The 55272-nt window shown below is 47.4% G+C and overlaps 1 protein-coding gene and 1 long non-coding RNA gene across 2 annotated transcripts; one reads left to right on the top strand and one right to left on the bottom strand.

The window, feature by feature from the left end:
• Positions 1 to 4137: 4137 nt before the first annotated feature.
• On the top strand, positions 4138 to 23615 carry LOC118087995 (radial spoke head protein 3 homolog B-like). The gene is made up of 9 exons (XM_035121138.2): positions 4138 to 4321; positions 5904 to 5991; positions 8620 to 8761; positions 11669 to 11814; positions 12326 to 12529; positions 13861 to 14023; positions 14729 to 14815; positions 15790 to 16182; positions 21155 to 23615. Exons 1-8 carry the CDS (start codon positions 4191 to 4193, stop codon positions 16164 to 16166), a joined length of 1338 nt encoding a protein of 445 aa, XP_034977029.1. The 5' UTR covers positions 4138 to 4190; the 3' UTR covers positions 16167 to 16182; positions 21155 to 23615.
• LOC118087996 (uncharacterized) lies at positions 11737 to 31502 on the bottom strand. The gene is made up of 3 exons (XR_009557713.1): positions 31058 to 31502; positions 23830 to 23928; positions 11737 to 11801 (listed from the first exon to the last, which is right to left on the bottom strand). It is a non-coding gene; the product is annotated as an uncharacterized LOC118087996 (long non-coding RNA).
• Positions 31503 to 55272: the final 23770 nt, after the last annotated feature.

Below are 55272 nucleotides of genomic sequence, written 5' to 3'. Positions count from 1 at the left end.
CCCTTCTCCTAGTGCCCTCCATCTTTCCCAACAGGAAAGGGTCTTTTCCAGGGAGTCTTCTCTTCTCATGAGGTGGCCAAAGTATTGGAGGCTCAGCTTCACGATCTGTCCTTCCAGTGAGCACTCGGGGCTGATTTCCTTCAGAATGGAGAGGTTTGATCTTCTTTGATCTTCAAGAGTCTCCTCCAGCACCATAATTCAAAAGCATCCATTCTTCGGCGATCAGCCTTCTTTATGGTCCAGCTCTCACTTCCATACATCACTACTGGGAAAACCATAGCTTTAACTATACGGACCTTTGTCGGCAAGGTGATGTCTCTGCTTTTTAAGATGCTGTCTAGGTTTGTCATTGCTTTTCTCCCAAGAAGCAGGCGTCTTTTAATTTTGTGACTGCTGTCACCATCTGCAGTGGTCAAGGAGCCCAAGAAAGTAAAATCTCTCACTGCCTCCACTTCACTGCCTCTCACCTTATCCCATAAGAACCTGAATTTGGAATTCCCCCCCCCCCCCCGAGGTAATGGATGGGACTTTAGATGTAGGAAGGCAGCAAAGGAAAGCACTTCTTGAGGAATTCCACCACAAGATCTGGTGATGGCCACAGGTTGTTTTTATAAAAAAAAAAACCTTTATTCTTACAATATTTATATATACCGCTGGATTGCAGAAGAACATCAAAGTACTTGGCAAAAAGAAAAAAGTTGAAGCAATGAAATGATCATTTTTTAAAAAAATCTAAAATCTGCAGAAAGTTGAAACTGCAGTAAAATAGACTGAAGCAAATCAAGCCTGCAAGATTTCTAAACAGGTACGGAAAGGAATAGAGTGAAGTAACCCAACTGGAATCAATAGGCAGGGAGTTCCAAAGTTTCAGCTAAACAACTGAGGGCCTACAAGATGCAGAAGGGACATTAGGTTGTACTTGGGAAAGTGTCAATTCCACCGATCGAAGTGGTCAAGCGGGCACATGTGGGGCAGGGCAATCTTGTAGAATTATAGAACAGTAGAGTTGGAAGGGAACACCAAGATTCATCTAGTCCAACCCCCTGCAACGCAGGAATCTCAGCAGAAGCATCCACGACAGAGGGCCACCCAACCTCTGCTTAAAAACCTCCAAGGAAGGAGAGCCCACCACCTCCCGAGGGAGACCGTTCCACTGTCAAACAGCTCTTACTGTCAGTAAGTTCTTCCTGATGTTGAGTCGGAATCTTCTTTCTTGTTACTGGAAACTGTTGGTTTGAGTCGAACTCTCCAGAGCAGGAGATATCATAGATAAACTGATCCCAAATCAGGGCCATCTTTACCCCGGGGTGCAAGGGGTGCGGAGCACCTGGGTGCTGGTTTCTGGGGGGCGCCTGCCACCCACCGCTGAAGCCGCCTAAGCTCTTAACTATCTATCTGTTATGAAATAATAATTTTGATCAAGCCAGAAAAACAAAATACATATATACCTAGGTAACAGTCATACCTCTTGTTATGAATTCCACCTCAACATTAGGAAGAACTTCCTGACAGTAAGAGCTGTTCGGCAGTGGAATTTGCTACCAAGGAGTGGGGTGGAGTCTCCTTCTTTGGAGGCCCTTAAGCAGAGGCTTGACAGGCATATGTCAAGAATGCTTTGATGGTGTTTCCTGCTTGGCAGGGGGTTGGACTGGATGGCCCTTGTGGTCTCTTTCAACTCTATGATTATATGAATGCTGCTGGTTGTGTACGACACAGGATACGTACGTGCCGAACCCGGAAGCACCGGAATGGGCTGGCGTGATGAATGACATAATGCACAGAAGGCGCTTCATGTTGCGTTCCAGAGCCCCATATGCAACATGAGGTACCACTGTATCACTGAAATATATACCTACTATTTTCACTAAAGGACTTTTGACTTTGTGCGCTCATTTACCAAAGTAAATGGCGCTTGCCATTCACAACGGCAGTGTTTGTCAGACTCAATAAGTATAGGTGTATTGTAAATAAATGAGCAAATAAAAAAGTTTGTTTCTTTTTCCTCCCTTCTTTCGTAAACAAGAGATAAGGCGTAAGCATGGTGTCTGACATAAGCATAATAAAAGTTACCGGTAATTTGGGGACTAAACAAAAAAGGGGGGGGCACTGGGCGGATCTTTGCTAAAGACAGCTCAGTCCCAAGTTGTCAAGGACTTCATATACTGATATCTTGAACTCGGCCCAGTAAAAACACATGTTAATGGATGACAAGCGCAGGTTTTTTTTTTTTTTAAAAAAGCAGATTTCCCAGCAACACAAATTTCTTGTCAGGCACACAACACTATATCAATCTATCAATTTATCAATCTATGGATCTATACCCAGCATCAGTGGTGATTTCTCCATCAGCACCAGTATTTTTTATTTACATAAACTTAACATGAGTCAACAGTGTGATGCAGCAGCAAAAAAGGCTAATGCTATTCTAGGCTGCATCAACAGAAGTCTAGTGTCCAGATCAAGGGAAGTCATGGTCCCACACTGTTCTGCCTTGGTCAGGCAACACCTGGAGTCCTGTGTCCAGTTCTGGGAACTACAATTTAAGAAGGATGTTGACCAACTGGAAGGTGTGCAGAGGAGGGCAGCCCAGATGATCAAGGGTCTGGAAACCAAAACTGATGAGGAATGGTTGAAGGAGCTGGGTATGTTTAGCCTGGAAAAGAGGAGACCGAGAGGAGATACAAGAGCCATCTTCAAATATCTCAAGGGCTGCCACATGGAAAAGGGAACAAGCTTGTTTTTTTCCTGCTCTGGAAGGCAGGACTCGAACACATGGCTTCAAGTTGCAAGAAAGAAGATTCTGACTAAACATCAAGAAGTAGTTTCTGACGGCAAGAGCTGTTCGACAGTTGAACAGACTCCCTCGGAAAGTGGTGGACTCTCCTTCCTTGGAGGTTTTAAAGCAGAGATTCGATAGCCATCTGGTACTTTAGTTGAGATTCCTGCATGGCAGGAGGTTGGACTAGATGACCCTTGGGGGTACCTTCCAACTGTCCAGTTCTATGATCCCTAGTGAGAAATGACTAAACTTGTTACTTTTGATCATTTCCTGAGTCCTGTGTCAGTGTAGAACCCCGTTCTTTTTACAGGAAGCTAATGAATTAAGAGCCGTTTTAATAGGTTTAGGGGAGAAGCGTTAAACACCAGTCATAATATGGAACGTAATAAAAGAAGCGGAAATGTAATCACAGGTGCCGAAAAACAAAAGCTTAGAAGATAATGTTGTTTTCCAGATATAAATGGGAATATTTTCCATCAAACTATTTTCGTCACACATTACAGTGGTACCTCGGTTTAGGACGACAATTCGTTCCGGGGAGCTGGTCGCTCCCCGAGTTCGCCGCTCGCTGAAGACATGCCTCTGCACATGCGTGAAGCGCTGATAGAGCGCTTCTGCGCATCCGTGTACACGGAACCCAGATGTAAATACTTCCGGGTCCGCGGCGGTCGCTCTCCGAGTTTGTTGTAAACGGAGGCGGTCGCAAACCGAGGTTCCACTGTATTAAATTCGTATCTGTATAGCTGTGGCATATGAAGGAAAAAAGAGTGAACGAATAGCTATTCCAATGAAAGGCATAATCTTTATAGATTTTTTTATAAAATCTCAAAGGTCAGAGGTTCTTTTAAATTCTGTTGGAAGCTGCCCAGAGTGGCTGGGGCAACCCAGTCAAACGGGCGGGGTACGGATAATAATAATAGTAATTATCATTATTTATTAAATTTACACACTGCCCTCCACCCAACAAACACAGGGCAGTCTGCAGCATAAAAACCACAAACATGTGTTGTACCCTATTAAGAAACAACAACAAAAGTAACAGAAACACCCCAGAAAATGCAAGCACCTCCATTCTGTTGCCGTCGCCAGTTGGTGTGTAGACAATGCGCCGACAGCCTGTCTCCAACTGTGGCCGTTTAGTTGCCCATTTGTCTTCCTTTGAGCCCCATAGCCCCAGATCCTCTCGTTCCCCCCACCCCTCCCCTTTCGTGAACTCCAAGCTCCTTGATGTTATGTTCCCTTGGAGGGATGCCAGAGGAGGCGGCTCCCGGCTGGGTCAGGTGGCAGCGATCAGTTTACCTTGGCGACGGTTGCCAGGGAACGGAGTCCGTGTCGCCTGGCGACGGTTGCCAAGGAGCTGCTGCTCCCAGCCCAGGCCTCTTGGAGCCAGAGGCTTCTGCGAGGAGCCAGCATGGCCTCCACATCGGTGATCCTCACCCGGGAAGGCACGGCGGGACCCTCTGCCACCTATTCGTATTGCAACCGTCCCAGGGCGTTGCCGGGCAGGCAGAAGTACCGCTCCTCCATCGATGCCAACGAGACGTGAGTACCTTTAGGCTCCCAGGCTGGACCGGGAAGGAAGGGCCCGACCCGAAAGAGTCAAACCGACATTTGTGATAGACGACTGCAGTGCGCTCCCTGTGGGGCATCCCTCGGCCCAGAAGCTGTGGCTGGGGCACAATGCCAGCGCACAATGCTCAGGTGTCTGCCAAATTCAAGGCGCGCCTGTTAGCATTTAAAGCCTTTAACAACCTGGGACCGGCTTACCTACGAGATCACCAGGCGGAAGGCCTTCTCAGTGGTGGCGCCCGCCCTGTGGAACGCCCTCCCATCAGATGTCAAGGAAATAAACAACTACATGACTTTTAAAAGATACCTGAAGGTAGTCCAGTTTAGGGAAGCTGTTAATGTTTGATGTTTTATCATGTTTTTAATATTCTGTTGGGAGCCGCCCAGAGTGGCTGGGGAAACCCAGTCAGATGGGCGGAGTATAAATAAAAAATTACTATTATTATTATTATTGCACATGAACTGAAGAATAGCCAGAGGAAGTAAACAACACAGACACATGTTTGCACGAGGCTGGTGTAGCACCACTGCTTATGTAAATACTTCAGACAACCCAAACACTCCCAGTATATGGGTTTGTTACATTTTTGCTTTTTGTCGGTTTTAAATGCTGCACCTCCACTTTTGTTAGAAAATGGAAGTGTTTTTGTTTGTTTCTGATGCTTTTCAGTTTGGATTTGTCTTGATACAGTATTGTAATGTTGTTGTTTTTCTCTCTCTCTGGATAATTTTTATATACAGTATGCTGTGAAATTTAAGAAAGCGCTGGAAAGAAAGAGATGCAAAAAACAAGCTTGCTGCTGTTGTTATTTTGGTTGTTGTTTTTAAATGTGTACGGCTGCCCTGTTGGTTTGCAAAGGAATCATAGAATGGTAGAGTTGAAAGGGGACCCCCAAAGGTCCTCTAGTCCAACCCCCTGCAATGCAGGGATCTCAGCTAAAGTATCCACGGCAGATGGCCAGCCAGCCTCAGCTTAAAAGCAGAGTGTTTTTAAAAATTAAAAAATTAAAACTGCTACTCCTTCTACAAAATAATTAGAAATCCAATGTGTGATTCTTATCTTCTTGCAGTGTTAGAACCAAACAATTCCCAGTTCATTTTAAAACCACACAAAAAGAGTAATAAGAACGTTCTCTGTGTTAGCTCTTGAACGTTGCCTTTCCCATTTTCACTGGGAGTGGGGTACAAAAGCACATTTCATGTCATTTTTAGCTCACATTTTTAAAGAACACATTTGTTTCAGTAAAGATATATCATGGCACCTCTATTATTATTATTATTATTATTATTATTATTATTATTATTATTATTATTATTGCTATAAAAAGGCCCGGAACTCTGTAAGAATGTTTTATCACAAAATCCCACTGGGCACAAATGCTTCTGACAGGCTTGTAAACTTGCAAATTAAGGAGAGCTTATTTATTCGCACATATCTCTGGCGGCCTGCAGATTTAGCAGCAGAAATGGGGACAGTGACACCCTGTTCACTTACACTTTGTTGCTAATTTATGCTGATTTTGAATCCTGTCCCTCTTCATGTTCTCTCTTTCAGAGAAGAGGAGGCCTATCACTATGCCAACCTCATGTACGAGAGGCGAGTTGTTCGGGGCAATACCTATGCTCTTCACATCCTACCATGGGTGAGTTTTCCTTCTCCTGTAACCTTTGACATATCTATTTATCTACATCTATTTCAATTGCACGTTCCAGGAACAATGTGTAATTAACCAGTGGAACTAGCTGCAACAAGATGCAGGGCTTGGGCATGAACTTTGTCGAGGAGGAGAGGTCTAGTGGTGGATATTGCTGTCGCCTTCAGACTCCGCTTGCAGTTCGAATCCCCACGACGGGGTGAGCTCCCGTTGCTCTGTCCCAGCTCCTGCTAACCTAGCAGTTCGAAAGCACGCCAGTGCAAGTAGATAAATAGGTACCGCTGCGGCAGGAAGGTAAACGGCGTTTCCGTGAACTCTGGTTTCCGTCATGGTTTTCCATTGCACCAGAAGCGGTTTACAGTGGAACCTCGGTTTATGATCACCTCGGTTTACGAATTTTCAGTTTACAAACGCCGCGGATCCATCTGGAACAGATTAATCCACTTTCCATTACTTTCAATGGGAAAGTTCGCTTCAGTTTATGAACGCTTCAGTTTATGAACAGACTTCCGGAACCAATTGTGTTCATAAACCGAGGTACCACTGTAGTCTTGCTGGCCACATGACCCGGCAAGCTGTCTGTGGACAAATGCCGGCTTCCTCGACCTGAAAGCGAGATGAGCGTTGCAACCCCAGAGTCACCTTTGACTGGACTTAACCATCCAGGGTCCTTTACCTTTTTACCTTGAGGTCTGGAAGGGTACTTCTTATGTAAGGTTAGCTCTATCAGTGGCTATTAACCACAAAATCTCAATGGGCTCCGCTGGGCGTGTTGAATTTTTCAGCTTTCAATTCCCCAAAACCAAGGGAGCTAAAAAGTTATCGCATGACTTGGGAATTCGAAATATGTTTTGGTTAAATGAATATGTTTGTCTTTTGCTTGGTAAGTGAAATGTGTGTAAAATTGCATAGAAATGATTGAAAATGATTGCCAGGTACTTGCAGTTATATGTTGTTGTTGTCATTATATCTATGTATCTACACAGCGGCGTCTCTAGCCTTCTGGCTGCCCAGGGCAGTCTCACTCGCATCGGGCCTTAAGTCATACCTGCCAAGTTGCTGTCAGAGAAATAAGGGACCGGGCCGGAAATAGCAGACCGGAAGTAGCGCTGCTGCCATTTTGGAACTGGGCGGAGCATGCTCAGAAGTGACTTTTGATGTTGCTTTGCCCAGTTACAAAATGGCCGCCGTGCCAGAAGTCGCACTGCAGCCATTTTGGAACTGGGCAAAGCAGCATCAAAAGTCGCTTCTGAGCATGCTCCGCCCAGTTCCAAAATGGCCGCCGCGCCAGAATAAACTGGGGAAAAACAAAAAAATCCGTTTTTTTCAGCTAGGAACAGCTGGAAAAACGGGGATTTCCCGGGGAAAACGGGACACTTGGCAGCTATGGCTTAAGTTCTTGATGGTGGCGGCCGCATCGCGCCCTGTCCAGCCTGCTGCCCTCTGCCCAGCCTGCCGCTGCCTGCCGCCCGGGGTGGCACGCCCCCACCGCCCCCATCTTAATACGCCACTGTATCTACATCTCTTTCAATCACACAGTTTATATCTAATTTAACTGCACAATTTTTTTTAAAAAAACTTAAGAACTCCATATTCCAGGCAAAAGGAACAATGTATAATTAACCAGTGGAACTAGCTGCTACAAGATGCAGGGCTGGGCATGAGTTTCTGGGCCCAATTCAAAGTGCTGGTTTTGACCTATAAAGCCTCGAATGGCTCAGGACTCCAATACCGAGGAGCTTTTTTTCAGCCGGAACTCACCAAAACTCAGTTCCGGCACCTCTCAGGTGGACAAGGAAAGCGTTTGTGGTGAGTTCTGGCACCTCCTTTTCTAGAAAAATAGCACTGGCAGTACCTCAAGGACAGCCTCTCTCCATATGAACTGACCTGGACACTGACATCACCTTCTGAGGCCTTTCTCCGTGTGTCTCCTCCGCCAGAGGTCTGAGGGTGGCAATCGGAGAACGGGGCCTTTTCTGCAGTGGCTCCCCATTTGTGGAATGCTCTCCTCAGGGAGGTTTGCCTGGGGCCTTCATTATACAGTGGACCCTCTAGCTACGTACCACTCTGGATATGTAGCTTTCGGGTTATGAACGCGGCAAACCTGGAAGTTTATACCTCCAGGTTTTGCTGCGTGTGTGTGCGCAGAAGCGCTCTGTGTGCTGTGTGCATGCACAGAAGCGCTCAATTGCGCTGCACACGTGCGCAGAAGCAGCGCCTCTGCCTACGGACTTTTTGGGTTGCGGATGGACCCCCGGAATGAATTTACAGTCATTCGTATCCGGAGGGTCCACTGTACACCTTTAGGCACCAGGCAAAAATGTTCCTTTTGCTGATGGGCATCCAATGCCCTTTTAAAAGAAGCGTTGGGCATGCCTGTCTCTCTTTTCTCTCTCTAGCTCTTTCTCTCTTTTAATTCCACATCCGATGCCCTTTTAAATGTGTTGCGGGGAAAATTATTGAGTTGTTCCTGTTTTTGTTTCCATGATGCATTTCATGATTTCGTGTTGTCAACCGCCCCGAGTAGCTGTGCGTTATAGGGCAGTTTGCAAATCTAATAAATAAGATTAAGGGCACTGCATGAACTGCTTTCTCTCTGTCCGTCCCCTCCGCCAGAGCAGCGAACCCGATCCTCTGGAGCTTCAAAGGCAGCGGGAAGCCCAAAGGAAAGCATTGGCCAGGAGGAGAGCTAGGGATCAGCTTCGGACGAGAACACCAGAGCCTTTAGAAGGCAGGAGGCATGTCGACGTTCAGACAGGTAATGCGCCAGGTGGAGAGGGAGGGGAATGGGGGGGGGTATGCTGGTTTCGGTTTCTCATTTCCCAACCTTAAATTCTTCTTTTTAAAAAAAATCTTTTAAAAATTGTTTTACACTACATACAGTGGTAACTTGGTTTGCAACCGTTTTGGATTACAACCACGTCAAACCTGGAAGTGTGTGTCCCTTTTTATTGGATTACAATCCATTTCTTTTTAGATTACAACCCCCCCCCTTTTTTTTGGAGGCCCCATAGGCGAAAGCGCACCTTGGGTTACAACCTGTTTTGGTTTGCAACCGGACCTCCAGAACGGATTATGGTTGTAAACGAAAGTACCACTGTATTTAAATTCAAACGCTAAACATAATCATTAACATTTAGGATTCCATGCATCCCTGGGCTTTCCTCCGCCCTACCATGGTTTCCATTTTCGACCTTTTTCAACTGCATCATATATTTTCTCTATTTTTTCTTTAAACAATCCACTTTTATCTTCGTTTATAGTACATTACTAGCGTTACTCAAATCCTGCCAAAGTTTTTAGTTGTTCCCTTAAATACGTTATAAGTTTTCCCCATTCCTTCTTAAAATTATTCTCTCCCTGGTTTCTGATTTCCCCGGTCATTTTCGCCATTTCGCCGTAGTCCACCATCCGCATCAGCCATTCGTCTCTGGTCGGGACTTTATCTTCTTTCCATCTATGGGCCAGTAGTACCCACGCTGCTCTCATCGCCTACGTGTCAATTCTACTCCTTTGGTATCTCTGCACCTAAAATTCCTAGTAAAAATGCAAATGGGGGGGGGGGGCTTGCTCACCTGGCTGGTAGGTAGAAACACAGAAAGGCAGTGTGTTTCAGAGTTTGGAAGTCAGAGCCAGGATCGATTTCTGCTGGAATCTTAAGACTGTGACGATGGGAGAAGCAACACCTTTTGGTGTGTTCATGCTGTGAATCCCTCTGGCTTTGGGTTCTTGGATAGATAGATCGATAGATAGATAGACTCGTAGAATTGTAGACTTGGAAGGTGCCCCCAAGCGGTCATTCTAGCCCAACCTCCTGCAATACATGCGGTTCCCCATCCAATTTGAAACCAGACCAGACCCTGCTTAGCTCTGCAAATGCGGTAGCAATTTTACTGCTGCACTGCTAGGAGACATTGTACTAATGAAACCAAATAGCCTAAATACAAGACAGTCTCTGCAGCCCCTCATTCCAAGAAAGCTGGGACCCATGGGCATATCCAGGATCAAAGTTAGGGGGGGGGCACACCAGCCACACCCCCAGCCACACCCCCAGCCACCCGATTGGCTAGCTGGCAATGACGTGGCCAGGATCCCCCCAGGAGGCATGGTCAACATCCACGCCCCCCAGAGGAAAGGGGGCCGTTTGTAAGACAGCACACGGAGCCACCCACACTTGCACTCCTGCCTCGCCCGCTCCTTTAATGGAAGCGGTGACTAAAATGAGGCAGCAGCAGCGAAGCTGCTTCTGTTGAAGGAAACCTGGACCTAGACCTGGGCTAACTTCAGCCCACACTCTTTCAAGTCACAGCGAGCACAGCACAGAAAGTGCTGCCCCGCAATGCTCCATGGCACTTCATTTGCATGTGTTGCAGGCTGAGGCGGAGCACAGCAGGCAGCGTCCCTGCCTGTCCTCTCCAGCTGCCCTGCTTCTAGGGGGGCAGCTGCCCCCCTTGCCCCATGCTGGGTACGCCCATGCTGGGACCCCAGGAATCTCGCCCTGCTCGGAGACTGGGGTGGTGTGCAACCATATCTTTAGGCTCAGAGGTCATGAAACACAAGCTGCAAGAGTGGGAGAGCCGGCGGCAGTGTGGTGTAGTAGTCAGAGGGTCAGACAAGGACCTGGGAGACCAGGAATCCTCTTCCTATGGAGGTTTATCTTCACCCTAGAGCAGTGCTTGCAATGAGATCATCCGATTTGAAGTAAAGCACGCAAAAATTAGTTTAAAGATATCTGAAAGTAGTTCCCAGAATTGCCAAGTGGACTGAGGATGAATTAAAGTCACCTGAGAGTAGGACTTCGAACATTTTTTTTGCCCATCTCCTAGTTCATCGTCTTAAACATCTTTTTAAAAATGTATACTTTTCAGATATATACATTTCACTTATTTTACAATCATTTTGACTTTTCAAAACTTGACTTCCTTCCCCCCTCTTTCTGCGGTTCTTTAAATTTATTTCTGAAATCTTCTGCATATCCAAAATAACTTAACTTACTCATTTATTTTTATCTTCTTTAAAAATGTTCTCTTATGTAACTGCAGGTTATTACAATAATCCTGCCAGTGTTTTTATCTGTTTACAACAGATCCGTAAATATTCAAGAAACCATTTCCATTCTTTTATTTAAAAAGTTTGTTATCTTGATTTCTTATCCTTCCAGCGAGTTTCGCCATTTCTGCATATTCCGTCAGTTTTTGTATCTGTTCTTCTTTTGCTGAAACTTCTGCTTCTTTCCATTTTGGGGGAAGGAACATTCTTGCCGCTGTAGTCGCATACATAAATAAGTTTCTATACAATTTAGGTGGTTCTTAAACGTCTTTTTTGATACACCAGACTCCTCGAGCTTCTAAGGACCGCGATCGCTTGGGGGAAATAAATTAAACTGTGTTTCAGTATTTCCTTAGCCTTCTTAATTTAATTTATGCTTCGGCACAGAGGCTTGCGAGATTCCAAATGGGGAATGGCCAGGGATCATTTGAACTGGGGACTGAACGGGAACTGAGCTGAACGGGAAGTGGAATTAGTTCCCCTTTGGAGATGTTGAACAAAAAGCAGTTCCTTTTTCAGAACGAGCTCGAGAGTCCCATTTCCAGCCCGGTTGTCTTCCGTGCAACGGGGTTGGGGGAGCTGCCCCTATATAAGAGCACCCCAAATGCCGTTTCAGAACTGTACCTGGAAGAGCTTGCCGATCGTATCATCGAAGTGGACATGGAATGCCAAACAGACGCCTTTCTGGACAGGCCGGCAACGCCTCTGTTCATCCCCGCGAAGACCGGCAGAGATGTGGCCACCCAGATCTGGGAAGGAGATGTATGTTAGAACCATAGAACCGTAGAGTCGGCAGGGACCCCCAGCGGTCACTTAGTCCAACCCCCTCCTAGGCAAGCCTGGCAAGAGAGTTTCAGGCTGCCAGAACTCTGGTCCAGGCGGGACTTTAGACAGAAGCACTTTCCTCTGCCGTGCCAAATTTCCTGGGGGGGTTGGATCCATACTGTGTCCAATGTCGCGTCCAATGCTGCTAGGGAGGCGGGTGGCGCTGTGGTCTAAACCACTGAGCCTCTTGGGCTTGCCAATCAGAAGGTTGGCAGTTCGAATCCCCGCGACGGGGTGAGCTCCCGTTGCTCGGTCCCAGCTCCTGCCAACCTAGCAGTTCGAAAGCACGTCAAAGTTCAAGTAGACCAATAGGTACTGCTGCGGTGTGAAGTTTATCCTCGATGTGCAAATTTACACTTTAAAGAAAATCATATCTCAAGACATTCCCTTATGCAAAATGTCAGCCCACCTCTGATTTCTCCTCTTTGTTTCTCCCCCACCCCACCAGCTTTTCGATTTTGATATTGAAGTGAGGCCAATGCTGGAGGTGTTGGTCGGCAAGACCATCGAGCAAGCGTTGCTGGAAGTCATGGAGGAAGAGGAACTCGCCGACCTGCGAGCGCATCAGTACGCATACCATGAGCTGCGCTGTGCGGAACTCGCTGAGGTCCAGCGTCTTGAAGAGCAAGAGCGGCGGCACAGAGAGGAAAAGGTACAGAGACCGACGCTGCTAACTGGGTGGGGAGGGGAAAGAAGCAGTGGTTTTCAACCCGTTTGCTGTGGCACCCTGGGGTACCTTGAATGATGGTCAGGGGTGCCGAGGCAACACTGGCCTCTGCCCCTCTTCCCTTCCCTCCCTCCTCTGATGCCCTCTGGCGTCTCTGCCTCCCAAAGGCTTGCATGGCTGTTTGTTGCAACAACCCTGTGTTGGGCGGCTTCCAACAAAATATTAAAACACAGAAAACTTCCCTGTTCCCTTTAGATAGGTCTAACCAGAAGCTCAGAAAGTCTGGGTATCTTTTTTTAAGTACTTTAACTTCTGTGTGTTTTAAAGTAGGGGTGTCTGTGATTCCCCCCCCCCCTTGATTTTACCGTGTTATCTTTTGCAAGCCACTTTGAGGTTATAGATTTGAAGGAACGAGATAAACAAGTGCTTAGAAAGTGGAGGAAATTTTTAACGCCCGGTTGCGAGTTTTTCTTGATTTTATCCCCTTTTTTTGTAAACTTGCTTTGAAGTTATATTTTGTTTTATGAAATCTTTTACGAAATTAATAAGCAAATTGACAGAGCAGGCTGGGAAGCGGGAAGGCTGTGTCAATGTGCTGCAATGGCTGCCGGAGGACCCCTTTCTTCTTCTTTGGCAATCCCTTGCAGCCGAGTAAGATTGTCTTCCATGAACAGTTTTAAAAGTGAGTCCGTAAGTGACTGTGGAGGCCAATTCTGGATCCACACGTCCCTCCACAGTGGGGACGTTGGTTTCCAGGTGGGAGTTGATCACGGTGTGAATTTGCCAAGCGTGCCTTCCTCTTAGCACGTTTCTCCCTTGCGTCCTGAGTTTGAGCGTTTTCAAAATCCCATGACACCTATGGTAAAGGCTGCTCTCCAATGGGAGCGCTCGCAGGCCAGTGTTTCCCAGTTGCCCATGTTCATACTACAGTGGTGCCTTGGACGTCGAATGGAATCCATTCCGGAAGTCCATTCGACTTCCAAAATGTTTGGAAACCGAGGCGTGGCTTCCGATGGGCTGCAGGAAGCTCCTGCAGCCGATCGGAAGCTGTGGAAGCCGTGCCAGACGTTCGGGTTCCAAAGAATGTTTGCAAACCGGAACACTCACTTCCAGGAGCCAAAACGTTCAACTCACTAGGCGTTTGGGATCCAAGGCACGACTGTATGTACATTTTTTTTTAGATTTGCCTTGAGAGAGTCTTTAAACTTCTTTTGTTGACCACCAGCTACTGGATCCGATTCAAAGTCTGCTGAAATGGCTTGGGAAATATTAAAAAAAAAAAAACCCCACACTGGTTGTTTTCCTCTCTCTGGCAGGAGCGTCGTAAAAAGCAGCAGCTGGAATTCCTTCAGAGGGAGAAAGAAACCTCGGAGAAGATCGCGGCTCGGGCGTTTGCTCAACGCTACCTGTCGGACCTCATTCCTTCCGTCTTCGGCAGCCTCCGGGACAGTGGATATTTCTATGACCCAGTGGAGAGAGGTGTGTGGCTTGCTGTGTGTTGGGGTGGGGTGGGGTGGGGCCCCATCCTGCTTTCAGGCTCCCCAGAAAAGGCACCTGTCTTGCCAAATGCAAGGCGGTTCTTTTAAATGAGATTCAGAGGCAATACAAACGCAAGTGAGTGAGAAGATTTTATTCTAAACAGCAAGCAATATAAACATTAGCAGCTAGACTGGGGACTGGGAGCGGCCGCTGAGACCACATAACACCAGTCTTGAAAGACCTACATTGGCTCCCAGGACGTTTCCGGGCACAATTCAAAGTGTTGGTGCTGTTCTTTCAAGCCCTAAACGGCCTTGGCCCAGTAGATCTGAAGGAGCGTCTCCACCCCCATCATCCAGCCCGGACACTGAGGTCCAGCTCCAAGGGCCTTCTGGCGGTTCCCTGCCTGTGAGAAGCAAAGTTACCGGGAACCGGGCAAAGGGCCTTCTCGAGTGGTGGCACCCGCCCTGTGGAACTCCCTCCCACCAGATATGTCAAGGAAATTAACATCTACCTGACTTTTAGAAGACACCTGAAGGCAGCCCTGTTGAGGGAAGTTCTCTCACCATTGTCGCATCACAGAGTGGGTGAGCTCTTTCTGCTTCCAGGCTCAGCTGCTCCACCAAACAACAACCTGCCTATGTGCAAAGTCCCAGTATTTCGCCATGGGTAATAATTTTTAAAACCTCTCCTTGTGTTTCACAGACATCGAGACAGGCTTCTTCCCGGGGATGCTGTCAGAGGTAGAAGAGATAATGGAAAACCGGGTTCTGGGCAGAACAATAGCTGACAGTAAGTTAAATTATCTGGGGAGTGTGGGGGGGGGGTTTCATGTGCAAGTAAGATTTGATGACTGTTGTTTTCTTACAAAATGCCAATGCAAAATTATATATTTTTCTAAATAAAAGCAAAGCTCCTTGGTTCATTCTCTGGCAACTGCAGCCTTGAGAGCCACCGCCAGAAGGCAGCTCCCACACTTGCAAGTTGCGGGGTCCCTCGCAAATTATCTCCTAATACGTTTCTTTTTCTTTTTACCAACCAACCATTTTAAATGAACCCATTTTATTACACAAAACGTACAGTATTCATTTCGATCTGTTGTTGCGGGGCTCTTAAAAGGTGTAGCGTCCTTAGGCCAGTGTTTACGCTGCCCGTTTGGTTAATCAGGCTGTGATTGCTGATCTGCGCCAGATTCCCGCACCGAAATCAACTACCATAACTGACTTTGGCCTATTAATTCCTGAGCGTTTAGGAGGGTATTTTGTTGTTGTTGTTGTTTAATTGTTGAGTCGTGTCCGACTCTTCGTGACCCCATGGACCATAGCACGCCAGGCACTCCTGTCTTCCACTGCCTCCCGCAGTTTGGTCAAACTCATGTTGTTAGCTTTGAGAACACTGTCCAACCATCTCGTCCTCTGTTGTCCCCTTCTCCTAGTGCCCTCAATCTTTCCCAACATCAGGGTCTTTTCCAGGGAGTCTTCTCTTCTCATGAGCTGGCCAAAGTATTGGAGCCTCAGCTTCAGGATCTGTCCTTCCAGTGAGCACTCGGGGCCGATTTCCTTCAGAATGGATAGGTTTGATCTTCTTGCAGTCCATGGGACTCTCAAGAGTCTCCTCCAGCACCACAATTCAAAAGCATCCATTCTTTGGCAATCAGCCTTCTTTATGGTCCAGCTCTCACTTCCATACATCACGACTGGGAAAACCATAGCTTTAACCATAAGGACCCATTTACAATTTCTAACGCGACACAACTTTCCTTGCAGACTTAATCCGAGACACGGTGGAAATGAGGCTAGACTGTTACGAGAAAAAAGTGTTGCCGGTACGGCCAGAGGTTGTCTTACCTCCCGCCCCAGAATATGTGATGATTCCTTCCAAGGAATTATTGTTCGGCTCGACCCCGGTTCCACAGGAAGTCATGGAACAGCTGGAAGCCCTTGGCCAACTGGAACCCTTGGATCAGCTAGATGTTTCCAGCCAATTGGAAGCCTTGGAAAAGCTGGAAGCTCCTGACCAACCCGAAGCCTCGGAACAGCCACCAATTTCTGACCAGCCGGAAGTCCCAGCCCCAGATCAGCCAGAATCCGCTCCAGATCAGGAAAAAACAGCAGAGGAGCCGGAATCCAAGGAGCCACAGTGATGACTAAATGAATCAGGTAGGGCATGTGTGAATTAGGTCTTCAGTCCTCAAAAGTATTATTATTATTATTATTATTATTATTATTATTATTATTATTATTATTATTATACCCCGCCTTTCCCCAGACTGAATTTCAAGGCAGTTTGCAGATATTATTCCTGCAAAAGCTGAGTGTCACCCCCGCTCGCTGCAAAAGTGGGGGATTATAGAGGGTCCCCAGAAAATTCACGGAGGCAGCAATGTTTCCAAATCCCAGTTGCAGGAAACCACAGGAGGGGAGAGTCGCTCTTACGCTCAGATCCTGCTCGCTGGTTCCCACAGGCATCTGGTCAGCCGATGTGAGAAGAGGATGCTGGATTAGATGAGGCCATTAGCCCTGATCCAGCAATACCCTTTCCAGAGCCGTCTTTCTCATAGGGTTTAGTGGCGCGTCGCACTAGGGCGCCAGCCTCTCAGGGGTGCCCCAGCGAGTGGGGGAGCCGTGCCGGCACCTCCCCTTTCCCTGCATGCCCGCCAGCTGCGCCCCACCAACCATAAGGCTGGCGGGCATGCAGCTTCCCTCCCAAGACTCTGCAGGGATTGCTCTCCTCCCGAGGATGCTTGGGAGGGCCGCAACTTCACTCCCAAGCCTCGGCGGGGATCGCTCTCTCGCAGCGGCATGGGGAGAGTTGCAACTCCCCCTGGCTGGCTGGCTGGCTGGCTGGCAGTGCGCAGCTATGGCCACTGCAACACTATCCGTGGTAATTTGGGGGCGCTGGGCGGATATTTGCACCTCGGAGCCGCATCTGCTAAAGACGGCCCTGACCCCCTTTTTTTACGTTTTTAGGTTTGCCTCTTCCCTGCCAACCACTTTTCCTTTTGTAAGACTGCCTCCATAAAAACCACTTGGGGAGTCTTTTTTCTTTTTGCTGACGGGCAGAGTGAAATAATAATAATAATTCAAATAAAATAAAATAGAATGTGGTTCAAGGGATACCATTATTGTTAGCAGGGGGGGAACCCCCCCTCTCTCTGCTGATACTGTGTTTCTCTGAAAATACGCCATACCCTGAAAATAAGCCATAGTGATAGGCAGTTTAACCTTGTAGGTTAAACTGTACCATACTTAATAATACGGTAATAAAAAAAGACATCCCCTGAAAATAGGCCACCGTGTTTTCTTTTTGTTTTTTGAGGAAAAATAAATATAAGACGGTGTCTTATTTTTGGAGAAACACTGTATATTTATTAATAAAAAAATTCTTCAGTAGCACCTTAAAGACCAACTAAGTTTTTATTTTGGTATGAGCTTTCGTGTGCATGCACACTTCTTCAGATACACTGGAACAGAATTTTTATTTATTGTCAGGGCCGGATTTAGGTTTGATGAGGCCCTAAGCTACTAAAGGTAATAGGGCCCTTTATATGTCCAGCTGTCCTTTGTCCTTTGTCAACAAATTGTCTCTGTTTTTTGTGTTGAATATATGCTACAGTGGTGTCTCGCTAGACGAATTTAATTCGTTCCACAGGTCTTTTCTTATAACGAAAAATTCGTCTAGCGAATCCCATAGGAATGCATTAATTGAATTTCAATGCATTCCTATGGGAAACCGCGATTTGCTAGACGAATTTTTCGTGAAACGGATTCGTCTAGCGAGGCAACCTCCGCTTGAAAAATCCTTTCGTTAAGCGGAAATTTCATTAAGCAGGGCATTCGTTAAGCGAGGCACCACTGTATATGGGAATTTATGGACCTAATAGACTAGCAGGTGGGGCCCATGACTTACATCCTAGGAGGCTACACGACACAAAACACTGTTGCTGTGTGTAGGTTTTATTGTATTTGTGTTTTTTATCTTATATTTTGGAAATGTACATCCAGGTATTTTCCCCTTTAAAATTTTGGGGGGCCTCCAAAAGAGTGGGGCCCTAAGCTACAGCTTGTTTAGCTTATACGTAAATCCGGCATTGTTTATTGTGCATTCTCCCCGCAAGATGGTAGCATTGCCACAGGGATGTTAACGAAACAAAAAGCATCCCCTCCTGTCTTGCCTGTGGGCAGAGATGTGAAGTGAGTTGCAGTGATTTCAATTCTGCCCCCTCTGGAATTGGTTTCATTATAGACCATGGGTAGGCAAACTAAGGCCAGGGGGCCAGATCCGGCCCAGTTGCTTCTAAATCTGGCCCGCGGACAGTCCAGGAATCAGCGTGTTTTTACATGAGTAGAATGTGTCCATTTATTTAAAATGCATCTCTGGGTTATTTGTGGGGCCTGCCTGGTGTTTTTACATGAGTAGAATGTGTGCTTTTATTTAAAATGCATCTCTGGGTTATTTGTGGGGCATGGGAATTCGTTCATTCCCCCCCCCCAAAAAAAATAGTCCGACCCCCCACAAGGTCTGAGGGATGGTGAACCGGCCAACGGCTGAAAAAGGTTGCTGAGCCCTGGTTTCGACACAGCATCCTGGCTTAGTAGAGGAGCCAGGAACTCACTGGCAGCAACTGTGAGGTGGGTTTTGTTAGCAGGCACCCCCAAACTTCGGCCCTCCAGATGTTTTGGACTACAATTCCCATCTTCCCCGACCATTGGTCCTGTTAGCTAGGGATCATGGGAGTTGTAGGCCAAAACATCTGGATGGGGATGCCTGTTTTATTAGGTACTTCTGGGACAACTCCTACGTGCCTTTGGTTCCCCCCCCCCGAAAATATTTGAGGGGTCCACTCCCCCCAAAATTAATAGGTACTGCCATTCAGTTGGTGTGTTTGTGTGTGTGTCACATCTTATGATAGATTATCCAGGGTGGGGCCTGCCTGCCCCCCCCATATTTAATTCAAGTTGGCACGCCGGATTAGGTATGTGAGTGAATACAGTATATATATATATATACAGTATATATACAGTATGTGTATATATACAGTATGTGTATATATATGTATATGTATATGTATATATATATATGTATATATATGTGTGTATATATATATATGTGTGTGTGTGTGTGTATATATATATATATATATATATATATATATATATATATATATATATATAGGGGGCTTATAGAGAAAAATGCAAAACATAATATCTCCCCCCCCCTTTAAAAACCAAATCAGGACTTTTGTCTAGATACAATAAAAACACAAAAGGGGGCGGGGAGGCCAGGCAAATTTCAGTGGGGAGAGCATTCCAGCATGCCACCCTCCGGACCTCTCAAGAAGGGGACACACAAGGGGGGGGGCCCTCAGAAGATGATCTCGGGGTCCGGGTAGGTTCATATGGAAAGAGGCGATCCTTGAGGTATTGCGGTCCTGAGCCATTTAAGGCTTTATAGGTCAGAACCAGCACTTTGAATTGGCCCCAGAAATTAATTGGTAGCCAGTGCAGTCGGACCGGGATCGGTGTAATATGCTCAAACCGTCTTGCCACCCAGTGAGCAACCTGGCTGCTGAATTCTGCACCAGCTGAAGTTTCCGAACCATCTTCAGAGGCAGCCCTGCGTATAACACATTGCAGTAATCTAAAGTCAAAACAAAATAAAAATTCCTTCCAGTAGCACCTTAGAGACCAACTAAGTTTGTCATAGGTATGAGCTTCCGTGTGCATGCACACTTCTTCAGATACACTGAAACAGAAGTCAGAGGGTAGGGAAGGGTATTACTCAGAAGGGTGGTGGGAATGGGTGACTGGCTGATAGGAGTGGTAAACCTGTTGATGACTGTTAACAACTGCAATTGGTCTTGCAGGAAAAAGCAAGGGCTGAGGTCCTAAGGAAAGTTTGATCATGTATAATGAGATAAGAATCCAGTGTCCTTATTCAGACCAGGTCTCTCCGTGGTTTTAAGCTTGGTAATGAGTTGCAATTCAGCAACTTCTCTTTCCAGTCTGTTTCTGAAATTAAAACCATGGAGAGACCTGGTCTGAATAAGGACACTGGATTCTTATCTCATTATACATGATAAAGCTATTTTTAGCAATCTCTCCCCTTGCTTTTTGCTATAAGACCAATTGCAGTCGTTAACAGTCGTCCGCAGGTTTACCCCACCTATCAGCCAATCACCCATTTCCACCACCCTTCTGAGTAATACCCCCTCCCTACCCTCTCACTATATATAAGGGTCTGGTGACTTCTGTTTCAGTGTATCCGAAGAAGTGTGCATGCACACGAAAGCTCATACCTATGACAAACTTTGTTGGTCTCTAAGGTGCTACTGGGAAGATTTTTTTATTTTGTTTTGACTGTGTCAGACCATCACGGCTACCTACCTATAACTAGTAATCTAGAGTATAGGTCTCAGGTTTAGGGGTAGCTATGCATTTCAACTGTGCCTTGGACATATTGTGTGGATGTCACCCAACACCAGCCTGAACCACCGTGGATTTATTGTTCGGGTTTTGCTAAATTAGTAGCGTGAGAAACCATCAGATTGCTTCTTCACACAATCAACTCTAGGACAAGCAATTAACACTGGGCAGAAAGCCAAGGTCTACTTCTGCCTTAGCAACTGCGCTCTCATTGGTTGATATCAGCACTGAGACCTGTTATCAGAGAAAGGTAGCACAGTACGTGGTGTGGTGAGTGTGGTCAGTGTAGGAGGAGAGGTGCTGTATCAGTTGAGAGAGAGACAGAGAGGAAAGGATTTATTTTACTTTGTTTTTGAGTTCTAAAGCTGTACATAGAAACTCTGGATTTTCTTTTATTTTAATAAATCCTGTATATAGTTTTACTCTGCGTCCAGGCGTCTAGTCATTTAAGTTACCGCCAGAAGCTTCCGGAAAAACCTGCGCAAACTCTGCTGTGTTCAGGCTGAAGTTACACCTGACACTTAAAAACACTAAGATTTATCAATTATTATTCTCCTTCTTCCATGACCCTCTGCCATCTTGCCCCTATTTTCTTGCTCCCAATAAAGGTCTTCATCTTAGGCTGGAGTGCTGCTTTCGCTTTACTTCAAGTGACAGAACTCGTGCCTGCTGTAAGAATTACAATTTTTTGCCGTTCTCTTTCCAGGGATCCCTTGCCTAGAGGAGGTCGCACCAACGCATTTGTGCCAGCCGACAAAATGCTGAATTTAATTGGTCCTGGTGCAAGCAATAAATAGAAAGCTGCGGTTTTTCAAAAATACGTGCGAGGTCTATGCTCTTATTAGCCCCCCCCCCCCAAACTCGGCACTAAGAAACATCCCACTAGTTTTCAACGAATTCCTCTTCTTTTTAAATTTGTGCATGTTTCCATTAATTGTTCGCAAGTTAAATGTCCCTAAATAAATCCCAGACGGCATCTGGTAGAAGTTTGTTGTTATTTAAGTTCTGTTGAAGTCAGCTAAACTTGTTGAGTGGGTTCGATTTCAATGGGACTAGAAGTGGTGACAAAGTTCTGCCAGATCTGTGTGTTGACGTTTAGAAAGTTTTTTAGCAATCTTTGCATTGTTTAACCATAGTTATTTGCATTATAACCATAGTATCTGTGTTATTTGACCATAAAATGTGCTTTGTTATTTTCTGGAGAATGTTTGTGTGTATGTGCATGCATATATATACATATATATCATGCATATATATACATATATATTTAGAAAGCTTAGGATAATTTCATTTTTACCTAGTTGCCTTATAAGTCTGATTTATTCATGACTTCAGCAAAAAGGAGGTTTTTCTTTTAATGTTATTTTCCTAGTACAAAAGAAATCATCGTGGAGATAAATAGATTGGTTGTTGTTGTTGTTGTTGTTGTTCTTGTTGTTGTCCCCCCCCCTAATCTCCCACCTCTGAACCTGTTCAATTATTTCGTTTCAAATGTTTCTCTTCGGAAAGCACTGTTTGTGTTTTATCCCATAAAGCATTGCCGTTCAGTCGTATTCTTAAATAACTTTAATGCCTTTCCATGTTTGTGTTTTACCTATGATTGTATCTATCATTTTTAGATTAATTTGGTTTTTATGCAATGGTATTATATGTAGGATTTTTTTGGGGTGTGTGTGAATTGACCAAGAGCTCATCCAGACCTGTACTTGTGCCGTGTCTAGAAAGCCCAGTTTTCTGCTTGTCCCACCTGCCCTGCATCAATAAATCAGAGCAAACATCAGCCCAACCCTACCCAAGTGATGTGTGCTCTGATTCAGCAGTAAAGTTTGGGTTTCCCCGGGGGAAAGTGTCAAATATCAAATGTGGATGAGCCCAAAGACAGCAAAATCTCCCATCCTTTAATTTTTCTTCTCCTCGTACAAAACGAATCATTGAAGAGGCAGAGAATGGCTGATATTTGCGTCCCCTTCCTCCGTTCTAAGGATGCCCACCGCTTGTCTCCAGCAGAGCTCTACTCAGAACGAACCTGCCGAAATGAAACGGATCCGACCCATTTTATTTCGCCGGGGGGGGGGGGTTGACTCTGAATATGACCACTGCTGGATACAACCCCGTGCATTTAGTTGGAAAAAAAATTCTGCTCCCTTTTAACGCGATTTCTTAGGAGACATCCTGTTTAAGAAATGGGGGCATTTATCCTTTCTCCTCCTCCCTGTCTATCCCCCACCCCCCAATTTAGCACTGCCCTTTGGAGCACCAATAAATATGGGGATGGGGGTGGAAAACAGGCTTGTGCGATTGCAGCTCTGAGCTCCCCGTATAACCTACATATGGCGGCTCCTAAATGGCAGGGCATCAGATGCAATGCTAAAAGTCGCCGACAGCTGCTACCGCCTCCTCTAAGGGAAGGATGCCCATAGCCAGTGGGCTCTGGCAGGTGGTGTGGGACTCTTCTTTCCCCTAACCCCCCTCCCTGCCCCTTTGCCGCTCTCACCTCTCCTTCCTCTTTCTGGGGTACAAAGGGTCCAGCGGTCAAGGTTTCTTGGTTTACCAGTTGCTGTGACCCAAACTCCCTCTTCAAGGGAGAGGCAGTGGCAACGGAACAGGGATCTATCCGGACCCATCAACCCTGTCCCAAACGCTTGCCATACTTTTAAATAACAGAGAAAGCTCTCTGGTGTCACGAAGTTCGATGCGACGAATGTTTAACGGTCTGCTTATTGTTGAGGCGGGCGATCTGGCTGTTCAGAAAAAGCACACAGATGTCTCCGGTCTATGCTCAGACTGCATGCTTTTCCAAAGCAAGGAAGGAGACGCAATCTCGCCTCCTCTCTGAGTGGCTGGATTTCCAAAGGCAGGGAGCTGTTTTCTCTTCCCTTACACCAGGCCTCGGGAACCTGTGGCCCTCCGGGGAGAGGCTGCGGGACTCCAATTCCCATCAGCCCCAGCCAACGTGGCCCATTGAGAATGTAATCCAGAGATATCTGTTGGGCCACAGATTCCCTGCGCACGACTATTATTGTGAGCTTTTTCCAAACGCATAGATCAGCTCTGGAAACGTACGCAATGTCAAATCTGTTTTCCTCTTACCTGCTGCACCCCACCCCACCCCACCCCCAAAAAAGCATTTTGTGTGAACTGAAAATAAAGAGGATACCACAAAGTGATTCCGTTGTCAAGTACTTCTTCGCAGCCCGCTGGGAAGTATTGTAGGGGGGCGGGGGAAACTGGGCTTGGTTTTTACAGCCCAATGGATTCAGGGTCTCCTAAGTCTGTTATCCGTCAGAGGAAAATGATGGGAAGCAAGAATCAGCAGAAGAAAAACAAGAAAGATATTATTATTTTTCTGTTGCAACAGAGTCCTCTCCCCCCTGTACGTACGTCTTTTGGTTCCACGCTCTTCTTCCCGCTTGGCTGAAATCCTGGGACGTTCCGGAATGGAATCAGAAGTTGGGATGGCTTCTGCAATTCTGGGATGTCCTGGTGAAAACAAGACAGTTGGAGCTTCCGTCAACATGGTCCCTGCAGGCGTAGCTCAGTTAAACCAGGCTGTAGCCAACAGAGCAGTCTGCTCTGTGGCACTGTGGTCTAAACCCCTGAGCCTCTTGGGCTTGCCGATCAGAAGGTTGGCGGTTCGAATCCCCCCAACGGAATGAGCTCTCACTGCTCTGTCCCAGCTCCTGCCAACCTCGCAGTTTGAAAGCACACCAGTGCAAGTAGATAAATAGGTACCGCTGCGGCGGGAAGGTAAACGGCGTTTCCATGCACTCTGGCTTCCGTCACGGTGTCCCGTTGCGCCAGAAGCGGTTCAGTCCTGCGGCCACATGACCCAGAAAGCTGTCTGTGGACAAACGCCAGCTCCCTCAGCCTGAAAAGCGAGATGAGCGCCACAACCCCATAGTTGCCTTTGATTGGACTTAACTGTCCAGGGGTCCTTTACCTTCTTTACCTTAGAGCAAGGGGGAACAGGCAGGATTGATCATTAAGAGAGCATCTGCTATTGCACTCAGGCGTTTCAAGGGTCAGCTCCCTGGCATCTACTGCCAGGGCTGGAGGTGCCCCCTTGCCTGAAACCCAGGAGAGACGCTGCCAGTCAGTACCGGCAGTACCAAGCTAAAGAGACCAAGGGCAGCTTCCTATTGCCAGTTGCTGACAACTGCTGGAGGCGAGAGGGCTGCATTGCAGGGGGTTGGAGTGACTTGGAATCCCTTCCAATCCTACAATTTCTATGATTCAAGTCCACTCAAGGTGGGGCCTCATCAAGGGAAATGCAAATGGGGAAGGAGAGGCGAGGAGCTGTGGGCATTTTCACACCACTCTTCAAAGCCAACTTGGACTTTCCGTGGTTGCTTTTGAGTACTGTGGTACCTTGGTTCTCAAACTTAATCCATTCCGGAAATCCGTTCCAAAACCGAGGCGCGCTTTCCCATAGAAAGTCATGCAAAACGGATTAATCCATGCCGGCTGTAAGGGGGAGAAAGTACAGAGAACCTCCCCCTTGCATCAGAAGTAGCTCCTCCCCAAGCAGTGATGGAAGCGAGGGCTCTGAGGAGGCCAGTCAGGAAGTGGAGAGAGAGAGAGCCAGGGCTCCAGCAGCATGGGAGAGCCCCGGCTACACAGGATGGAGGAAAGCGAGGGAGAGAATGGGGAAAAGGAAAGCATGGACCATAGACCCTTTCCTCAGGTTCCGGAATTACGCAGGAGAAAGAAAGGGAGGAGATTCACTGTCCCGAGACTGCTATGTTGGAGAAGATCGCGTGGGGGGCGGGGAGTGCCGGATTCTGCATTGGAATGAGCAGACATGTTTTACACACCTGTCTCACTGTAAATAGACTGCACTAATAAAAACTTTTTAAAGACAAGCATGCGGAGCGTCGTTACTCTAGAGTAGTCGCAAGAACCTCTGACACCGGCCTTTAAAAACAACCCCTAAAACAGCAATTTAACATGAGTTTTACTATCTAATGAGACCATTGATCCATAAAATGAAAGCAACAATCAATGTACCGTGCTATCAAATAAATAAGACAGTATTGTAGATGATAAAAATTAAAATTAATTTTTTTTCCTTACCTGCACTGATGCTAGTCATTCTTTGGATGGGGGGCTTTTATCCATTTCCGCAGTCACACAATCAGTCAGTAGCAGAACTGTGTTCCACACAGTCACAAAAACAAATGGACCGAAAAATCCTCAAAAACCCAAACGCAAAATAAATAGCAAAAACCAAAGCGCCAAACTTAATCCATTCCGGAAGTCTGTTTGACTTCTGAAATGTTCGAAAACCAAGCCGCAGCTTCTGATTGGTGCAGGCGCCCCGGAAACAATAGCCGACAGCTGCATCGGATGTTCAGCTACCGAAAAACATTTGAAAACTGGAACACTCGCTTCTGGGTTTTCGGCGTTTGAGAACCAAGGTACCACTATAGAAGCAAAACTATTAAGGAAACCAAGCAATGGTAACGCGAGGACAGCTCCAGGCTTCCTTTTCTTGCACATCCATTATGATTTGAGCTCACGGTGCCCTTAGGCTTCCGGAACGTACAAAAGAAAATACTTTCCCGCCCAGCTGAATGGTGGAATTCACTCCCGAAAGAGCTAGTAACAGCCACCAACTTGGGTGGCTCTCAAAGAGAATTGCATAAATTCATGAAGGCGGATAAGTCGTGATGGCTGCATGTTACATAAATCTGCAGGATCAGAAACCACCATCCTTCTCCATGCCAGCCACTTGCAAGAAACAGTGGATGCGGGCATCCGGGCAGGATCTAACTGGCTACTGTGAGAACATGATGCAGAGCTAGAGAAGCCTTTGGTCTGATCCGGCAGCCGGACTCTCCTTATATCCGCAGATCACTGACCCTCCAACTGTCCCTATTTTCCAGGAACAGCCCCCATTTCACAGAAGCCGTCCCAGTTTCTGATTTGATCCTGGGATGCCCCGCTTTTCCTTAGGATGCCCCTATTTTCTTTGGGGAAATGTTGGAGGAGCTATTTGGCCCCCGAGCCAAGGAGATAAGTAACTATACAACCTTTAGAAGACATCTGAAGGCAGCCCTGTGTAGGGAAGTGGTTGTTTTTTTTTTAAAAAAGTGTAATGTTTTATTATGTTTTTATATGTGCTAGAAGCTGCTGGGGCAGCTCAGAGTTCAGAAAAAGACAAACAGCCACCACCCTTTCAACATGGCAAATTTGCAACTCAATACCTTCCTCACATGTTCTAAGGCAGGCATCCCCAAACTTCGGCCCTCCAGATGTTTTGGACTGCAATTCCCATCATCCCCGACCACTGGTCTTCTTAGCTAGGGATCATTGGAGTTGTAGGCCAAAACATCTGGAGGGCCGCAGTTTGGGGGTGCCTGCTCTAAGGTTACAACACTCACATGTTAGCTACAGAGAACAACAATTAGTTAGTTAATCATTAACTCAGCAAGAGCTCCAAATGCTCTCCTTGGCTTTAACACAGCCCCATGGGAATCCCCCATGTTAAACCTTTTCACCAATAGACCTTTGGGCATTCTCATTTTAAACCTTCATTAATACACTTTCTTCTTCTTCTTCTTCTTCTTCTTCTTCTTCTTCTTCTTCTTCTTCTTCTTCTTCTTCTTCTTCTTCTTCTTCTTCTTCTCTTACCTTCCAAGTCCCGGACTGCAGAATCCGGGACCGGCAGCCGCGTGACACCGGAAGTTGCGTTGATGTAACTTCCGGTGTAGCTTTGCCCTTCTATGGGCACCAAAAATGGCCGCCGCTGGCTTCAAAAGTCGCTTGTACGCATGTCAGGAAGTGCGTCAGCGCAACTTCCGGTGTCCCTCCGCCCATCTATGGGCACCAAAAATGGCCGACACCGGAAGTCGCGTCTATGCACTTCCGGACATGCGTGGGTGCGACTTTTGAAGCCGCCGGCGGCCATTTTTGGTGCCCATAGAAGGGCAAATCGGAAAAAATGGCCGCCGGCAGGAGAAAATAACGGAGAAAAACGGGAGATGAAGTGATATGGGGGACCACGGGGAAAGGTAAGTAAAAACGGGGGGTTTCCCGGGGAAAACGGGGTACTTGGCAGCTATGCTTCTTCTTCTTTTCTGCGTTAATTAAATCAATTATTCTTAACAAGGGAGGCAGAGCGGAACAGGGCAAAACCTTCTTGAGCCCGAGAGTCCTGTTCCCTCATGGGCCATCTTCCATGGGCCACTCATCCCAGCAGTCAGTGCCGGCCCACCCAAGGGGCGAGGTGAGGTGGCTGCCTCAGGCGGCAGGATGGATGGGGCAGAAGATCTGGCCTCCAAGGCATGCTTTGCCCAGTGCTGCTGGAGGCTGGATCTGGAGTGGCTGGGGCAAACCAGTCAGACGGCCAAGGTAATAATAATAATAATAATAATAATAATAATAATAATAATATTAATAATAATAAATATTAATAATAATAATAATAATAAGGGAATAAGAGGTCAAAGAGAAAAACAGCTACCAGATTTTTAGAAGACACCTGAAGGCAGCCCTGTTCAGGGAGGCTTTTAATGTTTAATAGATTATTTTATTTCATTTTTCTGTTGGAAGCCGCCCAGAGTGGATGGGGAAACCCAGCCAGATGGGCGGGGTATAAATTATTATTATTATTATTATTATTATTATTATTATTATTATTATTATTATGGTAAAAGTACTCCTGACCAGGGCAGTACTCGAGCAGATCGCGCACCCTGGTGCTGAGGGGCGGAGATTTCTCCGGCGCCCCCGCCCTCGCAGGGCACAGCATGGTTTCCGTGCCACCGGGGGTCTACCTAGAGCCGGCCCTGCCCCTGACTGTTAGTTCCAGTCGCGAACGACTCTTGGGTTGTGGCGCTTATCTCGCTCTATAGGCCGAGGGAGCCGGCTTTTGTCCGTAGACAGCTTCCAGGCCATGTGGCCAGCAGGACTAAGCCGCTTCTGGCGAACCGGAGCAGCGCACGGAAATGCCGTTTGCCTTCCCGCCAGAGCAATACCTATTTATCTACTTATTGAACTGCTAGGTTGGCAGGAGAATAGTGGAATAGGAAAGGGGTCAGCAACCTTTTTCAACCGTGGGCCGGTCCACTGTCTCTCAGACCATATGGTGGGCCGGACTATATCGGGGGGGGGGCATGAACAAATTCCTATGCCCCACAAATAACCCAGAGATGCATTTTAAATAAAAGCACATATTCTACTCATGTAAAAACACCAGGCAGGCCCCACAAATAACCCAGAGATGCAGTTTAAATAAATGGACACATTCTACTCATGTAAAAACAATCCGCGGGCCGGATTGAGAAGGCAATTGGGCCGCATCCGGCCCACGGGCCTTAGGTTGCCTACCCCTGGAATAAAGGTGAAGGTAAAGGGACCCCTGACCATTAGGTCCAGTCGTGACCGACTCTGGGGTTGCGCGCTCATCTCGCATTATTGGCCGAGGGAGCCGACGTACAGCTTCCAGGTCATGTGGCCAGCATGACAAAGCCGCTTCTGGCAAACCAGAGCAGCACATGGAAACACCGTTTACCTTCCCACTTTGGCGGTTCCTATTTATCTACTGTACTTGCATTTTGACGTGCTTTCAAACTGCTAGGTTGACAGGAGCTGGGACCAAGCAACGGGAGCTCACCCCGTCACAGGGATTCGAACCGCCGACCTTCTGATCAGCAAGCTCTAGGCTCTGTGTTTTAACCCTATTTTCCACGAAGGGAAGATTAACTCATATAAGGTGCTGTCATGCAGGTCTAAACCAACAGCCCCAGCTGGGCCTCGTGCCTGTTTTTGCCCATTTCCTTCCACCACCTCCCTTCCCCTGCTTTCCTTCCTTCCCGAAATATTTCGTTCAGGCTGCAACCAAGCCCCACGGAGCACCGTGGCTGTTCCTTGTACTTGTGCCAACAGCCATAAATTGCATCACCCAGGTGAGGAAATCAAGGAGGGCGGACTTCACAGCCACCTGCCTTCTTGCAACATGAGAATTGGCTTCCAGGAAGATTTTGCAGACAATGGGATTACTCTGGCAAGTTGGGGGGGGCGGTAAGGAAGGGAAGATGGGACCGCATGTATTTATCGCTATGGCAACACGCAAGTCAGAGGTATCTGTTGACCACAAAGCCCCCCAAGCATCGTTCAGAAGTAACCGGATCTCTTGACGGGTTGGTGGATGGGAAAATTCTTCTTAAGGAAGAAAAGTTGAGTGGAAAGGGGGTGGGTGGGAGGAATGGAATCGGATTCGACCCCCTCATCCTCCCCATTTCCCCTTTTAATTTTAAGATCGCCGCCCCCCTCCGTGATGATTGAGTTCAAACTGGCTTTCTGTAACAGGAAATGGCTCTGTTAAAAATGAAGACGAAGTGTTCGCAGGATCGGGAGCCGCTTCTCGTCCACCGAGCGAGAACATGAGACTGGACTTGGAGGGTCTGATCCAGCAGACTCTTCTTTTGCAAATTTAAATGCGGTCTTCTTGCATGGGGTTTTCAGGTGGATTAATGCAACAACGCAACGGGTCAACAGACTTATGGGTCAAGGGGCAGAAAACACGACTGACTGGTCAATCCCATGAGCCAGAAAATGTAGGTTTGTGGCTGCTGCAACCGGCCAGAAATACAGTGACTGTCCTGAATCAAATCCATTCAGGTTTTGGTCAGCAAAATCTCGACGAGAACCCTGCAATGTTAAGAATGTGGCGCCCGAGTTTGCGTGCTTCCCTCTTCCCTCTCCAATCCTTTTTCCTTTTGTGCTGCACCTTCCCCCCCCCTTTTTTTTGGGTAAGCCTGAAAGGTAGGGACTGTGTTGTTTTCTCGATAGGCAAGCTGTTCTGCAGATGCTCTCTGGTTGAAGATAAAGCACGCTGAACAAACGAAATAAAGGAATGCACGAATGAACACTTGGCTGGTGTTATTTGGACGGCCATCTGCCATGCATGCTTCAGTTGAGATTCCTGCATTGCAGGGGGTTGGACTAGATAAACCTCGGGATCCCTTCCAACTCTACGATTCCGCAATTCTATTTTCAGCAGTATGGCTGACACTGAAAGCCGTTTAGGCCAGTTTAGAGCCAGGAATCGCTGGAGAAGAGCTGGACACCGGCTGCCATCGCAACCCCTCTCCCCTGACTTCGATGATGACAAAACCAAATAAATAAAGGTATGCTTCCCCACAAATCACGTCACAACCGCTGTGCAGAGGTGCTAGAAGGTTACCTCGGTGCTTCAGATATCAAAGCTCATGCTGTGAATTTGTACACGACCTCTCCCGTTAGCCGGGATTTATTTTTTATTCTTTTGCAAAAGGGGTGTTAATCGGTCTCGGGGCTCCTGGCAACCCCTGCCCCCCCCCCAGCACTGTAAATCTACAACCTTGCCTTAAGGAACGGACAGAGCTTAATTGCTTCTTACTTCAGACCTGGAAACAGAATACTCAGGGAGGGGGGCGTTGTTTGAAAAATTGTGAACGGAACTTGTAACGTATCCACGAGGGGCAGGCTGCCTTGAGTCCTGAGTGATGAGACCCTACTTCCACCCCCCCCATCATTTCCCGATGACCACAAGGGATCTATAAATAATGCAAAGCAGATGACAAGCGCCCCCCCCCCACACAATAAAAAATCTGGAACTCGTTACCGACTCAGAATGTGCAGCTCTGCAGGCTTTTTCTCAGAGTTGTCCCATTGAGCAAAGGGCTGAGAAAAGCACCCCTCGGATCCTTCCTCTCCTCTCTAATCCGTCAAGATCAGAATATGGGGGTCGCCGCAAATCTGTTAACTGTGTTTTAGTCAGGTTAATTTATGATTCAGACTGCAGATGTTTGCAGATGAGCAAAAGGAAGAGGCTGGAAGCATGAAGGGGGGGGGGACATGGGTTCGCGTCCAGGCAATGGAAGCTTTTTTTTTTACCTCCCAGCTTGGGTGGGAGGCCCCACATTCCTTTGGGGGCAACTTCCCAAGGGTTGCATGGTGGTGGGGAAGGCCCCTGGCAGAGCGACAGGTGCGACTCTGAAAAGCGGGCACAGTTAGCCCTGAGAAAGCTGCTGGAGAGTTCTGCACACACAACACCCAGGCATGGAAGACGTAAGTAACATTGCAAGAAACAATTGTCACAGTTCGGAGACAGATTCCAGGCAGATGACGGCACTCAAAGTGAGGGTGGAGCAACACTGTTGAGGGGTGTGGCTTGAGGAGAGGAGGCGTGGCTTGGCCAGAGTCCTCTTAAAAGAATTTTTAGGTTTTTTAAAACTCAGAACCTGACATTATTCATTTCACTTTCACCATAATAAGTTCTTAGGTTTTGACTTCCCATCCTTGTGTCTGTGAGCCAGAGAACTTGCAAATGAATGAGAGAGAGCGCTCTTGTGAATGTGCAAAAGGTAAAGGACCCCTGGATGGTTAAAGTCCGGTCAAAGGAGGGGTTGCGGCACTCATCTCGCTTTCAGGCCGAGTGAGGGAGCCGGCGTTTGTCCGCAGACAGCTTTCCGGGCCATGTGGCCAGCAGGACTAAACCGCTTCTGGCACATGTTAGGTAAGCCCTGCCCTGCATAATTGATCACAGGCATGCCATTTGAATGGCAGTGCCCATCAACTTTTAATAATAATAATAATAATAATAATAATAATAATAATAATAATAATAATATAATATATTATTTATACCCCGCCCATCTGGCTGGGTTTCCCCAGCCACTCTGGGCGGCTTCCAACAGAAAAACGAAATAAAATAATCGATTAAACATTAAAAGCCTCCCTAAACAGGGCTGCCTTCAGATGTCTTCTAAAAATCTGGTAGCTGTTTTCTCTTTGACATCTGATGGGAGGGCGTTCCACAGGGCGGGCGCCACCGCCGAGAAGGCCCTCTGCCTGGTTCCCTGCAACTTGGCTTTTTGCAATGAGGGAACCTCCAGAAGGCCCTTGGTACTGGACCTCAGTGTCCGGGCATAACGATGGGGGTGGAGACGCTCCTTCAGGTATACTGGACCGAGACCGTTTAAGGCTTTCAAGGTCAGCACCAACACTTTGAATTGTGCTTGGAAACATACTGGGAGCCAATGTAGGTCTTTCAAGACCGGTGTTATGTGGTCTCGGCGGCCGCTCCCAGTCACCACTCTAGCTGCTGCATTCTGGATTAGTTGTAGTTTCTGGGTCACCTTCAAATGTAGCCCCACGTAGAGCGCACTGCAGTAGTCCAAGCGGGACATAACTAGAGCATGCACCACTCTGGCGAGACAGTCTGCAGGCAGGTAGGGTCTCATCCTGCGTACCAGATGGAGCTGATAGACAGCTGCCCTGGACACAGAATTGACCTGCGCCTCCATGGACAGCTGTGAGCCCAGAATGACTCCCAGGCTGCGCTCCTGGTCCTTCAGGGGCACAGTTACCCCATTCAGGACCAGGGAGTCCTCCACACCTGCCCGCCTCCTGTCCCCCACAAACAGTACTTCTGTCTTGTCAGGATTCTACCTCAATCCGTTAGCCGCCATCCATCCTCCAACCGCCTCCAGGCTCTCACACAGGACCTTCACTGGTTCTGATTTGAAAGAGAGGTAGAGCAGCCCCCTGAAATATTTTATGGTGGGACCCGAAGGGACCTCCACCCCCAGGAGGTGGCTCCTATGCCCATCACCCTCTAGGCTGTGGCGTAACTGTGAGAGTGTTGGACCTGGGGGATACCTGGGTTTGAATCTCCTCTCGGCCATGAAGCTCGCTGGGTGAGCTTGGGCCAGTCACAGCCTCTTAGGCTAACTTTCCTCGGAGGGTTGTTGCGAGGATGAAATGCGGAGGAGGAGAACAACGTTCACCACCTTGGGATCCTTGGAAGAGAAAGGTGGTCTCTAAATGTCACCAGTGAATATATACAGCTAGTCAACTTCTCAGCCCTGCATGCAAGGGCGTCGATTTGTGCCCCCCCCCCATTGCAGGGAGCTGGAGCAGGGCCACAGGATTTGGGGGGAGTCCGGCCCCCTCCTTGAAAATTTTGGGGGTGCTGAAGACCCCTAAGCCCCACCCCAGCGTACTTACCTGCCTGCATCACACATACAATCCAGGGGGCTGGGGGGTGGCAGAAACTGCATTTCTGGTCGTTGCTTGTCTGTGTCTACGTTTTGAAGTCTGCCCTACCGCAGGTTCCCACCTCGGAAAGCAGTTCCGAGGCCTGCATGAAATCCTCAGCACTTTGGGGACCCGAGGTCTGGAAAACCAGGAGCCTGCGATTCCTTTCGTCTCATTAGAGGACGTGTAAACACGAGGGCCAATTTGCCGCGGCTTTAAACGAAAAAGAAGAAACAGCAACAACCCAAAAGAAAAGGGGAAAAAAAAGGCCCAGTCGCTTCTTCCCCTTCCAAGAGCTCTGCTATTTATGGAGCAAATTTTCCATGCCCTAGTGCCAATCAAAATGCATTTTTCAGACTTCCACGGCCTCTTTTTTATGGTTCGTCATGGAAGAGGGAGCCAAAGGGCAAGGGAGAAGGAGCCCTTACCGTCCTCTTGCTAGTTTTGAAGTCAGACGCAAACTGGTGGGTGGGCACTCGGATTGTACAGCTGCTCTTTGAGACGAGCCGGTTCCCCGGCTGCGTCTGGGGAGGACGGCGGAGGTCCGCTGCCCACCCCCCCGCTCAGCTGGCACTAAATCCACTTGACAATATTACTAACAACAGCAACAAGGAGGCCCGCTGCAGGGTGGTTAGCTGCTGTGGGGCTGTCCATTCCCCCCCCCCACACTTTCCCGCCATGCAAGATCCGCCTTGAAAGATGCAGTCAAGAAGATGTATCACCCTTTTCTCAGTTTATGGCGCATTCCTCATCGCTCTCCAATTTCCCGGGGAAGGTGGCATGAGCACCTGGCCTTGGGGGGAGATTCGGAAAAGGCCGAGAGACTAGCAACAAACCAGCTGCGTCAAAAACAGGCAGGTCAAGTATTTTCTCAGAGATTCCCCATTTCCGTGGGTATTCCTGCACAGCCTGTTTTCCCCGTATTATATGTTTTTTTTTCTGTTTGCAGTTACAAAACTAAATACAGCAATTTTTCTAAAACATGGAATTCGGGAAGGTATAGCACAGGCATCCCCAAACTTCAGCCCTCCAGATGTTTTGGACTACAATTCCCATCTTCCCCGACCACTGGTCCTATTAGCTAGGGATCATGGGAGTTGTAGGCCAAAACATCTGGAGGGCCGCAGTTTGGGGATGCCTGGTATAGCACAAATGCGGCAGCGAGACTGGTGACTGGGAGCGGCCGCCGAGACCGTATAACACCGGTCTTGAAAGACCTACATTGGCTCCCAGTACATTTCCAAGTGCAATTCAAAGTGTTGGTGCTGACCTTGAAAGCCTTAAACAGCCTCTGCCCAGTATACCTGAAGGAGCGTCTCCACCCCCATCGTCCAGCCTGGACACTGAGGTCCAGCTCCGAGGGCCTTCTGGCGGTTCCCTCACTGCGAGAAGCAAAGCTACAGGGAACCAGGCAGAGGGCCTTCTCGGTAGTGGCGCCTGCCCTGTGGAACGCCCTCCCATCAGATGTCAAGGAAATAAACAACTATCCGACTTTTAGAAGACATCTGAAGGCAGCCTTTTAAGGGAGGTTTTTAATGTTTGATCTTTTATTATATGCTTTAGTAATACAAAATAATAGGATAGACAGCTTGGACCTTGATCCCACCAGGTGGGAATGCGGAAGAGGGCCTTCTCAGTGGTAGCTCCTCCCAGTAGGGTTGCCACCCATCTCTAGATGGACAAAAGTGTCTCAGTATGGGTAGGGAAGATTGCCTGGGGCAGAGTCCCAATTGTCAGGGGACAAAGGTCCAGAAGGCCACACTTGGCTCCCTTGTCTGAGCTTCCTCGCCGCTAAAACAGAGGAACTGTCAAGGATTGCAAAGGAGAAAATTCCGCTTCGCTATCCTGAGAATATGGCTTCCTTTTTTTGGAGTTATTTGATACAGATTATTAAAAAAAGCTCTTCCTTGAACTGTTCCCAAACGAGCCACTAATGGAGTGATTACAAAATCTATCAAAGCAATCTTCAGATTTACCACCATATGTGTGTGTCTGTGTTCTGTGTATTTGTGTGTCTCTGAAAACATGGCTGGGAAAGAGAGAAACTCGGGCTTCCAGCTTCCAGCTGAGGTTGGAGCAAGTCTATAAAACTTTGCAACGGAAAACCCGCATCTCTCTTTAAGCATGTTGCTGAAATTTATAGTATGTTTGCTGGCTCGGCCACGAAGGTTTTGAGGCCAGATGTATTATTCCCTGCAGTTCTGGGTCGTTGCAATAGTCAAATGACGAACAAAGGAGGAGGATAAGCACATCAAAGGGGTGTTTTTGTGAACAAGGACAAGACACCCCAGGCTTTTTCTGAGTCTGTCAATCAAGACCCACTGACTGCACTGCAATTTGCAAGGTTGAAATGGTTCTCCCCTTGCTCCCACCCCGATCAAATGGGTTGGATATTAAGTCTCAACTGGTTGGGAACAGGGGCGTCTTACCCATATACGCTAGTGGCGCAGGGCACCATGGCGCCAAGTTCTGGTGAGCGCCAGGGAAGAGTCGGAGGCTGGACCTAGAGAGCCAGTGTGGTGTAGTGGTTAAGAGCGGTAGACTCGTAATCTGGGGAACCGGGTTCGTGTCTCCGCTCCTCCACATGCTGCTGCTGGGTGACCTTGGGCTAGTCACACTTCTCTGAAGTCTCTCAGCCCCACCCACCTCACAGAGTGTTTGTTGGGGAGGAAGGGAAAGGAGAATGTTAGCCGCTTTGAGACTCCTTAGGGTAGTGATTGGCCCAGGGTACTATGGTTTTCTCAGTAGTGATGTATGGAAGTGAGAGCTGGACCATAAAGAAGGCTGATCGCTGTAGAATTGATGCTTTTGAATTATGCTGCTGGAGGAGACTCTTGAGAGTCCCATGGACTGCAAGAAGATCAAACCTATCCATTCTGAAGGAAATCAGCCCTGAGTGCTCACTGGAAGGACAGATCGTGAAGCTGAGGCTCCAAGACTTTGGCCACCTCATGAGAAGAGAAGACTCCCTGGAAAAGACCCTGATGTTGGGAAGGGGAGAAGGGGACGACAGAGGACGAGATGGTTGGACAGTGTTCTCGAAGCTATGAACATGAGTTTGACCAAACTGCGGGAGGCAGTGCAAGACAGGAGTGCCTGGCGTGCTCTGGTCCATGGGGTCATGAAGAGTCGGACATGACTAAACGACTAAACAACAACAACAACATTTAAAAGTTGAATTTCTCCTTCATCCCTAATAGCAACCCAAATGAAAAGCCCCCAACCCTGTAGCCCCAAGCAGCCTGGCAGAGGAACCCAGCATCACATTTTTTTTCCATGGAGGAAAGTATCCTGAAGGACAGCCATATGTCAAGAATGCTTTGGTGGTGTTTCCTGCTTGGCTGGGGGTTGGACTGGATGGCCCTTGTGGTCTCTTCCAAATCTATGATTCTATATCAAATCCAAACTCCTCCTCCCCCTCCTCCTCTTCTTCACATCAGCTAGTTGCCCTTGCCTGCCTCCGCCATGCCACGCCACGCCCTGAACCTCCTCCCTGCCAGAGGAGCCACCCTCCAGCCGCTGCCCACCTCCTCCAGCCCCGCCAGCAGTGTCCTCCCCGCCTGCCGTGCCCGGGGCCTCCTCCCTGCCGGAGGAGCCGCCCCCCCAGCCACTGCCCGCCGGGAGGGAAATGTGGTGGGGTGGGCGCCGGAGGGATCTTTGAACCAGGGCGTCAGATACACTTAAGAATGCCCTGGTTGAGAATAAGGGGTTTGTAGCCCCAAGAATTGTTTGCCTGGATGGAAGCTAAACTCTGAGGTGTCTGTGTCTAGAAACCTCTGGCTTTTCGATGGCCAGAAAGAGAAGAGGAGGCTGGAACTTCATGCCCTGGCCGCAAACAACCTAGCTTTTTATTTCAATACGCCCTTGATTTAAAACCATGAAGACTATAATCTTGTTTATGCTTTGGGGGGGTGGGGGTGGCGGAGAAGCTTAACTTAATGGTAAATCAGCTTTATCTGCAAAACTTACCTGGTTTGGCCTTCAGGTAAGGAACATGCCCATTTATTTCTGTTTCTCTCCATTTTTCTCTCCCGCCCCCAACCTTAGATTTAGTTCTCCACATTCCACATCACTTTGAGATTACTAATTTCTAAGTCCACGTGAAAATTTATCCGCATTTCATTGTGAAATTCTCCAATTATATACAGTTCTGCATGCAATTTTCCATAACATGCTCATTTATTTATTTATTTTGCAAATCAGTTTTCCGTAATATAATACACCTTCCCATGTTATTTTCACTTGCACAATTTGACTATTAAATGCATTTTCATGCAGAATTCTTGGCTGGAGAACCACATTGCAATGTTCAGAGAAGTGTGAATTTTGAAGGACGGCTGAGATTTGGTGCATTGTTTCAAAAACAGGAAATGAGCCAAGGTCTCTCTTAAATACAAACTGAAATGAATCAAATGTAGCCATAGCTGCTAAGTCTCCCGTATTCCCCGGGAAACCGCTGTTTTTCCAGTTGTTCCCAGCCGAAAAATGGATTTTTTTTGTTTCCCCCCGGTTTAGTCTGGTGTGGCGGCCATTTTGGAACTGGGCGGAGCATGCTCAGAAGCGACTTTTGATGCTGCTCTGCCCAGTTCCAAAATGGCTGCAGTGTGACTTCTGGTGTGGCGGCCATTTTGGAACTGGGCAGAGCAGCATCAATGCTCCGCCCAGTTCCAAAATGGCGGCAGTGCTACTTCCGGTATGCTACTTCCGGTCCGATCCCTTATTTTTCAGGCAGGAACTTGGCAGGTATGAATGTAGCTTAGATTTAATTCCTATGACTGTCAACCGCTCTCCGGGGATTTAGATGGGCCCTTTCTCAGCCCTACGTAAACTGCACCTGGGGTGTTCTGCATGTCAATCAAAAACTCTTTTGCTAAGCTACAATCCTTCTCCCGAACAGACAACACTCCCTGTTGCTAAAGTGATATAGTCCTTTCTGATACCTTCTCCTTCCAAATGCATTTACCGAATCTTAACTTCTACATATCCTGGGAAACGAGCGAAATATATTGCAGATATTAATATGGCACAGCATGGAGCAATTGGATGCAGAAAACGGAATCCTTTTGGAATAAAAAAAAATGTCCAGACCCATAATTATGATTCAAAGCTTTACTAGCCAAAACAGGTACAAAAACATCAATGATACATCCAAATAATTCCATAATATCCAAGCAGAGGTACTTCCTCTTAAATATATGTAACGTAATTACGATCAGAGTAAAATTCAAATCTCTGTCTTTCCCATAACTTGCATTAGCCTGCATCCAGCTTCAGGCTATGAAGTTCCTGGAGAGATTATCACATCTGTTGTAGTTTCTGTAATGTTCAGAGAAAGACTTACAGTAAACTCCCTTCGAGATGGTGATCTGCAATTGAATACCTTAAACCCATGGACTGCAAGAAGATCAAACCTCTCCATTCTTAAGGAAATCAGCCCTGAGTGCTCACTGGAAGGAAAGATCCTAAAGCTGAGGCTGCAATACTTTGGCCACCTCATGAGAAGAGAAGATTCCCTGGAAAAGACCCTGATGTTAGGAAAGATGGAGGGCACAAGGAGAAGGGGACACCAGAGGACGAGATGGTTGGACAGAGTTCTCGAAGCTACCAACATGAGTTTGACCAAACTGTGGGAAGCAGTGGAAGACAGGAGTGCCTGGCCTGCTCTGGTCCATGGGGTCACAAAGAGTCAGACACAACTCACTGATTAAACAACAACAACAACAACAACAACAACAACAACAACAACAACAACAACCTTCATCGCATGATCTAAGGTTAAACACTCATGTGAAGGCCAGCAGAGAACATCAAAAGTTCCTTATCAACCCAGGTACAGATTAGAGAGAGCTTCAGCATGCTTTGATGGAAATTTCCAATGTTAAACCCTTTCAGCAACATACATACAGGCATTCTTCATTTCGGTGTGCAATTATACTTTGCAAAAGAAACCCTGCTAGCAAGCTGGGTTCAACTGGGGTGCCTAAGTCTGGTCCCAATACTTGGCTCGAAATTCCTTCTCTAACCAGTAAACAGCCCTTGCCCTGCAGTTTGGGAAGGGAAAGGGATCCAATAAAGGTTTTGCTAAGCGATTATCACACTGGGTGTTGTGTTTTATTAACATGGAAATTTGGCCCAGAAAGTCCCGGAGGCCAGAGCCAGCCTCTGCGTACGTGTAGTAGCTGGTTTTTGTTCTGTTTTGACCACTATAGGCTGAAGACGAATCCCCAAAGTCAGGACTGGAGGCAACCCAAGAAGCAGGCGGGCGAGGACTCCAAACCTTGTAAAAGCTTTTAATGCTCCTCCTCCAAACCCAAACTCTCCACGCTGTCCAAGCGACAAGGCGGCTCCTCTGGAGCAAGAAACCAGTGATGGAGAGTTTGTACCCACTCACATCTTTCAAGACTTCAGTCCCAGTCACCCCTGACCTGGCTGGGTCTAACAGGAGCTTGAACTCCAGCAAAACTGGGGAGCGCCAGTAGCATGTGTCATTTTAGGGGGCCAAAACTTACTTTTTGCAGATTTCTTCAGTGAGGGGTCTTAAAAATTTTGTTTTTGGATGTGAGGAATTCATATCTGCTATTATGTTTGTGACTGGGCAAGATTCAGCTTGATCGCTTGACGAAGAAGGACATCAGTTGCTTTCGGAAAACCAAATCATTACCATTTTACCTTCTGAACATCTCAGGTAATGCATAATGATGATGATGATGATGATGACACCAAATTGGGAGGGGTGGTTAATACCCCAGAGGACAGGATCACACTTCAAAATGACCTTAACAGATTAGAGAGCTGGACCAAAGCAAACAAGATGAATTTTAACAGGGAGAAATGTAAAGTATTACACTTGGGCAAAAAAAATGAAAGGCACAAATACAGGATGGGAGACACCTGGCTTGAGAGCAGTATATGTGAAAAGGATCTAGGAGTCTTGGTAGACCACAAACTTGACATGAGTCAGCAGTGTGATGCAGCAGCTAAAAAAGCCAATGCAATTCTGGGCTGCATCAATAGGAGTATAGCATCTAGATGTAGGGAAGTAATAGTACCTCTGTACCTCTGTATTCTGCTCTCATCAGACCTCACTTGGAGCACTGTGTCCAGTTCTGGGCACCACAGTTCAAGAAGGATACTGACAAGCTGGAACGTGTCCAGAAGAGGGCAACCAAAATGGTCAAAGGCCTGGAAACGATGCCTTATGAGGAACGGCTTAGGGAGCTGGGTATGTTTAGCCTGGAGAAGAGTAGGTTAAGGGGTGATATGATAGCCATGTTCAAATATATAAAAGGATGTCATATAGAGGAGGGAGAAAGGTTGTTTTCTGCTGCTCCAGAGAAGTGGACACGGAGCAATGGATTCAAACTTCAAGAAAGAAGATTCCACCTAAACATTAGGAAGAACTTCCTGACAGTAAGAGCTGTTCGACAGTGGAACTTGCTGCCAAGGAGTGTGGTGGAGTCTCCTTCTTTGGAGGTCTTTAAGCAGAGGCTTGACAGGCATCTGTCAGAAATGCTTTGATGGTGTTTCCTGCTCGGCAGGGGGTTGGACTGGATGGCCCTTGTGGTCTCTTCCAGCTCTATGATTCTATGATGATGATGATAACAGTAATAAATCTCTCTGCAAGCACTCTGCAATAATTTTTAATGATTTCTACATGGTTTTGCACACATTTTGCTTAACAAGCAAAACTAAATTGTGTGAATCTAACCCAGTGTTTTTCAACCTTTTTTTGGGCAAAGGCACACTTGTTCCATGAAAAAAATCACGAGGCACACCACCATTAAAAAAGTTAAAAAATTTAACTCTGTGCCTATATTGCAGTTATCTAAATACATCAAAGTTGACCCCCTCTTTATTTTTATTTCTTAAAACTCCTCCACTGTTTGCAATCTCTTTCCAAGGCAAGCAAGGCTCCCTTCTGCCCTCTCTCAGTCTGTTTGGAATGTTTCTTTTAAGCGCCTCTTAAAAGTATATTTCTGAATGCTTTTCAAGTATCTCTTTTTTTAAATCTCTTTGCACTTCTACAGATACATAGCCTCTTTAATTCTGAAGAGTTGCAGTAGGGTAGAGTTGCACCAACCTTTTATGCAGGTCCCGGTTCTTTCTTATTTCGGAGGTTTTGCTGCTTGTGCGCTTCAGCAGCCAGGCTTTCTCAGTGCGGGAGGGAGAGAGCTGCAGCCGGCATCTGTGATCCCCTTCTGGACCTCGCAGTCCGTTGCGGGAACCCCTCCAACGCCCTGCAGCCCCTCTTTAGGCAGGGAGTCCCCCCTGTTCCTCACACGGGGGTTTGAAGCCTCAAAACCGCCCGTTTTCACCCCGCAAAGAGTAGCGCTCCCCGGAGCTTCGTCAGGGAGCGTCTGGAGCGGTCCGCGGCAACCCGGAAGTCCCCCGGCCGGCTTCCTTTACGGCGGGTCAGCGCCCCCTAATGGCGGCCGCCTTCTCGTCACGGCACGTGACTAGGCACGTGACAAGGCAGCAAATCGCCCTTCTCGCCACGGCACGTCACGGCACACCAGCCAGCGTCTCGCGGCACACTAGTGTGCCGCGGAACAGCGGTTGAGAAACGCTGATCTAACCAATATAACTTTTGATTTCCCAAGTCATTTTGTCCCTGTTGTTTAAGGTGCCTGCCTGCCTGTCATGCACAAAACAACCCCTCTGCAGCGCCACAAATTCAACCAATGGTGTAACGTTGGAAAGTGTAAATCACTTCTCCTACCTGGGCAGTTATCTTTCCACAAGGTCCGACATGGATGCTGAAATCCAGCATTACCTGAGCTCTGTGAGTGCAGCATTCTCCCGACTGAAGTGCAGAGTGTTTGAGGACCGGGACATTCGCAGGGAAACAAAAATGTTCATTTGCAAAACTACAGTGGTACCTCAGGTTGAGTACACAATCTGTTCCGGGGTGCTGTTCGCACCCCGAAAAGTACTCAACCCGAGCAGCGCATTAGCACAAGCACGAAGCACCAATAGAGTGCTTCTGCGCATGTGGCAGCGCACAGAATGCTTCTGCGCATGGGTGCACAGCGAAACCCGGAAGTAAACACTTCTGGGTCCGCCGAGTACTTAACTCGAAACTACGCAACCCGCAGTGAACACAACCCGAGGTTTGACTGAATTGTACTACCAAACCTTACTATATGCTTGTGAAACATGGACCACTTACAAACACCATCTCCAACTCCTTGAAAGATTCCATCAATTGTGTCTCTGAAAATTTTTACACATCACTTGGGAAGACAGGTGAACTAATGCCAGTGTACAGGAAGAAGCAAAGATCACCAGTGTTGAAGCAATGATTCCTCAACATTCGTTGGACTGGTCATGTTGTTCGGATGCCTGATTATCGTCTTCCAAAGCAACTACTCTATTCCGAACTTAAAAATGGAAAGTGTGATGCTGGTGGTCAACAAAAGAGGTTCAAAGACTCTCTCAAGGCAAATCTTTTAAAATGTAGTATAAACACTGACAACTGGGAAAGACTGGCCTGTGAGCGCTTCAGTTGGAGAACAGCCTTTACCAAAGGTGCCATGGGCTTTGAAGACGCTTGAACTCAGGACGAAAAGGAGAAACATGCTAAGAGGAAGAGCGTTTGGCAAACCCTCACCGTGATCGACTCCTGCCCGGAAACCTATGTCCCACTGCGGAAGGATGTGGGGATCCAAAATTGCCCTCCACAGTCACTTACGGACTCACTGTTAAGACCGTGTTCATGGAAGACAATCTTACTCGGCTACAAATGAAAAAGAAGAAGAAGAAGAAGAAGAAGAAGAAGAAGAAGAAGAAGAAGAAGAAGAAGAAGAAGAAGAAGAAGAAGAAGAAGAAGAAGAAGAAGATCAGTTGTGCCAGGAAAGTGTTCTCACTGACACACCTGTAATCAAAACACTGGCCATTCCAGTATCTTTGCCAAAGTCCTCCATGGATTTTCACCTAACTAGAGCTCAGTTGGGTTTTTGATGAGTCTCCAGCAAGAGATCCTGGATTTTATCTTCTCCCACCAAGGAATACGTACAAAAATGCATATACTAACATGCATTGTGCATATAAATGTGTACTGTATATCCGTGAAAATAACATGCAACACACCAATTTATCGGAGGGAATCAATGCAAAAGGGGGGGGAGGCAAAATTGCATACAAAAATGTGTTTATTAGGAGAAAGTCACATTAAAATGCTGGTGGATTTTCAAGAGGATTTTTTAAAAAAAATTACAAATATGCAGAACTGAACATTCAAGACAGGGAAAAAAGAGAAATGGAGACCAAGGTGGAATGAATCTACACGCATATAAGAAGCGTTCTGAAAATGCTTTTTTTTTTTAAAGTGTTTTTAAAAATACAGGACATCAAATTTTCCATAAGGCTCACCATCGCCATCTAGTGTCCCATTTGTATATTGCATTTAAAACACACTTAAAACGTTTTAGTTGCTCTGGTTTAGTTACTCTGGTTTCTCTTCAGATCATATAAATCTTTCGCCTTTTAAAATGTTTTAGTTGCAGCTGCAAATAAAGATCCAATAATAAGATGCATAGACAGCGTCTTAAAAAGCAGAGACATCACCTCGCCGACAAAGGTCCGTATAGTTAAAGCTATGGTTTTCCCAGTAGTGATGTATGGAAGTGAGAGCTGGACCATAAAGAAGGCTGATCGCCGAAGAATTGATGCTTTTGAATTATGGTGCTGGAGGAGATTCTTGAGAGTCCCGTGGACTGCAAGAAGATCAAACCTATCCATTCTTAAGGAAATCAGCCCTGAGTGCTCACTGGAAGGACAGATCCTGAAGCTGAGGCTCCAATACTTTAGCCACCTCATGAGAAGAGAAGACTCTCTGGAAAAGACCCTGATGTTGGGAAAGATGGAGGGCACTAGGAGAAGGGGACGACAGAGGACGAGATGGTTGGACAGTGTTCTCGAAGCTACGAACATGAGTCTGACCAAACTGCGGGAGGCAGTGAAAGACAGGAGTGCCTGGCGTGCTCTGGTCCATGGGGTCACGAAGAGTCAGACACGACTAAACGACTAAACAACAATAACAAGGTTGAAACCAGCACTTTGAATTGGGCCCAGAAACTCATTGGTAGCCAGTGCAGTCGGACCAGGATCGGTTTAATATGCCATTCAGGAATCCTGCCCGCAGCCGTTCCCTGGGTGGGCTCGAACGACCAATCTTTTGGTCAACAGCCGGATGCACTGACCCACTGCGCCACCCCGCTCCCAAGACTTTGGGAATGCGCAGGATTTAGCCTCGTTGCTTGTTGGAGCTGAGCCAGGGGCAGCTCAAGGCAACGACCCCACAAAGCGTGCAAATCAGCATTCCTCGCTGGCAGCTGAGAAAGCTATCACAAAGGGGATGAGATTTCCCTTCTGCTTGCAGTCTCCCTGTTGGCCTTGGCTGCAGGCAGGGGCATTGGGGTCAATGGGAAAAGAAGGGTGAGCCGGAGCTGGATTTGAGAGACGGGAGCTCTCTTCACCTTCAGTGTGGCACTGTTCAAAGCGCTGACAGTTTCCCCAGTGGAATGGTCTTCTTCTTCTTCTTTGACGATCCCTCGTAGCCGAGTAAGATTGTGTTACATTTTTAACAATTTGCCTCGAGAGAGCCTTTGAACCTCTTTTGTTGACCATCAGCATTACGCTTTCCATTTTTAAGTTCGGAATAGAATAGTTGAAACCTTGGCCTGATCATGATGAGCCACCTGTTTAAGGCATAGCTGCCAAGTCTCCCGTTTTCTCCGGGAAACCCCCATTTTTCCGGCTGTCCCCAGCCGGAAAAAACGGATTTTTTGTTTTTCCCCAGTTTATTCCGGCGCAGCGGCCATTTTGGAACTGGGCGGAGCATGCTCAGAAGCGACTTTTGATGCTGCTCCGCCCAGTTCCAAAATGGCCGCCGCGCTACTTCTGGTATGCTAATTTCGGTCCTGTCCCTTATTTTTCAGAGAGGAACTTGGCAGGTATGGTTTAAGGACAGCAGGCCTGATGGAGCAGGCCAAAAAGAAAGAGAGGAAAGCCTATCGCTTCGATACCCTGTTTGCGAGCTTCCCAGAGGCTGTCCTCTCTTGGGAACAGGAAACTGGGCTAATGTGTTTTAGGCATGACCATACAAAGCAGCACTTATCGGCTTCCTCGTCTCTGTTTGTTACGGTTTGTCTGCACTTGCTTCCAATTTGTCAAAAGGAAACCCGTAAATGCACATCAAGAGGGTTGGGGGGAAATACCCTTTTCCTCCCCATGGCTGACTTCACACGCCCTTGTTTTTGGCAAGCCTCCTGATTGCTCCACATTTGGGGCAGGCGAAAGCAAGTTCCTCACCCTGGAAACATACCAGCATCACAGCAAGGCAAACCCTACAAAAAACAGGCCCACAACACATTTTGAAGCCAGGCTTGCCATTTATTCAGGGTTACGCCTGACCCTCTTTTCCAGGGGTCAGCAAACTTTTTCAGCAGGGGGCCGGTCCACTGTCCCTCAGACCTTGTGGGGGGCTGGGACTAGATTTTGAAAAAAAAAATATATGAATGAATTCCTATGCCTCACAAAGAACCCAGAGATGCATTTTAAATAAAAGCACACATTATACTCATGTAAAAACATGCTGATTCCTGGACCGTCTGCGGGCCGGATTTAGAAGGCGATTGGGCCGGATCCGGCCCCCGGGCCTTAGTTTGCCTACCCATGAACTAAACCATTCAGTACAGTGGTACCTCGCAAGACAAATTTAATTTGTTCCGCGAGTCAATTTGTTTTGCAGAAAATTCGTCTTGTGAATCACGGTTTCCCATAGGAATGCATTGAAATTTCTTTTTTTGCCCATAGGAATGCATTAATTAAATTTCAATGCATTCCTATGGGAAGCCGCGATTCGCAAGATGAATTTTTCACAAAATGAATTTGTCCTGTGAGTCACCATCAGATCGCAAGACGCATTCATCTTGCGAAAAATTCGTCTTGCAGGGCATTTGTCTTGCGAGGTACCACTGTATTCCATCATTGCATCTGTAATGGTGTTGTTGCGGCTACTCTCGAGTAAGGACGCCCAAGTCCCTACTTGTCTTTAAAGGTTTTACAGTGGTGCCTCGCTTAACGAATGCCCTGCTTAATGAAATTTCCGCTTAACGAAAGGCTTTTTCGAGCGGAGGTTGCCTCGCTAGACGAATTCGTTTTATGAAAAATTCGTCTAGCAAGTCATGGTTTCCCATAGGAATGCATTGAAATTCAATTAATGCGTTCCTATGGGCAAAAAAAAAAATATCCAAAAAAAATCAATGCATTCCTATGGGATTCGCTAGACGAATTTTTCGTTATAAGAAAAGACCCGTGGAACGAATTAAATTCGTCTAGCGAGGCACCACTGTATTGTGCATACTATTTACAGTGCAAAGATAGCAGAAAATATGACCTCCTAGTCACTTGCAGAATCCGGGAGTGGGCGTTTCCTGTTGCGTGACCAGCATAAGAGTTTGGGCACCCCAAAACGCCTTCTCCCGACCTTATGTTTAGTGGCGCGCCTTAATTCGGACGCCGGAAGGGGCTGCCTGTTCCCCTCCACCTCTTGGTCAAGGCAAAGGCTCTCCAACATCACTGAGCCTTGCCACCTCCAACCCCCTAACTTCCTCATTCCCCCCACCTGACCCACTGCTGCTGCTCTCACTGGGCGGAGAGCTGGTCAACAGGATGGGGGGAGGCTCCCTGTATGAAAGTCCCCTGACCACTTCCATCAAAACTTATTTACACTGTTGAATTTATCTTAATGCTGCCAACATTTTCAAGTGTACACAATTTCTCCCCATATATTCAATAAACATTTTCCAATCTTCTCTAAACATATGTTCTTCTTGTTCTCTTATTCTATATGTCAGGTCCGGAAGCTGCGCATATTCCTCTTTAGTTGGGACCTCGCTCTTTTTTCCATTTTGAGGCTAACAAACACGGGCCGCAGTAGCAGCATACATAAATAACCTTTTTTGACACCTGGGACTTTCCGTCTGAATTACCCCCAACAAAAAGGATTCTTGTTTTTTTGGAAAAGTACTTTTAAACATTTTTTTCCCAATTCATTATGAATGATTTCCCAATACTCTTTTACCCTTTCCTCTGCATTTTCTATCTTTGTAATTTCATTGCTTCCTATTTTGATGGTTTGGGGTCATTGCTGTGAGCCATTTTGGGCACAGCTGGAAAAGAGACATATAATAATAATGATAATGATAATGATAATGATATATTATTTATACCCCGCCCATCTGGCTGGGTTTCCCCAGCCACTCTGGGCGGCTTCCAACAGAAAAATAAAACACAACAATCTATTAAACATTAAAAGCCTCCCTGAACAGGGCTGCCTTCAGATGTCTTCTAAAAGTCTGGTAGTTGTTTTCCTCTTTGACATCTGTTGAGAGGGCGTTCCACAGGGCAGGCGCCACCACCGAGAAGGCCCTCTGCCTGGTTCCCTGCAACTTGGCTTCTCTCAACGAGGGAACCGCCATAAGGCCCTCGGTGCTAGACCTCAGTGTCCGGGCAGAATGATGGAGGTGGAGACGCTCCTTCAGGTATACTGGACCGAGGCCATTTAGGGCTTTCAAGGTCAGCACCAACACTTTGAATTGTGCTCGGAAACGTACTGGGAGCCAATGTAGATCTTTCAAGACTTTTCACTCACTCACTCACTCAATCAATCAGGAGAACCGTGCAAAAATCGCAAGGCACAGGCAGGGCTGGATTGAGGTGTGATGAGGCCCTAAGCTACTGAAGGCAATGGGGCCCTTTATAATGTCCAGCTGTCCTTTGTCAACAACAAATTGTCACTGTTTTTTGTGTTGAATATATGCTATATGGTAATTTATGGACCTCATAGGTATCGAAAGCTATTTGCACATAACAAAGTATGTATTTTATCAAAATAATTGTTGAACTGAAATACAATTAAGGAGAAGTATATTGATAGTGAAATACAATTCAGAAAAAGTATATTAATAGCGAAATAATTATTAAGCTCTAACTTAAAATGATTTTTTTTCTTAACAAACTTAATAATGCAAACACATTGGCATTTGGCAATAGCAAAAGTTCCTTTAGAAACACAGTTTACAAAGACTCATAATCTAGTCTCTAGGAATTTACTATAACATGAAATAATAATCTGAAGTATTATCTGAAGAAGGTATCTGAAGAAGTGTGCATGCACACGAAAGCTCATACCAAAATAAAAACTTAGTTGGTCTTTAAGGTGCTACTGAAGGAATTTTTTCATTTTACTTCGACCCAGACCAACACGGCTACCTACCTGTAACCATGAAATAATAATAGGTGTAAATATATGATGCAAACTAAAAAAAATGTCAAGGGCCCCTGACCATCAGGTCCAGTCGTGTCCGACTCTGGGGTTGTGGCGCTCATCTCGCTCTATAGGCCGAGGGAGCCGGCGTTTGTCCGCAGACAACTTCCAGGTCATGTGGCTAGCATGACAAAGCTGCTTCTGGCGAACCAGAGCAGCGCACGGAAACGCCGTTTACCTTCCCGCCGGAGCGGTCCCTATTTATCTACTTGCACTTTGATGTGCTTTCGAACTGCTAGGTGGGCAGGAGCAGGGACCGAGCAATGGGAGCTCACCCCGTTGCAGGGATTCGAACCGCCGACCTTCTGATCAGCAAGCCCTAGACTCTGTGGTTTAACCCACAGCGCCACCTGGGTCCCATAAAATACTGCAAACTGCTAGTAATTATAAATAGCAGAATGCAGGCAGCCTATATATAGAAAGGAGCAAATCAGTAATATTTTAGGGAGCAGGCTAGCAGGCGGGGCCCATGACTTATATCATAGAAGCCTATACAACACAAAACACTGTTGCTGTATGTAGGCTTTATTTTATTTGTTTTTTATCTTATACTAGAGGGCCAATGTTTTCTAGCTGTAGTACCAGTGTAGCCGCTGCTAGAGGGCGCTGTGTTGCGACCTCTTTTGCCTTCTATTTCCCAGCTTCCCCGGCCCTCTGATTTCAGGGTTCCAAACCAGTGGGTTTTACCTGGTTTTCGTGGCACAGGTGTGACATGTGGCCAATCTATGTGCATGGAAACACTCGCCTATACCCATGTGACGCTGTGGGCAAATTTGACCGCGATCGGGCAAGCGGTTTTAACAAACTTGGACCCTCTACATTTTTATACATATAGATTTTGGAAATGTACATCCAGTGTTTCCCCCCCCTTTAAATTCCCCCCCCCCAAGAGAGTGGGGCCCTAAGCTAGAGCTTGTTAAGCTTATACTTAAATCCGGCATTGGTAGAACCGTGCAAAAATCGCAAGGCACAGGCAAGCTGACCAAGGGCCTCTGAGTCTTTGCAGCGAGCTCCCTGATGGAGAGGACGCCTTTGCTCATCCTGGATGCAGGATCACGACCCTACTTTAGGGATAAGAGGATTAGGCGCCTCCAAACCCAGGACGGAGAATTTCGGAAGGCTCCCCCTCCCCGCAAGGTGGCTTGCAGCGAGTTTATTTTTCTTTCCCTCCAGGCCTGGCAAGTGCCGATGCCTAGAAGCGGTCAATGGCACAGCGGGGTAAAGACAGGTCACCCATGGCAGTGCCGTCCCTTCACACTCAGGGAAAGAGGAGCAAGCGGAACAGTCTTGCCCCGAGGATATTGGCAGAGCGGAGGCAGCCCTGCCTTGAACACCTTTTCCAGAACACAACATCGCAGCCTGCCAAAATCTAATGTGTGTCTTGGAGTGGCTTCTTAGTTGCACAAGTCTCCGCAATCTCCCCTATCGAAAGTTTCCTTCCTCTGTTGGCTCGGGGCTTGCAAAGAGTCCGCTCTAAGCCTAAGCAAGTCGGAGAGAAACCGAACCAAATGCCCACCATAGCTGCCAAGTCTCCCGTATTCCCCGGGAAATCCCCGTTTTTCCAGCTGTTCCTAGCTGAAAAAACGTGGTGTTTTTTTTGTTTCCCCCCGGTTTATTCTGGCGCGGCGGCCATTTTGAAACTGGACGGAACATGCTCAGAAGTGACTTTTGATGCTGCTCCGCCCAGTTCCAAAATGGCGGCAGCGCTACTTCCGGTCTGCTACTTCTGGCCCGGTCCCTTATTTCTCGGACAGCAACTTGGCAGGTATGATGCCCACCAGCCCATCGAGGTCAGAGTTGTCGGCACCAACTGGCAGCAGCTTTCCAGCATGTCAGGCAGAGGCCAATGGCAAACCTTCCTGGTGATGTCAAGTTGCTTGTCTTCTGCTGTGTTATGTACAAACACCCTGTTGATCACAGCTAAGCTCAACAGATTGAGGTTGAATCCTGACAAGACAAGTACTCTTGTGGTGTCCAGTTCTGGGCACCACAGTTCAAGGATACTGACAAGCTGGAACGTGTCCAGAAGAGGGCAACCAAAATGGTCAAAGGCCTGGAAACAATGCCTTATGAGGAACGGCTTAGGGAGCTGGGTATGTTTAGCCTGGAGAAGAGAAGGTTAAGGGGTGATATGATAGCCATGTTCAAATATATAAAAGGATGCCATATAGAGGAGGGAGAAAGGTTGTTTTCTGCTGCTCCAGAGAAGCGGACACGGAGCAATGGATTCAAGCTACAAGAAAGAAGATTCCACCTAAACATTAGGAAGAACTCCCTGACAGTAAGAGCTGTTCGGCAGTGGAATTTGCTACCAAGGAGTGTGGTGGAGTCTCCTTCTTTGGAGGTCTTTAAGCAGAGGCTTGACAGGCATATGTCAAGAATGCTTTGATGGTGTTTCCTGCTCGGCAGGGGGTTGGACTAGATGGCCCTTGTGGTCTCTTCCAACTCTATGATTCTATGATTCTTTTGGGAGGACAGGGGGCGGGCAGGTGTGGAGGACTCCCTGGTCCTGAATGGGGTAACTGTGCCCCTGAAGGACCAGGTGCGCAGCCTGGGAGTCATTTTGGACTCACAGCTGTCCGTGGAGGCACAGGTCAGTTCTGTGTCCAGGGCAGCTGTCTACCAGCTCCATCTGGTACGCAGGATGAGGCCCTTCCTGCTTGCAGACTGTCTCGTCAGAGTGGTCCATGCTCTGGTTATCTTCCACTTCAGCTAGCTGAGTCTGATGCTTTCTGGAGCCCAGCAATGGCACCTGAAGGCCACAGGCTCCCCACTAGGGTTCCCCAGTGCCAAGATATTTTGCCCCGGCCCTGCCAGAACCACAGCGACCTTCATGGCAGGAGAGCTCTCACGGGAACAACAGGAACATGGTAGGTCTGGTTATACAGTTCAGCTGTAGCAGCGATGACCTCATGGGAGACTGCCGGGTGATAATTAAAACAATTCCCTCCATCACTTTATAAAAGTGGCCCAGGGCACCCACGCCCCATCCCCTTTGCGGTGCCGCCTTAATGACCCAGTCATACTCAAGTTTCTCCCAAAGCTGTCACCAAGGTTTTGCGAATCACCCCAAGCCAGCTTGGAAGGGAAATCTGTTCACAAATTTTATTCCGGCTCCCACATCCCTCTCTACCGCCTTTTAGGGGATTCACCGAGTGTTGTTTTAGTGGGTGTTGAAGAATGGACACATGTACACACCGCTCTCACGCATGGCAAAAAACTCCGAGCAGTTGCCGAGTTTGTCTGGCTCCTCTACAAATCGTGTCTCTCTTTTGCCTTTTTAAAAATAAAACTGACAATACTTTGGAAGAGGTTCGTTTACTCAGGAACGGAAATGAATTGTGTGTGTACCTTTCCCCTAGTGGAAAAGCAGCGCCTGTTTGTATGTGCGCGCAAAAAAAGAATGGCAAAAAAGCAGCATGCACAAGAGGTGTATTTACTCAGAAGTAATCCCCACTAGCTTTAAAAAGCCTTCTTCCCAAATGTTTGCAACAGGATTGCAGAGAGGGATGTAAACTTTCATGCCGCCCTGGGGTTTTTGCAATCAGTGCTGTTTCCGTTCAGCTGCAATTCGGCTTCTGCAAACACTTACATTGTCCATCTTTGCTATGGCCAAAATGAATGTAATTGATTGTGTAATTAACTTCAATGTCGCTCACGTGGTTAGACTGTGCTGCTGCTGGTTAGAGCAAGGTTGCAGGTCCGATCCCTGTATGGGACGGCTGCATATTGCATTTAACATATTGCATATTGCATGCAACATTCAAAATAATCCAGATTTACTCTGCAAACCACCTTGAGTCTCTGTTAGGGAAAAAGGTGGGATACAAATAATAATCCTATATAATAAAGTGCAAGTGTGCGTCCAGATTCCCTGTGTCCCTGTGTCCGCGCTACTGCGCATGTGCCCCACGGACACAGGGATTGGATGCAGAGACTTGACACACACACACACACTCTCTCTCTCTCTCTCTCTCTCTCCCCACCCCCACCCCTCTGCCTACCGTTTCCCTCGCAGTCCTCAGAAGAATCACGGTCTTCTCCTGGGCGCCCGCTGGCCAGCTGGGCTCAGCGGAGCGCCCCGACGAAGCGACGGCCAGCCGCCCCCCCACGCGCTGGCGCCGCAAAAAGAGGCCGAATCACGGCCTTCTTCTGGGCGCCCGCTGGCCAGCTGGGCTCAGCGGAGCGCCCCGACGAAGCGGCAGCCATGGGAGGGGCCAATCGGCCCCCCACGCACCGCCGCCGCTGAAAAAGGCTGAATGCTCTAGCGCCCGTTTATTAAACGGGCTGAATGACACTAGTAATAATAATAATAATAATAATAATAATAATAATCCTGCGCTGTAGGGAACTGGACTAGACGATCCTCAGGGTTCCTTCCAACTCTAAAAAAATTCTATGATTCTATGATTCAGTGGAAGGAAAACCTCAAAAACAAGGTGGAAAATACAGTGGTACCTCGGGTTGCGGACCAAATCTGTTCCGGGGTGCCGTTCAACCCCGAAAAGTCCACAACCCGGGCGGCGCATTTGCACATGCGTGAAGTGCGCAGAACGCTTATGCACATGCGTGCTCGACAAAACCCGGAAGTAAACACTTCCAGGTTTCGTAACCTGGAAAAATGCAACCCGCAGTGGACGCAACATGAAGTATGACTGTAGTAGTAGTAGTTATGTACATAATGTACATGTAGTAGTAGTAGTAGTAGTAGTAGTTATGTACATAATGTTTGTGGACTTTTAAAAACAAGAGCAAATACTGCTCATATTCATTTGCGTGACCTCCATTCCTAATGAAAATGTGAATTCGGGCAATTTCCTTGCCTGTCCCTGGTTAGGGCATATGCTATTCTATGAAAATTCACGTAGGATTGCAAGACTGCTTAAGTGACAATGTTCCATGGATGTGCTTGAGAGATGTTCTCCTTCTCTCATAAGCACAACCAGATCCGCTGTGGATTCCAGCACTGTGGATTCCAACACTTAATTATTCTTTTGGGGGGGGGGCTGTTCTTGCCAGCTCATTAGCACACATGCACGCAAAGCCTCTGGCAGAAGGCAGCGTGCGAGAGCAGACCATTGCGAAGGGAGCAGATTTATTCTGTGGGGCTCAGTAAATGACCCTGTGTACCTTTGCTCAAAAGTATCTCTCGCTGTTTTTGCCAGGTCTTACTCCCAGGGAAACGTGTAGCGCAGAAGCAGGGTTTGACTCTAGGTGGATTCCTAGGTGGAGTCTCTTCTCTGCGGTCTCAAACCCTCCACCTCTGCTTGCTGATCAGAAAGTTGGCGGTTCAAATCCCATTTGTGGGTGAGCTCCCATTGCTCTGTCCCAGCTCCTGCCAACCTAGCAGTTCAAAAGCACGCCAGCGCAAGTAGATAAATAGGTACCACTCCGACGGAAAGGTAAATGGTGTTTCTGTGAGCTCTGGTTTCCGTCACGGTGTCCCGTTGCGCCAGAAGCGGTTTAGTCCTGCTGGCCACATGACCCGGAAAGCCGTCTGTGGACAAACACCGGCTCCCTTGGCCTGAAAGCGAGTGAGCGCCACAACCCCATAGTCAGGGCCGTCTTTAGCATATGCGCTGCCGGGGTGCGAAGATCCGCCCAGCACCCCCAAATTAACTTTTTTGGGGGGGAGGAATCCAAAGTTGTTTAGGGGCGAAATCACTCACCTGTAACAACAATGCAGCGAAGAAAACTGATTTGTTTCCTGACTCGTTGGGAATATTTGATGCTACGGAGTAACTACTATTTGATGCTACGGAGCAACAGAGTGACGGAGGGGGGATGGGGACTTTCGCTCCATTGCTTTTCACTGCCGCCAATTGAGAGGGAGCAGTATACAGTAGGTATGCTTTTGGCGCCGCCCCCTGAATTTGGCACCCGGGTGCCCTGCACCCCTTGCACCCCTGGGTAAAGACGGCCCTGCCCATAGTCACCTTTGACTGGACTGAACCGCCCAGAGGTCCTTTACCTTTTTACCTTTGTATAACTGTACATAGCTGCCAAGTACCCCGTTTCCCCTGGGAAACCCCCGTTTTTACTTATCTTTTCCCGGTGGTCCCTCGTATCACTTTGTCTCCTGTTTTTCTCTGTTATTTTCTCCTGCTGGCGGCCATTTTTTTATTTCCGATTTGCCCTTCTATGGGCACCAAAAATGGCCGCCGCCGGCTTCAAAAGTTGCATCTACGCATGTCCGGAAGTGCATAGATGTGACTTCTGGTGTCGTCGTCGGCCATTTTTGGTGCCCATAGATGGGCGGAGCGACACCGGAAGTTGCGTCTACGCACTTCCTGACATGCGTACAAGCGACTTTCGAAGCCGGCGGCGGCCATTTTTTGTGCCCATAGAAGGACAAAGCGACACCGGAAGTTACGTCGATGCAACTTCCGGTATCACATGGCTGCCGGTCCCGGATTCTGCAGCCTGGGACTTGGAAGGTAAGATAACTGTATGAGAGAGAATGTGGG

This window comes from Zootoca vivipara, chromosome 6 (genome assembly GCF_963506605.1).
Source record: "Zootoca vivipara chromosome 6, rZooViv1.1, whole genome shotgun sequence".
NCBI classification, from domain to species: Eukaryota; Metazoa; Chordata; class Lepidosauria; order Squamata; family Lacertidae; genus Zootoca; species Zootoca vivipara.
The sequence above is the reverse complement of the archived record's forward strand: the minus strand, read 5'-3'. Positions and strand labels throughout refer to the sequence as shown.

Coding starts and splice junctions, on each gene's coding strand:
- LOC118087995 (XM_035121138.2), top strand. CDS start 4,191: ATGGCCTCCACATCGGTGATCCTCACCCGGGAAGGCACGGCGGGACCC. Junction 14,024..14,728: donor CTATGACCCAGTGGAGAGAG/GTGTGTGGCTTG, acceptor TGTGTTTCACAG/ACATCGAGACAGGCTTCTTC. Junction 14,816..15,789: donor GGGCAGAACAATAGCTGACA/GTAAGTTAAATT, acceptor CTTTCCTTGCAG/ACTTAATCCGAGACACGGTG.